Source organism: Arachis stenosperma, chromosome 3 (genome assembly GCF_014773155.1).
Source record: "Arachis stenosperma cultivar V10309 chromosome 3, arast.V10309.gnm1.PFL2, whole genome shotgun sequence".
In the NCBI taxonomy this organism is placed as follows: domain Eukaryota; kingdom Viridiplantae; phylum Streptophyta; class Magnoliopsida; order Fabales; family Fabaceae; genus Arachis; species Arachis stenosperma.
Window position 1 is genome coordinate 11,147,973 of NC_080379.1, and position 72,089 is coordinate 11,220,061.

The 72,089-nt window shown below is 39.9% G+C and overlaps 1 protein-coding gene and 2 non-coding genes across 3 annotated transcripts; 2 read left to right on the top strand and 1 right to left on the bottom strand.

The window, feature by feature from the left end:
• The first annotated feature begins 5,360 nt into the window (after positions 1-5,360).
• LOC130971962 (small nucleolar RNA R71) lies at positions 5,361-5,468 on the top strand. Its single transcript, XR_009083169.1, has one exon. It is a non-coding gene; the product is annotated as a small nucleolar RNA R71 (small nucleolar RNA).
• Positions 5,469-30,946: 25,478 nt separating this feature from the next.
• On the top strand, positions 30,947-31,054 carry LOC130971306 (small nucleolar RNA R71). The gene has a single exon (XR_009082531.1). It is a non-coding gene; the product is annotated as a small nucleolar RNA R71 (small nucleolar RNA).
• A 10,634-nt stretch (positions 31,055-41,688) lies between these two features.
• On the bottom strand, positions 41,689-46,836 carry LOC130965493 (uncharacterized). The gene has a single exon (XM_057890253.1). The coding sequence runs from the start codon at positions 46,834-46,836 to the stop codon at positions 41,689-41,691; it is 5,148 nt and encodes a 1,715-aa protein (XP_057746236.1).
• Positions 46,837-72,089: the final 25,253 nt, after the last annotated feature.

The following is a 72,089-nucleotide window of genomic DNA, read 5'->3' on the forward strand; positions in this document are numbered from 1 at the left end:
ATAGTAATTGCATTAATACTCGAGGTACAGCAGAGCTCCACACCTTAATCTATGGTGTGTAGAAACTCCACCGTTGAAAATACATAAGAACAAGGTCTAGGCATGGCCGAATGGCCAGCCTCCCAAAGAGGGTTCAATCATAAAAACATGATCAAAAGCTCTCCCTCTATATTTCTATACAATAGTAAAAGGTCCTACTTATAGAAAACTAGTACATAGATGAGTAAATGACATAAAAATCCACTTCCGGGCCCACTTGGTGTGTGCTTGGGCTGAGCAATGAAGAAATTTCGTGTAGAGACTCTCCTTGGAGTTAAACGCCAGCTTTAGTGCCAGTTTGGGCGTTTAACTCCCAATTAGGTGCCAGTTCCGGCGTTTAACGCTGGAATTTCTTGAGGTGACTTTGAACGCCGGTTTAGGCCATCCAATCTTGGGCAAAGTATGGACTATTATATATTGCTGGAAAGCCCAGGATGTCTACTTTCCAACGCCGGTGAGAGCGCGCCAATTGGGCTTCTGTAGCTCCAGAAAATCCACTTCGAGTGCAGGGAGGTCAGAATCCAACAGCATCTGCAGTCCTTTTCAGTCTCTGGATCAGATTTTTGCTCAGGTCCCTCAATTTCAGCCAGAAAATACCTGAAATCACAGAAAAACACACAAACTCATAGTAAAGTCCAGAAAAGTGAATTTTAATTAAAAACTAATAAAAATATAATAAAAACTAACTAAATCATAACAAAAACATACTAAAAACAATGCCAAAAAGTATACAAATTATCCGCTCATCACAACACCAAACTTAAATTGTTGCTTGTCCCCAAGCAACTGAAAATCAAATAAGATAAAAAGAAGAGAATATGCAATGAACTCCAAAAACATCTATGAAGATCAGTATTAATTAGATGAGCGGGGCTTTTATCTTTTTGCCTCTGAATAGTTTTGGCATCTCACTCTATCCCTTGTAATTCAGAATGATTGGCTTCTTTAGGAACTTAGAATCCAGATGGTGTTATTGATTCTCCTAGTTAAGTATGATGATTCTTGAACACAGCTACTTATTGAGTCTTGGCTGTGGCCCAAAGCACTCTGTCTTCCAGTATTACCACCGAATACATACATGCCACAGACACATAATTGGGTGAACCTTTTCAGATTATGACTCAGCTTTGCTAAAGTCCCCAATTAGAGGTGTCCAGGGTTCTTAAGCACACTCTTATTTGCCTTGGATCACAACTCTTATTCTTTCTCTTTTTTTTTCGGTTTTTTTTTTTTTTTCGTTTGCTTTCTTTCTCTTTTTTTGTATTCACTGCTTTTTCTTGCTTCAAGAATCATTTTTATGATTTTTCAGATCCTCAGTAACATGTCTCCTTTTTCATCATTCTTTCAAGAGCCAACATTCATGAACCACAAATTCAAAAGACATATGCACTGTTCAAGCATACATTCAAAGAACAAAAGTGTTGCCACCACATCAAAATAATTAAACTATTATAAAATTTAGAATTCATGCAATTCTTTCCTTTTCAATTAAGCACATTTTTATTCAAGAAAGGTGATGGATTCATAGGACATTCATAACTTTAAGGCATAGACACTAAGACACTAATGATCACAAGACACAAACATGGACAAACATAAAGCATAAAAATCGAAAAACAGAAGAATAAAGAACAAGGAAATCAAGGAACGGGTCCACCTTAGTGATGGCGGCTTTTTCTTGCTCTTGAAGATCCTATGGAGTGCTTGAGCTCCTCAATGTCTCTTCCTTGTCTTTGTTGCTCCTCCCTCATGATTCTTTGGTCCTCTCTAATTTCATGGAGGAGAATGGAGTGTTCTTGATGCTCCACCCTTAGTTGTCCCATGTTGGAACTCAATTCTCCTAGGGAGGTGTTTAATTGCTCCCAATAATTTTGTGGAGGAAAGTGCATCCCTTGAGGCATCTCAGGGATCTCATGGTGAGAGGGGTCTCTTGTGTACTCCATCCTTTTCTTGGTGATGGGCTTGTCCTCATCAATGGGGGTATCTCCTTCTATGTCAACTCCAACTGAATAACAGAGGTGACAAATGAGATGAGGAAAGGCTAATCTTGCTAAGGTGGAGGTCTTGTCCGCCACCTTGTAGAGTTCTTGAGCTATAACCTCATGAACTTCTACTTCTTCTCCAATCATGATGCTATGAATCATGATGGCCCGGTCTATGGTAACTTCGGACCGGTTGCTAGTGGGAATGATTGAGCGTTGTATGAACTCTAACCATCCTCTAGCCACGGGCTTGAGGTCATGCCTTCTCAATTGAACCGGCTTTCCTCTTGAATCTAGCCTCCATTGTGCGCCCTCTTCACATATAGTTGTGAGGACTTGGTCCAACCTTTGATCAAAGTTGACCCTTCTAGTGTAAGGATGCTCATCTCCTTGCATCATAGGCAAGTTGAACGCCACCCTCACACTCTCCGGACTAAAATCCAAGTATTTCCCCCGAACCATAGTGAGATAATTCTTTGGATTCGGGTTCACACTTTGGTCATGGTTCTTTGTGATCCATGCATTGGCATAGAACTCTTGAACCATCAAGATTCCGACTTGTTGAATGGGGTTGGTGAGTACTTCCCAACCTCTTCTTCGGATCTCATGGCGGATCTCCGGATATTCACCCTTTTTGAGTGAAAAGGGGACCTCGGGGATCACCTTCTTCAAGGCCACAACTTCATAGAAGTGGACTTGATGCACCCTTGAGAGGAATCTATCCATCTCCCATGACTCGGAGGTGGAAGCTTTTGCCTTCCCTTTCCTCTTTTTAGAGGTTTCTCCGGCCTTGGATGCCATAATGGTTATGAAAAAGCAACGCTTTTACCACACCAAACTTAAAATGTTTGCTCGTCCTCGAGCAAAAGAAGAAAGAAGAGAGTAGAAGAAGAAGAAATGAGGAAGAGGGGGAAGGTGATGTGTTTGGCCAAGAAGGGTAAGAAAGGGTGTTTAGGTTGTGTGAAAATGAAGGGTTGAAGAAGGGTATATATAGGAGAGAGGGATAGGGTAGTTCGGCCATTTGAGGGTGGGTTTGGGAGGGAAAGAGGTTTGAATTTGAAGGGTGAGGTTGGTGGGGATTTATGAAGGGTGGATGTGAGTGGTGAAGAGAAAGATGGGATTTGATAGGTGAAGGGTTTTTTGGGGAAGAGGTATTGAGGTGATTGGTGAGTGGGGGAAGAAGGGAGAGAGTGATGGTGGGGTCCTGTGGGGTCCACAGATCCTGTGGTGTCAAGGAAAAGTCATCCCTGCACCAAGTGGCATCAAAATCCACGTTTTGAGCCATTTCTGGCGTTAAACGCCGGGCTGGTGCCCATTCCTGGCGTTTAACGCCAGGTTGTTGCCCTTTACTGGCGTTTAACGCCAGTCTGGTGCCCCTTTCTGGCGTTAAACGCCCAGAATGGTGCCAGACTGGGCGTTAAACGCCCAACTGCTAGGCTTACTGGCGTTTAAACGCCAGCAGCTTCTTCCTCCAGGGTGTGCTGTTTTTCTTCCTGTTTTTCATTCTGTTTTTGCTTTTTTCATTGTTTTTGTGACTTCTTATGATCATCAACCAACAAAAAAGATAAAATGACAAAAGAAAATAGTTAACCATAAAACATTGGGTTGCCTCCCAACAAGCGCTTCTTTAATGTCATTAGCTTGACAGAGGACTCTCATGGAGCCTCAGAAATGCTCAGAACCGTGTTGGAACCTCCCAACACCAAACTTAGAGTTTGAATGTGGGGGTTCAACACCAAACTTAGAGTTTGGTTGTGGCCTCCCAACACCAAACTTAGAGTTTGACTGTGGGGGCTCTGCTTGGCTCTGATTTGAGAGAAGCTCTTCATGCTTCCTCTCCATGATGATAGAGGGATGTCCTTGGGCCTTAAACACCAAGGATTCTTCATTCACTTGAATGATCATTTCACCTCTATCAACATCAATCACAGCCCTTGCTGTGGCTAGGAAGGGTCTGCCAAGGATGATGGATTCATCCATGCACTTCCCAGTCTCTAGGACTATGAAGTCAGTAGGGATGTAATAGTCTTCAATCTTCACCAAAACATTCTCTACAAGTCCATGAGCTTGTTTTCTTGAATTGTCTGCCATCTCTAATGAGATTCTTGCAGCTTGCACCTCATAGATCCCTAATTTTTCCATTACAGAGAGGGGCATGAGGTTTACACTTGACCCTAAGTCACACAAGGCCTTCTTGAAGGTCATGGTGCCTATGGTACAAGGTATAGAAAACTTCCCAGGATCCTGCCTCTTTTGAGGCAGTTTCTGCCTAGACAAGTCATCCAGTTCTTTGGTGAGCAAGGGAGGTTCATCCTCCCAAGTCTCATTTCCAAATAACTTGTCATTCAGTTTCATGATTGCTCCAAGGTATTTAGCAACTTGCTCTTCAGTGACATACTCATCCTCTTCAGAGGAAGAATACTCATCAGAGCTCATGAATGGCAGAAGTAAGTCCAATGGAATCTCTATGGTCTCATTTTGAGCCTCAGATTCCCATTGGAACTCAGAGGAGAGTGGTACACGCCCACTGAGGTCTTCCTCAGTGGCGTCCTCCTCCTCTCTTTCCTCTCCATATTCGGCCATGTCTATGACTTTGCACTCTCCTTTTGGATTTTCTTCTGTATTACTTGGGAGAGTACTAGGAGGGAGTTCAGTAACTTTCTTGCTCAGCTGTCCCACTTGTCCTTCCAAATTTCTGATGGAGGACCTTGTTTCATTCATGAAACTTTGAGTGGTCTTTATTAGATCAGAGACCATTGTTGCTAAGTCAGAAGTATTCTGCTTAGAACTCTCTGTCTGTTGCTGAGAAGATGATGGAAAAGGCTTGCCATTGCTAAGCCGGTTTCTTCCACCATTATTATTGAAACCTTGTTGAGGTCTCTCTTGATTCTTCCATGAGAAATTGGGGTGATTTCTCCATGAAGAATTGTAGGTGTTTCCATAGGGTTCTCCTAGGTAATTCACCTCTTCCATTGAAGGGTTCTCAGGATCATAAGCTTCTTCCTTAGATGAAGCCTCCTTAGTACTGCTTGGTGCATTATGCATTCCAGACAGACTTTGAGAAATTAAATTGACTTGTTGAGTCAATATCTTGTTCTGAGCCAATATGGCATTCAGAGTGTCAATCTCAAGAACTTCTTTCTTCTGACTAGTCCCATTGTTCACAGGATTTCTTTCAGAAGTATACATGAATTGGTTATTTGCAACCATTTCAATTAATTCTTGAGCTTCTGCAGGCGTCTTCTTCAGATGAAGAGATCCTCCAGCAGAGCTATCCAGAGACATCTTGGATAGTTCAGAGAGACCATCATAGAAAATACCTATGATGCTCCATTCAGAAAGCATGTCTGAGGGACATCTTCTGATTAATTGTTTGTATCTTTCCCAAGCTTCATAGAGGGATTCTCCATCCTTCTGTCTGAAGGTTTGGACTTCCACTCTAAGCTTACTCCATCTTTGAGGTGGAAAGAACTTTGCCAAGAAGGCATTGACTAGCTTTTCCCAAGAGTCCAGGCTTTCTTTAGGTTGAGAGTCCAACCATATTCTAGCTCTGTCTCTTACAGCAAAAGGGAATAGCATCAGTCTGTAGACCTCAGGGTTAACCCCATTAGTCTTGACTGTGTCACAGATTTGCAAGAATTCAGCTAAGAACTGATGAGGATCTTCCATTGGAAGTCCATGGAACTTGCAATTCTGTTGCATTAGAGAAACTAATTGAGGCTTAGGCTCAAAGTTGTTTACTCCAATGGCAGGGATAGAGATGCTTCTCCCATAAAAATCAGGAGTAGGTGCAGTGAAGTCACCCAGCACCTTCCTTGCATTGTTGGCATTGTTGTTGTTTTCGGCTGCCATGTGTTCTTCTTCCTTGAAGAATTCGGTCGGGTCCTCTAAAGAGAGTTGTGCTTTGGCTTCTCTTAGCTTTCTCTTCAGGGTCCTCTCAGGTTCAGGGTCAGCTTCAACAAGAATGCCTTTGTCTCTGCTCCTGCTCATATGAAAGAGAAGAGAAAAAGAAAATGTGGAATCCTCTATGTCACAGTACAGAGATTCCTTGAAGTGTCAGAGGAAAAGAGAAATAGTAAGAAGAAGGAGAAGAAGAATTCAAACTTTATTAGTTAGAGTTCGAATTGTGCATTTAGAAGGAGTGGTACTCCATAAATAGAAGGATGTGGGAAGGAGGGAAGAGAATTTTCGAAAATTCAATCAAAAAGATGTTGATAATTTTCGAAAATTGAAGTTGGAAAAGGAATCCAGTGATTTTTTGAAAAAGATTTTTAAAATTAGAAGTCAAAAAGAATTGATTGAAACTAATTTGAAAAAGATGTGGTTAAAAAGATTTGATTGAAAAGTTATGGTTTTAAAAAGATGTGATTGAGAAGATATGATTTGAAAACAATTTTAAAAGATATGATTTGAAAACAATTTGAAAAGATATGATTTTAAAAATTAATGACTTGCCTAACAAGAAAAGATATGATTCAAACATAAAACCTTTCTTAATAGAAAAGGCAAAAAATGTTCAATCAAATCATTAATTGTTAGTAAGTATCTTTTAAAAAGGAAAGAAATTGATTTTGAAAACATTTGATTGAAAAGATATGATTTGAAAAAGATTTGGTTTTGAAAAACTTTGAAAACTTGAAAAAAAATTGATTTTGAAAACAAAATCTTCCCCCTAGCACCATCCTGGCGTTAAACGCCCAGAATGGTATACATTCTGGCGTTTAACGCCCAAAATGCTACCTTTTTGGGCGTTAAACGCCCAACCAGGTACCCTGGCTGGCGTTTAAACGCCAGTCTGCCTTCTTCACTGGGCATTTTTGAATGCTCAGCTTTTTCTGTATAATTCCTCTGCAGTATGTTCTGAATCTTCAATTCTTTGTATCATTGACTTGAAAAGACACAAATTAAGAATATTTTTGGATTTTTAATAATCAAAATGCAACAAGAATCAAATAACAATGCATGCAAGACACCAAACTTAGCAGTTTGTGTACTACTGACACTATATGAGACACATGAACACTCAAGTCAATAGAATTTAAAGATCAAAACAAGAAATATATGCATGGATTCGAAAAATATAACAAAAACATGCATTTGACACCAAACTTAAGATGAGACTCTAGACTTAAGCAAGAAACAGCAAATATTTTTTTGGTTTTTATGATTTTGTAATTTTTTTGTGTTTTTTCGAAAATTAAGTGGAAAAAGATATCAAAATTCTTAATGAGAATTCCAGGAATCAGTGCAATGCTAGTCTAAGACTCCGGTCCAGGAATTAGACATGGCTTCACAGCCAGCCAAGCTTTCAAAGAAAGCTTCGGTCCAAAACACTAGACATGACCAAAGGTCAGCCAAGCCTTAGCAGATCACTGCTCCAAGAGCAAAATTGATGAGAATCAACAAGCTCTTGTGGTGATAAGTTGAAACCTCGGTCCAATCAGATTAGACATGGCTTCTCAGCCAGCCAGATTTCAACAAATCATCATGAAACTCTAGAATTCATCTTCAAGAATTTCGAAAAAAATAAATACCTAATCTAAGCAACAAGATGAACCGTCAGTTGTCCAAACTAGAACAATCCCAGGCATTGTTACCAAAAGCTTGCTCAAAACTTGAACAATCCCCGGCAACGGCGCCAAAAACTTGGTGCGCGAAATTGTGAACAATACTTTTCACAACTCTCATAATCCCCGGTAATGGCTCCAGAAACTGGGTGGCTCAATACCATGGCATTACACAACTTCGCACAACTAACCAGCAAGTGCACTGGGTCGTCCAAGTAATACCTTACGTGAGTAAGGGTCGATCCCACGGAGATTGTTAGCATTGAAGCAAGCTATGGTCATCTTGTAAATCTTAGTCAGGCAAACTCAAATGTATATGATGATGAACGAAAATAATATAGAAGATAAAGATAGTGATACTTATGTATATCATTGGTGTAAGAGCTTCAGACAAGTGTATGAAGATGCCTTCCCTTCCGTCTCTCTGCTTTCCTACTGCCTTCATCCAATCCTTCTTACTCCTTTCCATGGCAAGCTTGTGTAGGGTTTCACTGTTGTCAGCAGCTACCTCCCATCCTCTCAGTGAAAGCGATGCATATGTCCTGTCACGGCATAGCGGAATTCAGCTGTCGGTTCTCGGTCAGGCCGGAATAATATCCATTGATACTTTTGCGTCTGTCACTAACGCCCTAGCCTGCTAGGAGTTTGAAGCACGTCACAGTCATTCAGTCATTGAATCCTACTCAGAATACCACAGACAAGGTTAGACCTTCCGGATTCTCTTGAATGCTGCCATCAGTTCTTGCCTATACCACGAAGACTCTGATCTCACGGAATGGTTGGCTCGTTTGTCAGGCGAGCACTCGGTTGTCAGGCGATCAACCATGCATCGTGCAATCAGGAATCCAAGAGATATTCACTAAGCCTCAGATGCTTGTAGAACAAGAATGGTTGTCAGTCACCTTGTTCATGGGTGAGAATAGTGATGGGCGTCAATCATCACCTTCATCATGTTGAAGAACAAGTGATATCTTGGTAAAAGAACAAGCGGAATTGAATGGAAGAACAATAGTAATTGCATTAATACTCGAGGTACAGCAGAGCTCCACACCTTAATCTATGGTGTGTAGAAACTCCACCGTTGAAAATACATAAGAACAAGGTCTAGGCATGGCCGAATGGCCAGCCTCCCAAAGAGGGTTCAATCATAAAAACATGATCAAAAGCTCTCCCTCTATATTTCTATACAATAGTAAAAGGTCCTACTTATAGAAAACTAGTACATAGATGAGTAAATGACATAAAAATCCACTTCCGGGCCCACTTGGTGTGTGCTTGGGCTGAGCAATGAAGAAATTTCGTGTAGAGACTCTCCTTGGAGTTAAACGCCAGCTTTAGTGCCAGTTTGGGCGTTTAACTCCCAATTAGGTGCCAGTTCCGGCGTTTAACGCTGGAATTTCTTGAGGTGACTTTGAACGCCGGTTTGGGCCATCCAATCTTGGGCAAAGTATGGACTATTATATATTGCTGGAAAGCCCAGGATGTCTACTTTCCAACGCCGTTGAGAGCACGCCAATTGGGCTTCTGTAGCTCCAGAAAATCCACTTCGAGTGCAGGGAGGTCAGAATCCAACAGCATCTGCAGTCCTTTTCAGTCTCTGGATCAGATTTTTGCTCAGGTCCCTCAATTTCAGCCAGAAAATACCTGAAATCACAGAAAAACACACAAACTCATAGTAATGTCCAGAAAAGTGAATTTTAATTAAAAACTAATAAAAATATAATAAAAACTAACTAAATCATAACAAAACATACTAAAAATAATGCCAAAAAGTATACAAATTATCCGCTCATCATCTACGTAGACCTCCATGATCTTTCCGATGTGATTCGAAAAAACTTTGTTCATTAATCTTTGGTAAGTGGCTCCCGCATTTTTGAGATCGAAGGGCATAACAATATAGCAGTAATTTGCCTTTGGGGTTAAGAAAGAGGTTTTTTCTTGATCGGGTGGGTACATTGGAATTTGGTTATATCCCGAGTATGCGTCCATAAAGGAGAGGTATTTGTATCCGGAGAAGGCATCTACCAGTGCATCGATGTTTGGGAGCGGATAAGGATCCTTTGGGCAAGCTTTGTTGAGATCGGTATAGTTGGTGCACATTCTCCACTTCCCATTTGACTTTTTTACCAAAACGACATTAGCAAGCCATAGCGGGTATTTGACTTCTCTTATGAAGCCTGCCTCCAGTAGAGCTCGTACCTGTTCTTCCACTGTTTGAGAGTGTTCTAGTCCTAGATTTCTGCGCCTCTGTTGTACCGGCCGAGATTCTGGGTAGACTGCTAGCTTGTGGCACATTAGTTTGGGATCTATGCCTGGCATGTCTGCGGCCTCCCATGCAAAGAGGTCGGTGTTGTCGTGTAGGAACTGTATGAGCGATTCTTTTATGTCCCCTTTTAGGAGTGTGCCGATGTTGGTTGTTTGGTCCGGGGTGTTCCCAATCTGGATTTTCTCTATTTCTCCTTCAGGTTGTGGGCGGAGCTCCTCCCGCCTCCGAACTCCACCGAGCTCGATTGTGTGGAATTCTTCTCCTATGCCAGCCGTGTTTTAAATGACGCACAGAAGAATTACACAACCACAGAAAAAGAGCTTCTTGTAGTGGTTTACGCCATTGACAAATTCAGATCCTATTTAGTAGGATCAAAAGTGATTGTGTATACTGATCATGCTGCTCTTAAATATCTACTCACAAAGCAGGATTCAAAGCCCAGACTTATAAGATGGGTGTTGCTTCTGCAAAAGTTTGATATAGAAATAAGAGACAGAAAAGGGACAGAGAATCAAGTAGCAGATCACCTGTCCCGAATAGAACCAGTAGAAGGGGCGTCCCTCCCTCTCACTGAGATCTCTGAAACCTTTCCGGATGAGCAACTCTTTGCCATCTAGGAAGTGCCATGGTTTGCAAACATTGCAAACTACAAGGCAGTGAGATTCATACCCAAAGAATATAGTATACAGCAAACAAAGAAGCTGATCACTGATGCAAAGTATTATCTTTGGGATGAGCCGTATCTCTTTAAGAGATGTGCAGACGGAGTAATTCGTAGATGTATGCCTAAGGAAGAAGCACAGAAGATCCTATGGCACTGCCACGGATCACAGTATGGAGGACATTTTGGAAGTGAGCGAACAGCCACAAGAGTCCTCCAATGTGGCTTTTACTGGCCTACTCTCTATAAAGACTCCCGAGTGTTTGTACTTAATTGTGATAGTTGCCAAAGATCTGGCAATCTACCTCACAGTTATGCCATGCCTCAACAAGGGATCTTGGAGATTGAGTTGTTTGATGTGTGGAGCATTGACTTCATGGGACCTTTCCCACCATCATACTCAAACACTTATATTCTGGTGGCAGTGGATTATGTATCCAAATGGGTGGAGGCTATTGCAACACCCACCAATGACACTAAAACAGTGTTAAAATTCCTCCAGAAACACATCTTCAGCAGATTTGGTATCCCTAGAGTATTAATCAGTGATGGGGGCACTCATTTCTGCAATAAACAACTTTACTCTGCTCTGGTTCGCTATGGAGTTAGCCACAGGGTAGCTACTCCATATCACCCACAAACTAATGGGCAAGCTGAAGTCTCAAATAGAGAACTCAAAAGAATCCTGGAACGGACTGTAATTAACCGTAGAAGGGATTGGGCAAGAAGCTTGGATGATGCTCTGTGGGCATACAGAACAGCATTCAAGACCCCTATAGGGACCTCTCCATACCAGCTTGTGTATGGAAAGGCATGTCACTTGCCAGTGGAACTGAAACACAAGGCCTACTGGGCAACCAGATTCCTAAACCTTGATGCCAAGTCAGCTGGAGAAAAACGATTGCTCCAGTTAAATGAGCTAGAGGAATTTAGACTCAATGCTTTCGAGAATGCAAAGATTTACAAAGAGAAAGCGAAAAGATGGCATGATAAGAAATTGTCATCCAGAGTCTTTGAGCCGGGGCAGAAAGTTCTGCTATTTAATTCTAGGCTCAAATTATTTCCCGGGAAATTAAAATCCCGATGGAGAGGTCCATATGTAATCACAAACGTATCACCATATGGATACATAGAGCTTCAGGATAATGACTCTACCAAAAAGTTCATTGTTAATGGACAAAGAGTTAAACATTATCTTGAAGGCAATTTCGATCAAGAATGCTCAAAACTGAGACTTAATTAAAACTCAGTAATAGTCCAGCTAATGACATTAAAGAAGCGCTTGCTGGGAGGCAACCCAGCCAATCACAAAATTTAATTTTATTTGTTTCTGTTGATTTTTACAGGTATAGGTCAAAATATCCTCAAGGTAAAAAAGCAATTGATTGGATTCACAGAGTTAAAGGGGAATTTGGAAGTTCACTGGCGAAAAAAGGCCAGTAAGAAACATTTTGGGCGTTGAACGCCCAAAAGAAGCACCCACTGGGCGTTCAACGCCAGTAAGGGTAGCCATCTGGGCGTTAAACGCCAGAAAGGAGCACCTTCTGGGCGTTAAACGCCAGAAAGAAGCACCTTCTGGGCGTTTAACGCCAGATTGACAGCATCCTGGGCGTTCAGAAAAACGCTCAGTAACAAAGGACTTCCTGGCATTCAACGCCAGAAAGATGCATCAGCTGGGCGTTGAACGCCCAGGAGAAGCAACATTTGGGCGTTAAACGCCCAAAACATGCAGCATTTGGGCGTTTAACGCCAGGATGGTGGGGAGGAGGTAAAATTCATTTTTTTTTGCAAATTTTCTAAATTTTTATGTTTCAATTCATAATTTCTTGCATCAACATGTTTCAAAATGTCATCCTTCAAATCAAATTAGTTTTCTAAGAACCCTAATTTCTAAAATTCCTTGTTCAAAAATTTCAAATATATCTTAATCCATAAGGACAAATTGTTTTTCAATCCAATCCAACTCTTTTAAGTTTGTTTTTTTTACTCAATTATCTTTTTAAAATCTTTTTCAAAATTAAAAATTCAGATTTATCTTTTTAATTATTGTTCATATCTTTCTCTTTTTTAACTATATCTTTTTCTTATCATATCTATCTTTTCTAAATCATATCTTCTATCTTATTCTTTTCTTATTTTCGAAATTTCCCACCCCTCCTCCCTATATATTGAGTTCGGCGCCCCACTCATCATCACCTTGCAACACTTGCTCTCCTCCTATCCCTCTCCTTTCTTCTCTTTTGCTTGAGGACAAGCAAAGCTCTAAGTTTGGTGTGGTTATCCGTGATCACAAAAACATACTCATTAAGATCATGGCTCCTAAAGGAAAATAACCCACCCCAAGAGGCAAGAAAGAGAGTACTCCAAAGCCACTTTGGAATCAAGGGAAGTTCTTAACTAAAGAACATTCAGACCATTACTACAAAATAATGAGTCACAGATCAGTGATCCCGGAAGTCAAATTTGATCTGAAAGAAGATGAATATCCGGAGATCCAAGAGCAAATTCGAAACAGGAATTGGGAAATTCTGGCCAATCCTGAAACGAAAGTGGGAAGGAACATGGTTCAGGAGTTCTATGCTAATCTATGGCAGACAGACAGGCAAAGAATAATTGGAGCTGCTCTCTATGACCATCGAACCTTAGTCAGAGGAAAGATTGTTCATACCCATCCTGACAAGATCAGGGAGATATTTAAGATTCCTCAACTGAAAGATGACCCAGACTCCTTTAATAGGAGAATGATGAGGGTAAATAAAGGTCTAGACAAGATTCTAGAGGATATATGCATCCCTGAAGTCAGGTGGACCACCAGCACCACTGGCACCCCAATTCAACTCAAAAGAGAAGATCTAAAACCAGTAGCCAAAGGCTGGCTAGACTTCATTGGGCGTTCCATATTGCCCACCAGCAACCGTTCTGAAGTTACCATTAAAAGAGCAGTAATGATTCACTGCATCATGTTGGGAAAAGAAGTAGAAGTCCATCAACTGATCTCATGTGAGCTATACAAAATAGCAAACAGGAATTCCAAGGACGCCAAATTGGCCTATCCAAGCTTAATTTCTATGCTCTGCAAAGATGCCGGAGTGAAGATGGGAATAACAGAGTATATCCCAGTTGAGAGCCCAATCACTGAAATATCAATGGTCAAACAACAGCAACAAGATGATTCAGCCAAGAGGAGAGCACAGGAAGCCCTCCCAGAACTGCCTCAATTCAAATATTGGGGACATCTTGAGGCTTCTATTTCCAAATTGCAAGAAGCTATGGACCAAATAAAGGAAGAACAGAACAATCAAAGTAGCATGCTTTGCAAACTGCTTAAGGAACAGGAAGAGCAAGGCGTGATCTAAGGGAGCTGAAGCGCCAAAAATTAATCCTTGAAAAGCACCCCACAGATTAGAGGAACATCTACTCCTCAAAACAACAGGTTGTTGAGTTCCAATTTTTCTGCTTTAACTTAGTGATAGTGTTATTATAGAAATTTACCTTAGGAGATATATAGTAGTAGTAATTAGTATATCTATTTTGATTTTATTTCCAATTAAGCTATAATTTATTTTTCTCATCATCATCAGGCATGAATAAAGTAGTAGATTTTTTTTAGAATAAAGAAGTAATCTATATTTTTCGAGTTCTTAATAATAAAAATTATAATTAACTATGTGTGGTGGCAATACTTTTTGTTCTTTGAATGAATGCTTGAACAGTGCATAACTTGTACTTTGAATTTGATGAATATTGGCTCCTGAAAGAATGAGGAACACGAAAAATATTATTGATAATCTGAAAAATCATGAGCATTGATTCTTGAAGCAAGAGAAAGCAGCCAAAAAAAAATTTGAATCAAAAGGAATAAAAGCCAAACAGCCCTTAAAACCAAAAGGCAAGGGTGAAAAGGATCCAAGGCTTTGAGCATCAGTGGATAGGAGGGTCTAAGGAAATAGTTCCAGGCCTAAGCGGCTAAACCAAGCTGTCCCTAACCATGTGCTTGTGGCATGCAGGTCCAAGTTACAAACTTGAGACTGAGTGGTTAAAGTCGTGATCCAAGGAAAATAGAGTGTGCTCAAGAGCTCTGGACACCTCTGACTGGGGACTCTAGCAAAGCTGAGTCACAATCTGAAAAAGGTTCACCTAGTCATGTGTCTGTGGCATTTATGTATCTGGTGGTAATACTGGAAAACAAAGTGCTTAGGGCCACGGCCAAGACTCATAAAATAACTGTGTTCAAGAATCAAAATACTACACTAGGAGAATCAATAATATTATCTGAATTCTGAGTTCCTATGGATGCCAATCATTCTGAAATTCAAAGGATAAAAGGAGATGCCAAAACTGTTCAGAAACAAAAAGCTACAAGCCCCGCTCATCTTAAAAAGAATCTGAGCTCCATTTAAAACTCTTAGATATTATTACTTCTTAAATTCTTTCATCCTATTTTATTTATCTAGTTGCTTGAGGACAAGCAACAGTTTAAGTTTGGTGTTGTGATGAGCGGATATTTTATACGCTTTTTGGGGGTAATTTCATGTAGATTTTAGCATGTTTTAATTAGTTTTTAGTTAAATGTTATTAGTTTTTAGGCAAAAATCATATTTCTGGACTTTACTATGAGTGTGTGTATTTTTCTGTGATTTCAGGTATTTTCTGGCTGAAATTGAGGAAGCTGAGCAAAAATCTGACTTAGGCTGAAAAAGGACTGCTGATGCTGTTGGATCCTGACCTCCCTGCACTCGAAATGGATTTTCTGGAGCTACAGGAGTCCAATTGGCTCGCTCTCAACGGCTTTGGAAAGTAGACATCCAGGGCCTTCCAGCAATATATAATAGTCCATACTTTGCGCGAAGATAGACGACGTAACTTGGCGTTGAACGCCAAGTACATGCTGCTGTCTGGAGTTAAACGCCAGAAAAACGTCATGATTCGGAGTTGAACGCCCAAAACACGTCATAACTTGGAGTTTAACTCCAAGAAAAGCCTCTACTCGTGGATAGCTTTAGTCTCAGCCCCAGCACACACCAAGTGGGCCCCAGAAGTGGATTTCTGCACCAATTATCTTAGTTTACTCATATTCTGTAAACCTAGGTTACTAAGTTTATTATTTAAATAACTTTTAGAGAATTATTTTGTACCTCATGACATTTTCAGATCTGAATTACATACTTTTTGATGGCATGAGTCTCTAAACTCCATTGTTGGGGGAGAGGAGCTCTGCAGCGTCTCGATGAATTAATACAATTCCTTTATTTTCCATTCAAACATGCTTGTTCTTATCTAAGATGTTCATTCGCGCTTAATTATGAAGAAGGTGATGATCCATGACACTCATCACCTTCCTCAATCCATGAATGTGTATCTGACAACCACCTCCGTTTTACATTAGATTGAATGAGTATCTCTTAGATTCCTTAATCAGAATCTTCGTGGTATAAGCCGGATTGATGGCGGCATTCATGAGAATCCGGAAAGTCTAAACCTTGTCTGTGGTATTCCGAGTAGGATTCTGGGATTGAATGACTGTGACGAGCTTCAAACTCCTGAAGGCTGGGCGTTAGTGACAGACGCAAAAGAATCAATGGATTCTATTCCAACCTGATTGAGAACCGACAGATGATTAGTCGTGCTATGACAGAGCATAGGAACGTTTTCACTGAGAGGATGGGAGGTAGCCATTGACAACGGTGACACCCTACATAGAGCTTGCCATGGAAGGAACCCTGCGTGTGGGAAGAGGACTTCAAGGAAAAGTAGAAATTCAAAGGATAAAGCATCTCCAAAACTCCAACATATTTCTCATTACTGCACACCAAGTAACGATTTGATTCTCTTTTATTTTTCTAATAATTTTAAACACTTTGACTTCTTACAATTAAATCCAAATAATCTTATTGGCCTCCTGACTAAGATTAATAAAATAAATATAGCTTGCTTCAAACCAATAATCTCCGTGGGATCGACCCTTACTCACGTAAGGTATTACTTGGACGACCCAGTGCACTTGCTGGTTAGTTGTGCGGATCACAAATTCGTGCACCAAGTTTTTGGCGCCGTTGCCGGGGATTATTTGAGTTTGAATAACTAAAAGTTTATTTTATTTCTTAGATTAGGAATAATTTATTATTTTTATTGTTATAGAGTCATTAAATTCTGATAGGATAGTTTCTTTTCAAAAATTTCTTTTCAAAAATATTATTTTTCTTTATTAATTGTTGATTTTTCGTGAGTCTAGTGTCTTGTTTTAAGTTTGGTGTCAATTGCATGCTTTTCCTTGTCTCTTAATTTTTTTCGAATTGCATATTCTTGTTTTTCCTTGATCTTCAAGTTGTTCTTGTTTATCTTTCTTGTTGATCTTGAGTTTTTCTCGCTTTGTGTCTTTTCTTGTTTCACTTGTGTTCTTTTTAAAGCATTAATTGGAATATTCAGAACAAGTGTTACATTTACTCCCAATTGGCTAGAGTATTGGTTTATATTCTTGATGATTGGGCACTAGTTCTTTTGAAAATCTTTTTCAAAAATAATTTTTCTTGATTTAATCTTGTGCCAAACTCTAAGTTTGGTGTTTTCTTGTTAATTTTAATATAATTTTCGAAAAATTGTCTTGGTTTTCTAAAAATTTTAAGTTTGGTGTTCTTTCTTTTGTTCTTGGTGTTCTTGTGAATCTTCAAGGTGTTCTTGAGTCTTTCCTGTGTTTTGATCTTAAAATTTTTAAGTTTGGTGTTCCTTGGTGTTTTCCCTCCAAAATTTTCGAAAATAAGGAACATTGGATCTAAAAATTTTAAATCTTGTGTCTTTTGCATATTTTTCTCTTTCATCATAAAATTCAAAATTCAAAAAAAAATATATTTTCTAACTAATTTTGGAACTACATTTTTCGAAAATATTATATAAAAATTCAATTTTCAAATTCAAAATATTTCCAATTTCTTTTATTTATTTCGTTTTTATTTTATTTTATAAAAATTAATTTTTATAAAATAAATAATTTCAACATATATATTATCTCTTTTATTCCATCATGGAAGCAAGTAGGAATGAACAGTCCAGGAGGACTCTGGGGTCATATGCTAACCCCACTACTGCTTCATATGGGAGTAGTATCTGTATACCCTCCATTGGAGTTAGTAGCTTTGAGTTGAATCCTCAACTCATTATCATGGTGCAGCAAAACTGTCAGTATTCTGGTCTTCCACATGAAGAACCTACAGAGTTTCTGGCACAATTTTTGCAAATTGCTGACACAGTACATGATAAGAAAGTGGATCAGGATGTCTACAGATTATTACTGTTTCCATTTGCTGTAAAAAATCAAGCTAAGAGGTGGTTAAATAACCAGCCTAAAAACAGCATAAAAACATGGAAGCAGCTGTCCGAAAAATTCCTGAATCACTATTTCCCTCCAAAACGGATGACACAGCTAAGGCTAAGCATCCAAGGCTTCAAACAAGGAGATAATGAATCTCTTTATGATGCCTGGGAGAGATACAGAGAGATGCTAAGAAAATGCCCCTCTGAAATGTTTTCAGAATGGGTGCAATTAGACATCTTCTACTATGGGCTTACAGAAAAAGCTCAGATTTCTCTAGACCACTCGGCTGGTGGATCTATAAATATGAGAAAAACAATTGAAGAAGCTCAAGAGCTTATTGATACAGTTACCAGGAATCAACATCTGTACCTAAGCAGTGAATCTTCCATGAAAGAAGAAGCTAAAACAGTAACTGCTGAGCTCAGTCTGGTGGATCAGGCTAATGAATTCAATCAGCAATTAGACTTTCTAACTCAGCAGCTAGCCGAATTCAAGGAAATATTACAGGAAACAAGAATGGCTAACAGGAATATGGAAGTACAATTAAAGCAGACAGAAAAGCAACTGTCAAAACAAATAGCAGAAGAATGTCAAGCAGTTCAATTAAGAAGTGGGAAAACATTAAATACCTCACTTCAAAGCAGCAGGAAACCAAGAAATGAACAAATGGCTAATCAGAATCCCTCTGAGGACAGTCAGAGCCCAGAGAGGAATAAAGCTGGCGCTGAACGCCCAGACCATGCTCATTCCTGGCGTTCAACGCTAGAAACAAGCATGAATCCGGCGTTGAACGCCCAAAGGGAGCATGGTTCTGGCGTTCAAACGCCAGTAACAAAGAAGGAGGTGGCGTCTAACGCCACTCCAGCTTCCACCCCTGGCATTCAAATGCCAGTGGGGGATCAGTCACATACAAGTGCTGATGACAACCCTTCTAAAAAGGCTTCCCAGCCCACTTCTGTAGGTAATAAACCTGCAGCAACTATGGTTGAGGAATACAAAGTCAAAATGCCTTATCCTCAAAAACTCCGCCAAGCGGAACAGGATAAGCAATTTGCCCGCTTTGCAGACTATCTCAAGACTCTTGAAATAAAGATTCCGTTTGCAGAAGCACTTGAGCAAATACCATCTTATGCTAAGTTCATGAAAGAGATCTTAAGTCATAAGAAGGATTGGAGGGAAACTGAAAAAGTTTACCTCACTGAAGAATGCAGTGCAGTCATTCTGAAAAGCTTACCTGAGAAGCTTAAAGATCCTGGGAGCTTTATGATACCATGCACATTAAAGGGCACTTGCACCAAGCAAGCTTTATGTGATCTTGGGGCAAGTATCAATCTAATACCTGCATCTACTATCAGAAAGCTTGGTTTAACTGAAGAAATCAAACCAACCAGGATATGTCTTCAACTTGCTGATGGCTCCATTAAATACCCATCAGGCATGATTGAGGACATGATTGTCAAGGTTGGGCCATTTGCCTTTCCTACTGACTTTGTGGTGTTAGAAATGGAGGAGCACAAGAGTGCAACTCTCATTCTAGGAAGACCTTTCCTAGCTACTGGCCGAACCCTCATTGACGTCCAAAAAGGGGAAGTAACCTTAAGAGTCAATGAGGAGGAGTTCAAGTTGAATATTGTCAAAGCCATGCAACATCCAGACACCCCAAATGACTGCATGAGTGTTGATATCATTGACTCTCTGGTAAGAGAGGTCAATATGGCTGAGAGTCTCGAATCAGAGCTAGAGGACATCTTTAAAGATGTTCAGCCTGACTTGGAGGAATCAGAGAGAATAGTAGAACCTCTGAAAGTCCCTCAGGAAGAGGAGAAACCCCCAAAACCCGAGCTCAAACCATTACCACCATACCTAAAATATGCATTTTTGGGAGAAGGTGATACCTTCCCTGTAATTATAAGCTCTACCTTAGAGCCACAGGAAGAGGAAGCACTAATTCAAGTGCTAAGGACACACAAGACAGCTCTTGGGTGGTCCATCAGTGATCTCAAGGGCATTAGCCCAGCCAGATACATGCACAAGATCCTATTGGAGGGTGACGCCAAGCCTGTGGCCCAACCACAAAGGCGGCTGAACCCAGCCATGAAGGAAGTAGTGCAGAAAGAGGTCACTAAGCTACTAGAGGCTGGGATTATTTATCCTATTTCTGATAGCCCCTGGGTGAGCCCTGTCCAAGTTGTCCCTAAGAAAGGCGGGGCATGACAGTGGTTCATAATGAAAAAAATGAACTGGTTCCTACAAGAACAGTTACTGGGTGGTGTATGTGTATTGATTACAGAAGGCTCAATACAGCTACCAGAAAGGATCATTTTCCTTTACCATTCATAGACCAGATGCTGGAAAGACTGGCAGGTCATGAATACTACTGCTTCCTGAATGGATATTCAGGTTATAATCAAATTGCAGTAGATCCAAAAGATCAAGAGAAAACAGCATTCACATGTCCATCTGGAGTATTTGCATACAGAAGGATGCCATTTGGCCTGTGTAATGCACCTGCAACCTTTCAGAGGTGCATGCTTTCAATTTTCTCTGATATGGTGGAAAATTTTCTGGAAGTCTTCATGGATGACTTTTCAGTGTTTGGAGACTCATTCAGCTCCTGCCTTAACCATTTAGCACTTGTTCTAAAGAGATGCCAAGAGACTAACCTGGTTTTAAACTGGGAGAAGTGTCACTTTATGGTGACTGAAGGAATTGTCCTTTGGCACAAAATCTCGAACAAGGGAATAGAGGTGGATCAAGCTAAAGTTGAAGTAATTGAAAAATTACCACCACCCGCCAATGTTAAGGCAATCAGAAGCTTTTTGGGGCATGCAGGATTCTATAGGAGGTTTATAAAGGATTTTTCAAAAATCGCCAAACCTCTGAGCAACCTGCTAGCTGCTGACAAGCCATTTATCTTTGATAAAGAGTGTCTGCAGGCATTTGAGACTCTGAAAGCTAAATTGGTTACAACACCAATCATCTCAGCACCAGACTGGACATTGCCATTTGAATTGATGTGTGATGCCAGTGACCATGCCATTGGTGCAGTGTTGGGACAGAGGCATGACAAGCTTCTGCACGTTATTTACTATGCCAGCCGTGTTTTAAATGACGCACAGAAGAATTACACAACCACAGAAAAAGAGCTTCTTGCAGTGGTTTACGCCATTGACAAATTCAGATCCTATTTAGTAGGATCAAAAGTGATTGTGTATACTGATCATGCTGCTCTTAAATATCTACTCACAAAGCAAGATTCAAAGCCCAGACTTATAAGATGGGTGTTGCTTCTGTAAGAGTTTGATATAGAAATAAGAGACAGAAAAGGGACAGAGAATCAAGTAGCAGATCACCTATCCCGAATAGAACCAGTAGAAGGGGCGTCCCTCCCTCTCACTGAGATCTCTGAAACCTTTCCGGATGAGCAACTATTTGCCATCCAGGAAGTGCCATGGTTTACAGACATTGCAAACTACAAGGCAGTGAGATTCATACCCAAAGAATATAGTAGACAGCAAACAAAGAAGCTGATCACTGATGCAAAGTATTATCTTTGGGATGAGCCGTATCTCTTTAAGAGATGTGCAGACGGAGTAATTCGTAGATGTGTGCCTAAGGAAGAAGCACAGAAGATCCTATGGCACTGCCACGGATCACAGTATGGAGGACATTTTGGAAGTGAGCGAACAGCCACAAGAGTCCTCCAATGTGGCTTTTACTGGCCTACTCTCTATAAAGACTCCCGAGTGTTTGTACTTAATTGTGATAGTTGCCAAAGATCTGGCAATCTACCTCACAGCTATGCCATGCCTCAACAAGGGATCTTGGAGATTGAGTTGTTTGATGTGTGGGGCATTGACTTCATGGGACCTTTCCCACCATCATACTCAAACACTTATATTCTGGTGGCAGTGGATTATGTATCCAAATGGGTGGAGGCTATTGCAACACCCACCAATGACACTAAAACAGTGTTAAAATTCCTCCAGAAACACATCTTCAGCAGATTTGGTATCCCTAGAGTATTAATCAGTGATGGGGGTACTCATTTCTGCAATAAACAACTTTACTCTGCTCTGGTTCGCTATGGAGTTAGCCACAGGGTAGCTACTCCATATCACCCACAAACTAATGGGCAAGCTGAAGTCTCAAATAGAGAACTCAAAAGAATCCTGGAACGGACTGTAATTAACCGTAGAAGGGATTGGGCAAGAAGCTTGGATGATGCTCTGTGGGCATACAGAACAGCATTCAAGACCCCTATAGGGACCTCTCCATACCAGCTTGTGTATGGAAAAGCATGTCACTTGCCAGTGGAACTGGAACACAAGGCCTACTGGGCAACCAGATTCCTAAACCTTGATGCCAAGTCAGCTGGAGAAAAACGATTGCTCCAGTTAAATGAGCTAGAGGAATTTAGACTCAATGCTTTCGAGAATGCAAAGATTTACAAAGAGAAAGCGAAAAGATGGCATGATAAGAAATTCTCATCCAGAGTCTTTGAGCCGGGGCAGAAAGTTCTGCGCTATTTAATTCTAGGCTCAAATTATTTCCCGGGAAATTAAAATCCCGGTGGAGAGGTCCATATGTAATCACAAACGTATCACCATATGGATACATAGAGCTTCAGGATAATGACTCTAACAAAAAGTTCATTGTTAATGGACAAAGAGTTAAACATTATCTTGAAGGCAATTTCGAGCAAGAATGCTCAAAACTGAGACTTAATTAAAACTCAGTAATAGTCCAGCTAATGACATTAAAGGAGCGCTTGCTGGGAGGCAACCCAGCCAATCACAAAATTTAATTTTATTTGTTTCTGTTGATTTTTACAGGTATAGGTCAAAATATCCTCAAGGTAAAAAAGCAATTGATTGGATTCACAGAGTTAAAGGGGAATTTGGAAGTTTACTGGCGAAAAAAGGCCAGTAAGAAACATTTTGGGCGTTGAACGCCCAAAAGAAGCACCCACTGGGCGTTCAACGCCAGTAAGGGTAGCCATCTGGGCGTTAAACGCCAGAAAGGAGCACCTTCTGGGCGTTAAACGCCAGAAAGAAGCACTTTCTGGGCGTTTAACGCCAGATTGACAGCATCCTGGGCGTTCAGAAAAACGCCCAGTAACAAAGGACTTCCTGGCGTTCAACGCCAGAAAGATGCATCAGCTGGGCGTTGAACGCCCAGGAGAAGCAACATTTGGGCGTTAAACGCCCAAAACATGCAGCATTTGGGCGTTTAACGCCAGGATGGTGGGGAGGAGGTAAAATTCATTTTTTTTGCAAATTTTCTAAATTTTTATGTTTCAATTCATAATTTCTTGCATCAACATATTTCAAAATGTCATCCTTCAAATCAAATTAGTTTTCTAAGAACCCTAATTTCTAAAATTCCTTGTTCAAAATTTTCAAATATATCTTAATCCATAAGGACAAATTGTTTTCCAATCCAATCCAACTCTTTTAAGTTTGTTTTTTTTTACTCAATTATCTTTTTAAAATCTTTTTCAAAATTAAAAATTCAGATTTATCTTTTTAATTATTGTTCATATCTTTCTCTTTTTTAACTATATCTTTTTCTTATCATATCTATCTTTTCTAAATCATATCTTCTATCTTATTCTTTTCTTATTTTCGAAATTTCCCACCCCCCACCCTATATATTGAGTTCGGCGCCCCACTCATCATCACCTTGCAACACTTGCTCTCCTCCTATCCCTCTCCTTTCTTCTCTTTTGCTTGAGGACAAGCAAAGCTCTAAGTTTGGTGTGGTTATCCGTGATCACAAAAACATACTCATTAAGATCATGGCTCCTAAAGGAAAACAACCCACCCCAAGAGGCAAGAAAGAGAGTACTCCAAAGCCACTTTGGAATCAAGGGAAGTTCTTAACTAAAGAACATTCAGACCATTACTACAAAATAATGAGTCACAGATCAGTGATCCCGGAAGTCAAATTTGATCTGAAAGAAGATGAATATCCGGAGATCCAAGAGCAAATTCGAAACAGGAATTGGGAAATTCTGGCCAATCCTGAAACGAAAGTGGGAAGGAACATGGTTCAGGAGTTCTATGCTAATCTATGGCAGACAGACAGGCAAAGAATAATTGGAGCTGCTCTCTATGACCATCGAACCTTAGTCAGAGGAAAGATTGTTCATACCCATCCTGACAAGATCAGGGAGATATTTAAGATTCCTCAACTGAAAGATGACCCAGACTCCTTTAATAGGAGAATGATGAGGGTAAATAAAGGTCTAGACAAGATTCTAGAGGATATATGCATCCCTGAAGTCAGGTGGACCACCAGCACCACTGGCACCCCAATTCAACTCAAAAGAGAAGATCTAAAACCAGTAGCCAGAGGCTGGCTAGATTTCATTGGGCGTTCCATATTGTCCACCAGCAACCGTTCTGAAGTTACCATTAAAAGAGCAGTAATGATTCACTGCATCATGTTGGGAAAAGAAGTAGAAGTCCATCAACTGATCTCATGTGAGCTATACAAAATAGCAAACAGGAATTCCAAGGACGCCAAATTGGCCTATCCAAGCTTAATTTCTATGCTCTGCAAAGATGCCGGAGTGAAGATGGGAATAACAGAGTATATCCCAGTTGAGAGGCCAATCACTAGAATATCAATGGTCAGACAACAGCAACAAGATGATTCAGCCAAGAGGAGAGCACAGGAAGCCCTCCCAGAACTGCCTCAATTCAAATATTGGGGACATCTTGAGGCTTCTATTTCCAAATTGCAAGAAGCTATGGACCAAATAAAGGAAGAATAGAACAATCAAAGTAGCATGCTTTGCAAACTGCTTAAGGAACAGGAAGAGCAAGGGCGTGATCTAAGGGAGCTGAAGCGCCAAAAATTAATCCTTGAAAAGCACCCCACAGATTAGAGGAACATCTACTCCTCAAAACAACAGGTTGTTGAGTTCCAATTTTTCTGCTTTAACTTAGTGATAGTGTTATTATAGAAATTTACCTTAGGAGATATATAGTAGTAGTAATTAGTATATCTATTTTGATTTTATTTTTAATTAAGCTATAATTTATTTTTCTCATCATCATCAGGCATGAATAAAGTAGTAGATTTTTTTTAGAATAAAGAAGTAATCTATATTTTTCGAGTTCTTAATAATAAAAATTATAATTAACTATGTGTGGTGGCAATACTTTTTGTTCTCTGAATGAATGCTTGAACAGTGCATAACTTGTACTTTGAATTTGATGAATATTGGCTCCTGAAAGAATGAGGAACACGAAAAATATTATTGATAATCTGAAAAATCATGAGCATTGATTCTTGAAGCAAGAGAAAGCAGCCAAAAAAAAAATTTGAATCAAAAGGAATAAAAGCCAAACAGCCCTTAAAACCAAAAGCCAAGGGTGAAAAGGATCCAAGGCTTTGAGCATCAGTGGATAGGAGGGTCTAAGGAAATAGTTCCAGGCCTAAGCGGCTAAACCAAGCTGTCCCTAACCATGTGCTTGTGGCATGCAGGTCCAAGTTACAAACTTGAGACTGAGTGGTTAAAGTCGTGATCCAAGGCAAATAGAGTGTGCTCAAGAGCTCTGGACACCTCTGACTGGGGACTCTAGCAAAGCTGAGTCACAATCTGAAAAAGGTTCACCTAGTCATGTGTCTGTGGCATTTATGTATCTGGTGGTAATACTGGAAAACAAAGTGCTTAGGGCCACGGCCAAGACTCATAAAATAACTGTGTTCAAGAATCAACATACTACACTAGGAGAATCAATAATATTATCTGAATTCTGAGTTCCTATGGATGCCAATCATTCTGAAATTCAAAGGATAAAGGGAGATGCTGGTGCACGAAATTGTGATCACTACAACTTCGCACAACTAACCAGCAAGTGCACTGGGTCGTCCAAGTAATACCTTACGTGAGTAAGGGTCGATCCCACGGAGATTGGTGGTATGAAGCAAGCTATGGTCATCTTGTAAATCTCAGTCAGGCAGACTCAAATGTATAATGGTGATGATAAACGAATAAAGCATAAAGATAAAGATAGAGATACTTATGCATATCATTGGTGTAAGAGCTTCAGACAAGTGTATGAAGATGCCTTCCCTTCCGTCTCTCTGCTTTCCTACTGCCTTCATCCAATCCTTCTTACTCCTTTCCATGGCAAGCTCGTGTAGGGTTTCACCATTGTCAGTGGCTACCTCCCATCCTCTCAGTGAAAGCGATTGCATATGTCCTGTCACGGCATAGCGGAATTCAGCTGTCGGTTCTCGGTCAGGCCGGAATAATATCCATTGATACTTTTGCGTCTGTCACTAACGCCCCGCCTGCTAGGAGTTTGAAGCACGTCACAGTCATTCAATCATTGAATCCTACTCAGAATACCACAGACAAGGTTAGACCTTCCGGATTCTCTTGAATGCCGCCATCAGTTCTTGCCTATACCACGAAGACTCTGATCTCACGGAATGGTTGGCTCGTTTGTCAGGCGAGCACTCGGTTGTCAGGCGATCAACCATGCATCATGCAATCAGGAATCCAAGAGATATTCACTAAGCCTCAGATGCTTGTAGAACAAGAGTGGTTGTCAGTCACTTTGTTCATGGGTGAGAATGGTGATGGGCGTCAATCATCACCTTCATCAAGTTGAAGAACAAGTGATATCTTGGACAAAGAACAAGCGGAATTGAATAGAAGAACAATAGTAATTGCATTAATACTCGAGGTACAGCAGAGCTCCACACCTTAATCTATGGTGTGTAGAAACTCCACCGTTGAAAATACATAAGAACAAAAGTGATCATTGGTTTCGGCCCCTAGAGAGGGAACCAGAAGAACCAAGATGAAAATACAATAGTAAAAGGTCCTATTTATAAGAAACTAGTAGCCTAGGTGTACAGAGATGAGTAAATGACATAAAATCCACTTCCGGGCCCACTTGGTGTGTGCTTGGGCTGAGCAATGAAGCATTTTTCGTGTAGAGACTCTTCTTGGCGTTTAACTCCCGTTTTGGTGCCAGTTTGGGCGTTTAACTCCCATTCTTGTGCCAGTTTGGGCGTTTAACGCTGGGAATTCTGAGGGTGACTTTGAACGCCGGTTTGGGCCATCAAATCTTGGGCAAAGTATGGACTATCATATATTGCTGGAAAGCCCAGGATGTCTACTTTCCAACGCCGTTGAGAGCGCGCCATTGGGCTTCTGTAGCTCCAAAAATCCACTTCGAGTGCAGGGAGGTCAGAATCCAACAGCATCTGCAGTCCTTTTTAGTCTCTGAATCAGATTTTTGCTCAGGTCCCTCAATTTCAGCCAGAAAATACCTGAAATCACAGAAAAACACACAAACTCATATTAAAGTCCAGAAAAGTGAATTTTAACTAAAAACTAATAAAATATACTAAAAACTAACTAGATCCTATCAAAAACATACTAAAACATGCCAAAAGCGTACAAATTATCCGCTCATCACAACACCAACTTAAATTGTTGCTTGTCCTCAAGCAACTGAAAATCAAATAAGATAAAAAGAAGAGAATATACTATAGACTCCAAATTATCAATGAAACTAAGCTCCAAATTAGATGAGCGGGACTAGTAGCTTTTTGCCTCCGAACAGTTTTGGCATCTCACTTTATCCTTTGAAATTCAGAATGATTGGCTTCTTTAGGAACTTAGAATCCAGATAGTGTTATTGATTCTCCTAGTTAAGTATGATGATTCTTGAACACAGCTACTTATTGAGTCTTGGCTGTGGCCCAAAGCACTCTGTCTTCCAGTATTACCACCGGATACATACATGCCACAGACACATAATTGGGTGAACCTTTTCAGATTGTGACTCAGCTTTGCTAAAGTCCCCAATTAGAGGTGTCCAGGGTTCTTAAGCACACTCTTATTTGCCTTGGATCACAACTTTATTTCTTTCTTTTTCTTTCTTTTTTCGGTTTTTTTTTTTCGTTTGCTTCCTTCTTTCTCTCTTTTTTTTTTTGTATTCACTGCTTTTTCTTGCTTCAAGAATCATTTTTATGATTTTTCAGATCCTCAGTAACATGTCTCCTTTTTCATCATTCTTTCAAGAGCCAACAATTTTAACATTCATGAACCACAAATTCAAAAGACATATGCACTGTTCAAGCATACATTCAGAAAACAAAAAGTATTGTCACCACATCAAACTAATTAAGCTAGTTTTAAAGATGAATTTGAAATCCTGTACTTCTTGTTCTTTTGTGATAAAAACAGTTTTCATTTAAGAAAGGTGATGGATTCATATTCATAGCTTTATGGCATAGACACTAAGACACTAATGATCACAAGACACAAACATGGACAAACATAAAGCATAAAAATCGAAAAACAGAAGAATAAAGAACAAGGAAATCAAGGAACGGGTCCACCTTAGTGATGGCGGCTCTTTCTTGCTCTTGAAGATCCTATGGAGTGCTTGAGCTCCTCAATGTCTCTTCCTTGTCTTTGTTGCTCCTCCCTCATGATTCTTTGGTCTTCTCTAATTTCATGGAGGAGGATGGCACGTTCTTGGTGCTCCACCCTTAGTTGTCCCATGTTGGAACTCAATTCTCCTAGGGAGGTGTTCAGTTGCTCCCAATAGTCTTGTGGAGGAAAGTGAATCCCTTGAGGTATCTCAGGGATCTCATGATGAGAGGGGTCTCTTGTTTGCTCCATCTTCTTCTTAGTGATGGGCTTGAGGTCATGCCTTCTCAGTTGAACCGGCTTTGGATGCCCTAAATGGTTATGGAAAAACAAAAAGCAATGCTTTTACCACACCAAACTTAAAAGGTTTGCTCGTCCTCGAGCAAAAGAAGAAAGAAGAGAGTAGAAGAAGAAGAAATGGAGGAAAGGGAGATGGCTTTGTGTTTGGCCAAAGAGGGGGAGAAGTGGTGGTTTATGAAGGATGGATGTGAGTGGTGAAGAGAAAGAGATGTTGAGGTGATTGGTGAATGGGTGAAGAAGAAGAGAGGGTGGTGGGATTGGTGGGGATCTTGTGGGGTCCACAGATCCTTAGGTGTCAAGGAAAAGTCATCCCTGCACCAAATGGCATCAAAATCCACGTTTTGGGCCATTTCTGGCGTTAAACGCCGGGCTGGTGCCCATTTCTGGCGTTTAACGCCAGGTTCTTGCCCTTTCCTGGCGTTTAACGCCAGTCTGGTGCCCCTTTCTGGCGTTAAACGCCCAGAATGGTGCCAGACTGGGCGTTAAACGCCCAACAGCTAGCATTACTGGCGTTTGAACGCCAGCTTCTTCTCCTCCAGGGTGTGCTGTTTTTCCTTCCTGTTTTTCATTTTGTTTTTGCTTTTTTCATTGTTTTTGTGACTTCTTATGATCATCAACCTACAAAAAAAAGATAAAATAACAAAAGAAAATAGTTAACTATAAAACATTGGGTTGCCTCCCAACAAGCGCTTCTTTAATGTCATTAGCTTGACAGAGGACTCTCATGGAGCCTCAGAAATGCTCAGAACCGTGTTGGAACCTCCCAACACCAAACTTAGAGTTTGAATGTGGGGGTTCAACACCAAACTTAGAGTTTGGTTGTGGCCTCCCAACACCAAACTTAGAGTTTGACTGTGGGGGCTCTGCTTGGCTCTGTTTTGAGAGAAGCTCTTCATGCTTCCTCTCCATGATGATAGAGGGATGTCCTTGGGCCTTAAACACCAAGGATTCTTCATTCACTTGAATGATCAACTCTCCTCTATCAACATCAATCACAGCCTTTGCTGTGGCTAGGAAGGGTCTGCCAAGGATGATGGATTCATCCATGCACTTCCCAGTCTCTAGGACTATGAAATCAGTAGGGATGTAATGGTCTTCAATCTTCACCAAAACATTCTCTACGAGTCCATGAGCTTGTTTTCTTGAATTGTCTGCCATCTCTAATGAGATTCTTGCAGCTTGCACCTCAAAGATCCCTAATTTCTCCATTACAGAGGGGGGCATGAGGTTTACACTTGACCCTAAGTCACACAAGGCCTTCTTGAAGGTCATGGTGCCTATGGTACAAGGTATAGAAAACTTCCCAGGATCCTGCCTCTTTTGAGGCAGTTTCTGCTTAGACAAGTCATCCAGTTCTTTGGTGAGCAAGGGAGGTTCATCCTCCCAAGTCTCATTTCCAAATAACTTGTCATTTAGCTTCATGATTGCTCCAAGGTATTTAGCAACTTGCTCTTCAGTGACATACTCATCCTCTTCAGAGGAAGAATACTCATCAGAGCTCATGAATGGCAGAAGTAAGTCCAATGGAATCTCTATGGTCTCATTTTGAGCCTCAGATTCCCATTGGAACTCAGAGGAGATTGGTACACGCCCACTGAGGTCTTCCTCAGTGGCGTCCTCCTCCTCTCTTTCCTCTCCACATTCGGCCATGGTTATGGCTTTGCACTCTCCTTTTGGATTTCTTCTGTATTACTTGGGAGAGTACTAGGAGGGAGTTCAGTAACTTTCTTGCTCAGCTGACCCACTTGTCCTTCCAAATTTCTGATGGAGGACCTTGTTTCATTCATGAAACTTTGAGTGGTCTTTATTAGATCAGAGACCGTTGTTGCTAAGTCAGAAGTATTCTGCTTAGAACTCTCTGTCTGTTGCTGAGAAGATGATGGAAAAGGCTTGCCATTGCTAAACCTGTTTCTTCCACCATTATTGTTATTGAAACCTTGTTGAGGTCTCTCTTGATTCTTCCATGAGAAATTGGGGTGATTTCTCCATGAAGAATTGTAGGTGTTTCCATAGGGTTCTCCTAGGTAATTCACCTCTTCCATTGAAGGGTTCTCAGGATCATAGGCTTCTTCCTCAGATGAAGCATCCTTAGTACTGTTTGGTGCATTTTGCATTCCAGACAGACTTTGAGAAATCAAATTGACTTGTTGAGTCAATATCTTGTTCTGAGCCAATATGGCATTCAGAGTGTCAATCTCAAGAACTCCTTTCTTCTGATTAGTCCCATTATTCACAGGATTCCTTTCAGAAGTGTACATGAATTGATTATTTGCAACCATTTCAATCAATTCTTGAGCCTCTGTAGGCATCTTCTTCAGATGAAGAGATCCTCCAGCAGAGCTATCCAGAGACATCTTGGATAGTTCAGAGAGACCATCATAGAAAATCCCTATGATGCTCCATTCAGAAAGCATGTCTGAGGGACATTTTCTGATTAATTGTTTGTATCTTTCCCAAGCTTCATAGAGGGATTCTCCATCCTTCTGTCTGAAGGTTTGGACTTCCACTCTAAGCTTACTCCATCTTTGTGGTGGAAAGAACTTTGCCAAGAAGGCATTGACTAGCTTTTCCCAAGAGTCCAGGCTTTCTTTAGGTTGAGAGTCCAACCATATTCTAGCTCTGTCTCTTACAGCAAAAGGGAATAGCATCAGTCTATAGACCTCAGGGTCTACCCCATTAGTCTTGACTGTGTCACAGATTTGCAAGAATTCAGCTAAGAACTGATGGGGATCTTCCATTGGAAGTCCATGGAACTTGCAATTCTGTTGCATTAGAGAAACTAATTGAGGCTTAAGCTCAAAGTTGTTTGCTCTAATGGCAGGGATAGAGATGCTTCTCCCATAGAAGTCGGGAGTAGGTGCAGTAAAGTCACCCAGCACCTTCCTTGCATTGTTGGTATTATTGTTGTTTTCGGCTGCCATGTCTTCTTCTTCTTTGAAGAATTCGGTCAGGTCCTCTCAGGTTCAGGGTCAGCTTCAACAAGAATGCCTTTGTCTTTGTTCCTGCTCATATGAAAGAGTAGAGAACAAGAAAGTATGGAATCCTCTATGTCACAGTATAGAGATTCCTTTTGGTGTCAGAGGAAGAAAAATGGAAGACAGAGGTGGAAAATTCGAACTTATCAAAGAAGATGGAGTTCGAATTTTGCATTAAGGGATAGTGTTAGTCCAAAAATAGAAGGATGTGAGAAGAAGGGAAGTAATTTTCGAAAATTAAGTAAAAGATTTTGAAAACATTTTGGAAAACACTAATTGATTCTCAAAAATTAAGAATAGAAAAAGAATCAAGTGATTTTTGAAAAAGATTTGAAATTAGAAATCAAAAAGATTTGATTGAAAACTTATTTTGAAAAAGATGTGATTGAAAAATTATGGTTTTAAAAAGATATGATTGAAAAGATATGATTTGAAAACAATTTTAAAAGATATGATTTGAAAACAATTTTAAAAAAGATTTGATTTTAAAAATTAATGACTTGCCTAACAAGAAAAGATATGATTCAAACATAAAACCTTCCTCAACAGAAAAGGCAAAAAATGTTCAATCAAATCATTAATTGTTAGTAAGTATCTTTGAAAAAGGAAAGAAATTGATTTTGAAAACATTTGATTGAAAAGATATGATTTGAAAAAGATTTGATTTTGAAAAACTTTGAAAACTTGAAAAAAATTGATTTTGAAAACAAAATCTTCCCCCTTTGCCATCCTGGCGTTAAACGCCCAGAATGGTGCACATTCTGGCGTTTAACGCCCAAAACTATACCCTTTTGGGCGTTAAACGCCCAGCCAGGCACCCTGGCTGGCGTTTAAACGCCAGTCTGTCTTCTTCACTGGGCATTTTTGAATGCCCAGCTTTTTCTGTGTGATTCCTCTGCAGTATGTTCTGAATCTTCAATTCTCTGTATTATTGACTTGAAAAGACACAAATTAAAAATATTTTTGGATTTTTAATAATGCAACTAAAATCAAATAACAATGCATGCAAGACACCAAACTTAGCAGTTTGTATATATGAGAAACAACAAAACACTCAAGTCAATAGAATTCAAAGATCAAAACAAGAAAATCATCAAGAACAACTTGAAGATTAATGAAGACTCATGCATGAATTCGAAAAAAATGCAAGAAGAGTAGAAACATGCAATTGACACCAAACTTAAAATGAGACTCTAGACTCAAACAAGAAATATTTTTGGATTTCATGATTTTGTAATTTTTTTTTGTGCTTTTTCGAAAATTAAGTGAAAAGGAAAATAAAGGTATCAAAATTCTTAATGAGAATTCCAGGAATCATGCAATGTTAGTCTAAAGCTTTAGTCTAAAGGAATTAGACATAGCTAGCTAAGCTTCAGCAAGACATTGCATTCAAGAGCTAAATTGATGATGATCAATCAGCTTTGGTGATGATAAGAACATCACCTTGAAACACTAGAATTCATTCTTAAGAACTCTGAAGAAAAATAATACCTAATCTAAGCAACAAGATGAACCGTCAGTTGTCCATACACAAGAACAATCCCCGGCAACGGCGCCAAAAACTTGGTGCACGAAATTGTGATCACTACAACTTCGCACAACTAACCAGCAAGTGCACTGGGTCGTCCAAGTAATACCTTACGTGAGTAAGGGTCGATCCCACGGAGATTGGTGGTATGAAGCAAGCTATGGTCATCTTGTAAATCTCAGTCAGGCAGACTCAAATGTATAATGGTGATGATAAACGAATAAAGCATAAAGATAAAGATAGAGATACTTATGCATATCATTGGTGTAAGAGCTTCAGACAAGTGTATGAAGATGCCTTCCCTTCCGTCTCTCTGCTTTCCTACTGCCTTCATCCAATCCTTCTTACTCCTTTCCATGGCAAGCTCGTGTAGGGTTTCACCATTGTCAGTGGCTACCTCCCATCCTCTCAGTGAAAGCGATTGCATATGTCCTGTCACGGCATAGCGGAATTCAGCTGTCGGTTCTCGGTCAGGCCGGAATAATATCCATTGATACTTTTGCGTCTGTCACTAACGCCCCGCCTGCTAGGAGTTTGAAGCACGTCACAGTCATTCAATCATTGAATCCTACTCAGAATACCACAGACAAGGTTAGACCTTCCGGATTCTTTTGAATGCCGCCATCAGTTCTTGCCTATACCACGAAGACTCTGATCTCACGGAATGGTTGGCTCATTTGTCAGGCGAGCACTCGGTTGTCAGGCGATCAACCATGCATCATGCAATCATGAATCCAAGAGATATTCACTAAGCCTCAGATGCTTGTAGAACAAGAGTGGTTGTCAGTCACTTTGTTCATGGGTGAGAATGGTGATGGGCGTCAATCATCACCTTCATCAAGTTGAAGAACAAGTGATATCTTGGACAAAGAACAAGCGGAATTGAATAGAAGAACAATAGTAATTGCATTAATACTCGAGGTACAGCAGAGCTCCACATCTTAATCTATGGTGTGTAGAAACTCCACCGTTGAAAATACATAAGAACAAAAGTGATCATTGGTTTCGGCCCCTAGAGAGGGAACCAGAAGAACCAAGATGAAAATACAATAGTAAAAGGTCCTATTTATAAGAAACTAGTAGCCTAGGGTGTACAGAGATGAGTAAATGACATAAAAATCCACTTCCGGGCCCACTTGGTGTGTGCTTGGGCTGAGCAATGAAGCATTTTTCGTGTAGAGACTCTTCTTGGCGTTTAACTCCCGTTTTGGTGCCAGTTTGGGCGTTTAACTCCCATTCTTGTGCCAGTTTGGGCGTTTAACGCTGGGAATTCTGAGGGTGACTTTGAACGCCGGTTTGGGCCATCAAATCTTGGGCAAAGTATGGACTATCATATATTGCTGGAAAGCCCAGGATGTCTACTTTCCAACGCCGTTGAGAGCGCGCCAATTGGGCTTCTGTAGCTCCAGAAAATCCACTTCGAGTGCAGGGAGGTCAGAATCCAACAGCATCTGCAGTCCTTTTTAGTCTCTGAATCAGATTTTTGCTCAGGTCCCTCAATTTCAGCCAGAAAATACCTGAAATCACAGAAAAACACACAAACTCATAGTAAAGTCCAGAAAAGTGAATTTTAACTAAAAACTAATAAAAATATACTAAAAACTAACTAGATCCTATCAAAAACATACTAAAAACAATGCCAAAAAGCGTACAAATTATCCGCTCATCAGATGCCAAAACTGTTCAGAAACAAAAAGCTACAAGCCCCGCTCATCTAAAAAAGAATCTGAGCTCCATTTAAAACTCTTAGATATTATTACTTCTTAAATTCTTTCATCCTATTTTATTTATCTAGTTGCTTGAGGACAAGCAACATTTTAAGTTTGGTGTTGTGATGAGCGGATATTTTATACGCTTTTTGGGGGTAATTTCATGTAGATTTTAGCATGTTTTAATTAGTTTTTAGTTAAATGTTATTAGTTTTTAGGCAAAAATCATATTTCTGGACTTTACTATGAGTGTGTGTATTTTTCTGTGATTTCAGGTATTTTCTGGCTGAAATTGAGGAAGCTGAGCAAAAATCTGACTTAGGCTGAAAAAGGACTGCTGATGCTGTTGGATCCTGACCTCCCTACACTCGAAATGGATTTTCTGGAGCTACAGGAGTCCAATTGGCGCGCTCTCAACGGCGTTGGAAAGTAGACATCCAGGGCTTTCCAGCAATATATAATAGTCCATACTTTGCGCGAAGATAGACGACGTAACTTGGCGTTGAACGCCAAGTACATGCTGCTGTCTGGAGTTAAACGCCAGAAAAACGTCATGATTCGGAGTTGAACGCCCAAAACACGTCATAACTTGGAGTTTAACTCCAAGAAAAGCCTCTACTCGTGGATAGCTTTAGTCTCAGCCCCAGCACACACCAAGTGGGCCCCAGAAGTGGATTTCTGCACCAATTATCTTAGTTTACTCATATTCTGTAAACCTATGTTACTAAGTTTATTATTTAAACAACTTTTAGAGAATTATTTTGTACCTCATGACATTTTCAGATCTGAATTACATACTTTTTGACGGCATGAGTCTCTAAACTCCATTGTTGGGGGAGAGGAGCTCTGCAGCGTCTCGATGAATTAATACAATTCCTTTATTTTCCATTCAAACACGCTTGTTCTTATCTAAGATGTTCATTCACGCTTAATTATGAAGAAGGTGATGATCCGTGACACTCATCACCTTCCTCAATCCATGAACGTGTATCTGACAACCACCTCCGTTTTACATTAGATTGAATGAGTATCTCTTAGATTCCTTAATCAGAATCTTCGTGGTATAAGCCGGATTGATGGCGGCATTCATGAGAATCCGGAAAGTCTAAACCTTGTCTGTGGTATTCCGAGTAGGATTCTGGGATTGAATGACTGTGACGAGCTTCAAACTCTTGAAGGCTGGGCGTTAGTGACAGACGCAAAAGAATCAATGGATTCTATTCCAACCTGATTGAGAACCGACAGATGATTAGCCGTGCTGTGACAGAGCATAGGAACGTTTTCACTGAGAGGATGGGAGGTAGCCATTGACAACGGTGACACCCTACATAGAGCTTGCCATGGAAGGAACCCTGCGTGTGGGAAGAGGACTTCAAGGAAAAGTAGAAATTCAAAGGATAAAGCATCTCCAAAACTCCAACATATTTCTCATTACTGCACACCAAGTAACGATTTGATTCTCTTTTATTTTTCTAATAATTTTAAACACTTTGACTTCTTACAATTAAATCCAAATAATCTTATTGGCCTCCTGACTAAGATTAATAAAATAAATATAGCTTGCTTCAAACCAATAATCTCTGTGGGATCGACCCTTACTCACGTAAGGTATTACTTGGACGACCCAGTGCACTTGCTGGTTAGTTGTGCGGATCACAAATTCGTGCACCAGACGTGGTATACGTATTTGAGATGTCTTTTGCGGGATGATTTGGAGATTCCTCCCCCGGCGAATCCGCCGTGTATCATGTGGACATGTCTTTCTAGCGTCTGAGATGATCGCGCAGTTGGTCCGACATCTTCTGCTCTTCTTCTTTTCCTTTGTTCATCATCATGGGTGGCCAGGTATCGATCTAGCTTTCCTTCTCGTACGAGCTTTTCTATGACATTTTTTAAGTCAAAACACTCATTGGTGGAGTGTCCGTGGATCCGATGGTATTCATAATATTCAGCCCGATTTCCTCCTCCTTTTTTGCCTTTGAGTGGTCGAGTTGGTGGTATTTTTTCTGTGTTGCAAACCTCTTTGTAGACAACCACAAGAGACACCCGAAAAGGGGTGTAATTGTGGTATTTTTTATTTTCTCTCCATGGCGATCTTCCTTCTTTCTGGAATCTTTGTCTTTTATCCCGAGAGGTGAACCCGGCCTTTGATGTCTCTTCTAATCGAGAGTTTTCTTCCATGTTGATGTACTTTTCTGCTCGTTCTTGCACCTCGATCAGAGACGTGGGGTACTTCTTTGATATAGATTGACTAAAAGGCCCTTCTCGCAGGCCATTAATGGGGCGCATGATAGCGGCTTCTGTTGGTAGGTTTTGTATATCCAGGCATGTCTTGTTGAATCTCTCCATGTAGTTGCACAGGGTTTCCCTTTCTCCTTGTCTGATTCCCAGTAAGCTCGGCGCATGTTTAGATTTGTCCTTTTGGATGGAGAATCTGGCCAGGAATTTCTTGGCCATGTCGCTGAAACTCGAGATGGATCTAGGAAGGAGGTTGTCGAACCATCTAATTGCTATTTTTGTTAAAGTAGTTGGAAAGGCTTTGCAACGAACTGCATCTGAGGCGTCGGTGAGATACATTCTGCTCCTGAAGTTGCTGAGATGATGGCTGGGATCCGTAGTGCCGTCGTACAAGGTCATGTCTGGGAGTTTAAAGTCTTTTGGGATTCTTGTCTTCATGATCTCTTTGGTGAATAGATCTTGCTCCTTGCGGGTGCTATCTTCGGGAGTGGATCGGCTGGCTTTAGCCTTGACATCGGCTTCAAGTTTTAGGAGTTTGTTCTCCAATTCCCGGCGTCGTCTTATTTCTCTTTGTAGGTCCTTCTCAGCCTCTCGTTGACGTAGAGCTTCTTTCTCAAGTTGTTTTAACCGATCTTGAAACTCATCCAAGGCTTCCTCGTTTGGGGAGTTCTTTTTGTTGATTTGGGGAGTATCTTTTGGTGTAGTGTTCGCGTTTTTGTGCGGCGTTTTATCCTCTAGATCTGAGTCGTAGTTGTTGTCATGGTCGTCCGTCATGGTGCTGGGATGACTTCCAGGTTCCCTGGCAACGGCGCCAATGTTCCGAGGGTTACCTGAAACTGTGGGTCGATCTCGGACGAGATCTTCTGTGCTGGTCGGGGCTGTTGTGTCCGACTTGGTGATGGTGATGATCCTTCGTCTCCGGAGGGTGGGGGGTACTTGCAAGGGATTCCGATGCTTAAGTTAGCAAGGGTATTAAGCAGGTATTGAATAGAATCAGAGTATGAGTTATACCTGGGTGCTCCAATGTATTTATAATGGCATAGAATCACCTTCTTAGATAAGATAAGTTAGTTATCTTATCTTATCTTTATCTTATCTTCAAGTGAGGTCATCTTATCTTCAAGGGAACCGCCCTTCTCTCTATAGGCTTGGGCTCCCTTAGGATTTGGGGCATGTTCCTCTATTTGGGCCCTTCTTTGGGCTTGGCTGGTGACTTGGCCGAGCTCTTAAGAAAGAGGTCGGGTTGTCCTGACCTGAAGAGGTCGGTCGCTTTGTCTGTAGAACATTCCGTGTTGGCCAGCTCGACTCAGGGTATGAACAAGATTCAATACCAACACTGGAACATATAACATAGAAATTACTTGCAAATCTTATAACCACAGAACCTTAAGTGGTTTACCCATAAATGGTATCATTAATTATGCCTTTCAAGTGGATATTGGAAACGTGTAAATATGAAAAAACTAAATCACACCGCAACAGGAAATCTAGCTCTGAAATTTTGTAAATGCCAATGATTGTACTGGTTAATTAAGATCAGTTTATCTCAATTTCTCAGCAATTTAAGTAAATCAGTTAAAGCTAGTGAAAATAGTGAACTGAATGCCTAATAGAGAGCAGGAATTAGGATATTAAAAATGACATCGGTAAATAAAAAAAGAAGTGTTCTTGCCTGATTATAGCCGAACTATAGGTTGTCCCCGAGCAATGGTAGGCCGAGCTTGTTTTTGGGGCTGTTGTGTTCCACCACCGGCCAGCAGAGCCAAAAAGGAGAGGGGGGGAAGTACCTGCAAAAGTACTCCGACGCTCAAGTCAGTTTGGAAGAGTTTATTCTTAGAAAGTGAAAGGTCAAGAAAGGTCTACCTTTACCGATTCTTTCTGATTGCTTTTTATAACCGAGATACCGTAACAGTCATATTCCTTAACGTACCTTTTAAGGCGTAACTGATCATAGGGTTATTTAACGCCATAAACTCGGCGTAAAGGATTTGTCGGTTATCAAGACGTCGCCGAGTTATAGCTCGTAACCGACGTATAACGGTCGTATCACAGCCCCCAAGCTTAGCCTGGACGTAGATAGGGCAGGTTGAGCTTTGAGATTTGATTTGACCGAGTTATAGCTCGGCGTAAGGAGCCCCCAGTTCAACTTGGCGTATCGAGTGGGGTGTATTTATTATAACATAGTAAAGGTTACCTGAACAGTTAATGATGATGCCTGTCTTTTCAATGCAGGTGCAAGTTCCAAAGTCACATAGTTGCCATTGAAAGTGGGTTTTAACGGACGGTTAAGATTTGAACTTGGGAAATGAAAACGTTTTCTTAAATCAATGGCTATGAAGTGATGTTGAGTTACTTACGTGTGAGAGCTTTAGTCTCTTTGTCTTCTGAAGGCGGTTTTTAAACTATGAGCAAAAGAGGTTAGGATTTCTGTTCTCTCTCTTCTCTTCATTTCTTCTTTTTCTCCGTCTGATAAGTGAAATGGGTGATTTGAAAGTGAAGCTATTGCCTAAGGTAGAAGATGATGGGTCCTACGGTTGGGTTGGTGATGATGTGAAAATTAGGGCTTCCTTGTTCTTTGATGAAGAAAGTGTTAGAGCAATATCTTTAGAAAAAGTAACGAGGCCCGGTTTTCACATTGAACTGATTCCTTGTGACCGTATGGATAGGGTTTATCACAGAGCAAAGGATTTTGAAAGCTTTTATTTGTATAGTTGTATCCTTGAGGAATTGTTTGTGAAATTACCGTTTTCAAAGTTTGAATGTAGTATATTGAAACAGATGAACTGTGCTCCATCCCAGGTTCATCCTAACGGATGGGCTTTTATAAAGTGTTTTGAGGTATTAATGGAGTTCCTGGGTATTGAACCTGAGGTAGAGCTTTTTTTCTCCCTTTTTCAAGCAAAAGCTGTTTGGAAAGGTGTCTGGGTAAATTTGAACAGTACACCCGGATTTGCTGTTTTTAAATTATACAAATCCTCTTTCAAGGACTTTAAAGAGATGTTCTTTAAGGTGAGGTCTGTGGAGAAGGAGTTCCCGTTCTATTTGGACGAGAATCTCGGCGAACAGTTTCCTCTTTTCTGGTGTTGCCATCCTAATCACATTTTGGGCCCTGAGTTAATTTCGCCGAGGAATGAGTGTATAATTAATTTTTTAATGGAAATGGTTGATTTGGGAGGGTTGATATCTGTCTCTAACTTGTTGCCTTGGGAAGAAAATAGGGCTTCGGTGGTGGAATATTTGGGTAAGGGTTTTGTTGATCATATTTTCTGTGGTACATTCTGATTGCTAAGGGTTTCGTTTTGTTGTTTTCAGGTGGCAGATATCCGGGGGTTTCGGCGTCGAGTATGAGGGCTCGTTTTAAGTTAAAAAATTTTGAAGGTTCTTCCTCTAATCCGGAGAAAGTGGAGGGGGAGGTTGAAGTGAACCAACCGATTCCGAGAAAGAAAGGTATCGTGTTTAAGAAGAGAAAGTCTGAAAACCTGGAGGAGGGGAAGAAGGTGGTTGATCTTGACGAATTGGCGAATTTCATCGTGAAGCAAGAGAAGCTCCACTCGTTTGAGGAAGAGGGTGATGGCTCATCACTGTGGGACAAGAATTTCCCTTTTAATGTGGTGGCGGACGAAGTTGTGCAGTCTGCTTCTGATGTTACTCGGATTGATGAAGTAGGAGATCTTGGAATAGACCAATTCATGCAGGTCTGTTGTGTTTTAAATATATATATATATATATATATATATTTTTTTTTTTTTTGAAGCAACTAATTGGTTCTGCAATAATGCAGGTTCTGGGCTTTCGGCTTGCTAGCATTGGTCGGAGCCAAGAAAAGAGGCATAGAAAGATGTTGCAGTGTGCATCTGAGAGCACCGAGTTAAAAGGTCAGCTTGAGACGAAAGAGAGTATGCTTGCCGAGCTTGAGAAGGAGTTAGCTGCTGTGAAGGAGAATTTGAAAGTTGAGAAGGAGAAACATGAAAGTGTTTCCGAGGCTTTAGAAAAGAAGAAAAGTGAATTGAGTTCTATGAGTGAAAAGATCGTTGAGGTTACGATGAAAATGAAGCAAATGGAATCTAGTCGGCAGTCTGATATCTTAGATGCTTTTGCAGAGGGTTTTGAACGTGCGGTAATTCAGGCTAAGTTTTTGTTTCCTGGCAGTGACTTTACTGCCATGGATCCGAGTAAAGTAGTTCGGAATGATGAGTTAGTTGATGATGAAGATGAAGCTGAAGAGGGTGACGATAATTTGGCTGACTGAGATATTAGGCTGTATTTTGGGTTTTTTGCCTTAAAGTGGAATTATGTTATTCCTCTAAGAACTTGTTTGCTTTTTGTTTGATGACTGACGTACAGTTGCTTTGGCCATTATGGCTTTGACGTTGCTTAATTTGTTATCTGATATATCTGTTGGATTAGGATGCGGTTAATCCTGATTTTATTTTTCCCGTCTGAGGGTCTGAGTAATTTGCGCATGAGTTATCAATGCGACTTAACGTTTGGCCGATGATATAGATGTGTGTGTTTGTCGGTTTGTAATGAGAGACAATGTATAAGAGATATATAGAATAGATATGCTAAAACAAATTTTATTTAGTGCAGTACCTTTACAATTGAGATAGGTAAGCTAGCCTCGTTAAAACCTTCTTGAGCAAAACCATATATGGAAAAATCCCAAGTTAGGAAAAAGAGTACTAGCGTGCTGCATCTTGTTAGCTGTAGTATTTCTTTAATGAAGTGACATTCCATGTGTTAGGAAGTGTTGTTCCGTCTAATTCCTCTAGTTGATAGGCGCCTCTACCGATCACTTGACGTACTCTATAAGGTCCGTCCCATGTTGCGGCAAGCTTACCGTGGGTAGGTGGCTTGCGGGCTGTTTCAGTTTTTCGTAACACCAAATCGTCTTGGCGAAAGGACCTCGGTTTGATCGTCTTGTTGTGACGTTGAGCTATTCGTTGCTGTAATGCTTTCTGCTGAATTGTTGCCATTGCTCGGATTTCTTCGACTAAGTCTAGCTCGGCTCGGCGGGCTTCATCATGGGCTTCATGTTGTGTTCTTAAGGAGTTTTGTGATATCTCAACCGGAATCATTGCATCAGAACCATACACCAAACGAAATGGTGTTTCCTTTGTTGTTGAATGCACCGAAGTGTTGTATCCCCATAAGATTTCTGGAACAAGTTCGGCCCAAAGGCCTTTAGCATTGTCGAGTTTCTTCCTTAGAGATTGGAGAAGGACCTTGTTGGCAGCTTCTGCTAAACCATTTGATTGAGGATGTTCTACTGAGGAAAAATGCTGTTTTACTTTTAAATTCTGCAAAAAGGTTTGAAAATTATGGTCTATGAACTGCCGACCATTGTCAGTCACAATGTGTTGTGGTATACCAAATCTGCAGATTATATGTTGCCACACAAATGATATCATTTGTACCGATGTAATTCTGGCTAGAGATTGAGCTTCAATCCATTTGGAAAAGTAATCGATTGCGACGACTAAAAATTTTACCTGTCTGGGTGCCGTGGGGAAAGGTCCGAGGATATCAATTCCCCATTTATGAAATGGCCAGCTTACCGTTGACTGATGTAATTCTTCGGCTGGAATGTTAAGTACTGGGGCGTGCTTCTGGCAATGTTCACAAGTTCGAACTTTTTTCTGGCTGTCTTCCCATATGGTCGGCCAGTAAAAACCTGCACGGAGAATTTTGCGTGCTAAACTTCTGGCGCCTGAGTGTATTCCACAGATGCCCTCATGAACTTCGGCTAGGGCTATTTCGGCCTCGGCCCTGTCTAAGCATTTTAATAATGGTCGAGAATAGCCTCGCCGGTATAATTCGTCATTCAGCAATATAAAAAATGATGCTTGTCGTTTAAACTTTTTAATGTCTTTTATTTCTAGTGGGAGTGTTGCATTTTTCAGATATTGAATGTATGGCCTCTGCCAAGAGTCCTCGGGTTGCAGGTTGCCGATCATATTTATGCTCGGCTCCTGTAAAGTTGACTGCAAAAGTGAAGCGTTATGTGACTGACTAGTAGCTAATTTAGATAGTATATCTGCCCTGCGATTTTGATCTCTTTCTATGTGGGTAATTTCAACTTTCGAAAAACGAGTAATCAGTTTATTAACAATTTCAAGATATTTTAGTAGAATAGGGTCCTTTGTTTGAAAATGCTGATTTACTTGTTGAACCACTAACAAAGAATCACAATAAACATGTAAGTTATTGACTTGCAATTCGATTGCTAACCTGAGCCCTGCAATGAGGGCTTCGTATTCGGCCTGATTGTTACTGGCTTTGAAGGAAAATCGGAGAGAATGTTCAAATATTACTCCCTCGGGGTTTTCCAAGAGTATTCCTGCACCAGCTCCTTGTGGGTTTGATGCTCCATCAACGAATAACACCCATTTTTCGCCATCCTCGTTCTGGGTGGGTCCTGTAAATTCGGCAATAAAATCAGCTAAATATTGTGACTTTATAGATGTCCTAGGTTGGTAACAGATGTCGAACTCCGAGAGTTCGATGGACCATTTGATCAATCGTCCGGCAAGCTCGGGTCTGGCGAGTATTTGGCGTAATGGTTGAGACGTCCTAACATTGATCGTGTGACTCTGAAAATAAGGACGAAGCCTTCTTGTTGAAAAAACAAGGGCGTAAGCTAGTTTCTCCAACTTCGGGTATCGAAGCTCGGCGTTCTGGAGTGATTTTCTCACAAAATAGACTGGCTGTTGAGTCTTATTGTTTTCTGCAACAAGGACAGCACTAACGGATATATCAGTGATAGACAAATATAAATATAAGGGTTCACCGACTTTGGGCTTTTGTAAAACAGGTGGTTTAGAAAGGAATTTTTTGAAATTTTGAAATGCCAGTTCACAGTTTTCATCCCAGTGAAAAGCTGTGTTTTTTCGTAAGCAGTGGAAAAAACTCGCCGATTTAGATGCTAAACATGGTAAGAATCTAGACAATGCTACTAGTCGTCCTGTTAATCTCTGCACTTCCTTTATGTTTGTGGGACTGCTCATATCTAGAATGGCCAGACATTTCTCTGGGTTGGCCTCGATTCCTCGGTTGGTCAGAATAAACCCGAGGAATTTCCCACCTTTGACACCAAAGGCACATTTTTCTGGATTAAATCTCATTCTGTAAACTCGGATCTGACCGAATATCTCTGTAAGATCGTCGACATGACTCTCCCCGATCTTTGTCTTGGCCACCATGTCATCAACGTAGACCTCTAGGTTTCTGCCGATCTGTTGGTCGAAGACTTTGTTCATTAGCCGTTGGTATGTGGCTCCTGCATTCTTTAGGCCAAAAGGCATGACATTATAGCAATAGTTACCATATTCAGTTATAAAAGCAGTTTTCTCTTGATCTGATGGATGCATAAAGATCTGGTTGTATCCGGAGTATGCATCCATAAAACTTAATGTACCATAACCGCAAGAGTTATCTACTAAAGTATCAATTGAAGGTAGAGGATATGCGTCTTTTGGACATGCTTTATTTAAGTCTGTGAAATCAACGCACATACGCCATTTACCGTTATGTTTCTTTACCATTACGATGTTGGCTAGCCAGGTTGTGAATCTGATTTCTCGTATGAAATTTGCATCGATTAGCTTTTTAGCCTCGGCCATGGATGCCAATCTTTTTTCTGTGCCGAGGTTTCTTTTTTTCTGGGCTACTGGTCGGGCTGCCGGGCTGATGGCGAGCTTATGCGTAATGACTGAAGGGCTAATTCCTGGCATGTCCCCTGACGTCCAGGCAAATAGGTCGGCGTTCTGTCGTAGGAAGTTGATGAACTTGTCTTTCGCTTCGCCTTTTATGGATGCGCCAATAAAGGTAAATTTGGTTGGATCATCTGTCAGGGTGAGCTTGATCAGTTCTTCATTTGGTAGAGGGCGATCTTGAAGGTCGGCTCGGAGATCTAGTTCGGTAAGCATCGGTTGCTCTGCGCCGATGGAGTTTACACGTCTGTCATTATTTCTTTTGATGGGCTTTAGGCTAGTGTTGTAACAGTGCCGAGCATCTTGTAGGTCGCCATGGACTATGGCCACAGTATTATCCTGCAAAGGGAACTTGATACAAAGATGAACAGTAGATACAATTGCGGCAAACCTGTTTAAAAAGGGTCGCCCTAAAATAAGGTTGTAAGGGCTGAAACTGTCAACCACTAAATATTGAATGTCTTGTGTTCTAGATGCAGGTTGTTCTCCCAATGTGGTTTGTAACCAGACTGAACCCATGACCGGGACTCGCTCTCCTGAGAAACCGACCAAGTCCCCTACAGATGGTTGCAAAATGTTAGCACTTAATTTCATTTTTTCAAATGTAGTGAAGAATAAAACGTCGGCACTGCTGCCTGGATCCAGCAGTACTTTCCAAACTATTAAATCGCCCAGCTGAATAGAGATTACAACAGGGTCATCGAGATTCGTGTCTTGAGTATGATAATCGGTCTGGGAGAAGGTTATCTCAGGTGCTTTTTGTGTCGGCTGAGTATTGTTGGTCGTGTCCGTCAGGGCGAGCATTGCTCTGTATGTGCGTTTGCGTGCAGAGCTTGTACATCCTCCCCCAGCATAGCCTCCAGAAATGCAATTGATTATACCCCTGGGTTGGGCAGGAACTTTCTCTTTGTCCTTTGATGGAGTTGCTACCGAGGATGGATCCGCAGCAGAAGTGGGTCTCTTTTGCATGTGACCTGCAATGAATTTGTCAAGGTGCCCCTGTCTCGCCAAACGTTCAAGGAGATCTTTAGCAATCACACATTCATCGGTTGTATGACCGAACTTCTGATGGAATGTACAATACTTGGATTTATCAACATTTTTTGGTTCTGGGTAATTCCCGGCTTTCCGTGGAGGTTTGATCAGCTTAGAATTTAATATCTCCTTGATAATGTCGTCTCGTTTGGTGTTGAACTGTGTATATGACTCGTATCGGGGTACTGGTTTGAAGCTTTTTCTAGTTTCGCGGGGCTTCTCGTCGTCTTTGATGATTGCCGACTTTTCTGTTTTCCGAGCTTGACGGAGTTCTTCGATGTCTATTTGTCCTTTAGCCTTCTCGCGGAACTCGGCCAGGGTTTTTGGTTTAGCTACCGCGATAGCTTCCTGGAATTTCCCTGGGCGGAGGCCACTTTTGATAGCATGTAGGTGGACTTCAGGGTGGAGGTCAGGGATCCTCATCGCTATTTTCGTGAAACGGGTGATGTAATCCTTTAGGCTTTCTTGAGGGCCTTGTTTAACAGTTGTTAAATAGTCCGAGTCATGTAGGTAAATAGCGGACGCTGCAAAATGGTCCTCAAACTGCTTCGCCAGTTCCTGAAATCGGGAAATAGAATCTGCAGGCAAAGAGCAAAACCAGTCAAGTGCAGGACCATCTAAGAAAGAAGGAAAACAACGGCAGAGAATATGATCAGATGCACCGTTAACAATCATAATTGATCGGAACTTCTTGATGTGTTGCTTTGGGTCTCCCAATCCATCATAAGGAGTCAATGTTGTTGGTAGAGTAAACTGCCTAGGTAGCTGGAAATTCATAATGTCCGCCGTGAACGGTCCTGTAGAATTGTCAAGCTCGTCCTTATCGGTTTCGGCTCTTTTTTCGCTGTCGTGTGGACCGCCGCCTTCCTCATCCTGAGGTGTCTCCGACACGTGTGTACGATGTTCCTCGTCGTTATTTCGCTCATCATGATTGTTACCATGCTCAATGCGGGCGTTGATTAATTGCTCGATTTGTTGTTGCATCCGTTGATTCTCATTTCTCATATGCTCATTAGCCTCGACCATGCGCTGATTCGCCTGTTGAAGTTCGGTTACCATACGAAGGAGCTCCGATGGGGTGGGAGGAGGTGCGTCAGCCATCGTCGAGGTATTCGGGGCCTGAAAGAGAGGGACTTCAAACTTCGTGCCCCACGGTGGGCGCCAAATGTTCTTGCCTGATTATAGCCGAACTATAGGTTGTCCCCGAGCAATGGTAGGCCGAGCTTGTTTTTGGGGCTGTTGTGTTCCACCACCGGCCAGCAGAGCCAAAAAGGAGAGGGGGGAAGTACCTGCAAAAGTACTCCGACGCTCAAGTCAGTTTGGAAGAGTTTATTCTTAGAAAGTGAAAGGTCAAGAAAGGTCTACCTTTACCGATTCTTTCTGATTGCTTTTTATAACCGAGATACCGTAACAATCATATTCCTTAACGTACCTTTTAAGGCGTAACTGATCATAGGGTTATTTAACGCCATAAACTCGACGTAAAGGATTTGTCGGTTATCAAGACGTCGCCGAGTTATAGCTCGTAACCGACGTATAACGGTCGTATCAAGAAGCTAGTTAAATTTTATGACCAAAACTTCAAGAAGCATTTCATTATTAATGCAATTATATTATTTTTAGTTTACCCCCCAAGTGAAGATCAAGACTGTTGTTGATCCTGGAAACTTTTTCAGGAATGAACAAAGCATTTCCACCAATCCAAGTAAGCACCTTAGGCAAACTATTTGTGTATCCACTGTCACATTAATACTCTTTTTTTTTTTTAAAAAAACTTTGATAATTTGATGTTTGATCATCTATTAGCCCCAAGTATATATAGGTTGTAGGACTCATGTTTGAACGTATTGTCTTGCAGGTAGTGGTACACCATTTAACCGCAGCCTAGGTAAAAAACTCATGGTAAAGGGGATCGGGTTACTCATCCTAGAACTCTTTATTATAAGATTATTGTACTTTGTTTAATAAGCATACATGGCCAATTTGCCCTTTGAATAATTGATCTAGCTTTAGTGTAAATAGATAATGTAGATTGAAAATTCTATTTAATAAATTTATTATTTTTATTGTTTAATTTCAATTTTCTTTTATAAATTTCTAAAACTAAATAAGACCGAAAGAATCAAAAATAAAATACAAACCAAATTTACCCTTAATTTTCTCAAAATGACTGTTTATTTGCTAAAAATCTATGATTAAATTTTTTATATATTAATAAAGTTGTGTACAAATTAAGTTTATAATTAAAAGAGTACATATGTTCACTATAAAAGAATTGGAGCATATTATATGAAAATCAACACACAAAACAGGATAAATTAAAACAACAACCCTCCAACACTTAGCTATTAGCTGACACCAAAAGCCACTATCAATATTAGCAGACGAATAATGACCATAATAACAACAAATGATATATATATATATATATATATATATATATATATATATATATATATATATATATATATATATATATATATGAAGAAGAGATCAAAGGAAGCAACATGATTGAAAAAGCTTCACCTGGGCCAAAACCACCGCCAAGCAAACTTGGCGAAGGAGAGTTAACTTTCCACCCATGTTAGGACCAGTTAGAAGAATAAAGTTGGCATCGTGTTGACCACCAATTGATATGTTATTAGGTACAAAGGCCCCCTTTCCTAAGGAATCACTCCTAAGGATTGGGTGTCCCAAACTTTTAGCATAGAGGTAAGGACTGTCTTTGGTAGATAGCATGCCTAAAAACTTGGTCTGCATGTTGGCCCTTCATAGTAATCACGAGCAATAGCTAAACTGATCAAAACATCCAGCTCTGTAATATGTTGGTAGCATCCAGTTTAAGCCATAAACAAAGAATTGCTTTTGATTTTCTATTTAAATGCATGAAAAATTTATCTTGGAAAAAATATCCTAAAGGAAAGGAGTGTACTGAATCAAGATAAGAAAAGCTAAAACAAAAGAATAATTTCAGCAGAAGAAATAGAGTGAGCAAACAATAGGAACAATACAAAATTTGACAGCCGAACATGTATGGCACATGCATCTTTCACATTTTTATTTAATCTAGTTATAATCTTGTATTGATCAAATGGTACCAGGTTAATATTGTACATTCCCCCTCCATGGGCAATAGCAAAGTCATTATTTTAAAAATACTAATTTTATAGCATTTCTAGTCATAATACAATAAAATGACAGCCTTATCACTAATGAGGCTTAAGCAGGAGTGCTATTAATTGGGTTCAGAAGAGCAATAAGTACTAGCTGTAGTAGACACCAATTGCCTCCACTGAGTGTGATTTTCACAAAAGCGTCCAATTAATCTCTGCAATGTACTTTTCAATAAGGACTCCTTTTCAGATTCGGCTTGGGAGAGTTCTCCCAGGAACTTTTTAATAGCAGGAGTCCAGTACCTAAAGAAGCCCGGCATGCTTATTAAAATATCAATTTAAAATATCAAGTATTCGATGTTTAAGAGAGAAAGAAAAAAGAGGTTGAGTGAATTGGTTGTTGAAGTAAGGTATAGAGTGAGGGGTTACCATGTATTCAAAGCAGAGGTAACCGGTGGGGAGAATGAGCTTGTCGTAGAGAGTGGGCTGTGGTTCAGATTTGCCACCATCGTCAAAGCAGTCAACGGAATCTCCGAAAAGTGCGGCGACGGTTATGGAAATGGCTGCCAGTGCCGCCAACAACCTCCGAATAGGCAATGCTATGCCTGAAGCATCAGGAAACACTCCTAACCCTATAGACTTCTTGACTGCATTAGGCAATATGGCAGCAGCAATGCAAGCGACAGCTGAAGCCTTGGGAAACCAAATTAATAATGGGAACAATGGTAATAATGGAGATAATGGTCCAATGTCGCTCTCTTCCTTCTTGAAGGTTCACCCTTCAACTTTCAGAGGGACCTCGAATCCGTCCGATGCTGATAACTGGATATGGGCCATTGAGCGAGCATTACAAGCTCAGCAGGTTCCTGATGAACAGTGGATTGAGTTTAGAACCTAACAGTTGCATGGTGAAGCTCAGCACTGGTGGTAGGGCATGAGGCATATTCTGCAGCCTAATGGGGTTGTGATCTCTTGGGAGTTGTTCCGAGAGGAATTCTATAAGAAATATTTCCCAACCTCAGTTAAAAATGCTAAAGAGCTCAAATTGCTAAATGTGAGATGGCGGGTAAAACTTTGAATGCTTTGTTTGATTCTGGAGCTTCACACACTTTTATTGCATTTGAGAAGGCTGATGAGTTAGGATTGAAAATAGTAGTACTGGGGTATGATTTAAAGGTATATAATGCCACCCACGAGGCTATGGTGACTAGGTTAGGGTGCCCCCAAGTTCCTTTTCGAATACAACAGCGTGATTTCGTGTGTAACTTGATTTGTTTGCCGATGACTGGTCTTGATCTCATTCTGGGATTGGACTGGTTATCTAAGAACTGTGTTCTACTAGATTGCTCTGCGAAAATAGTGTATTTCATGCTTGAAAGCACAGAAGGGCCGGTTGTAGTGAGTAACTACTACCTGAATTCCATGACGGTGAATTGTTCTGGGGCCTAATGTCAGAGAATATTGTTGTTAGCTGTGGGTGTTTTGGGTGATGATCAGAACTTGGAACAAATTCCGGTTGTGTGTGAGTTTCCGGAGGCGTTCCCTGATGATATTGATGAATTTTCACCAAAATGGGAAGTTGAATTTGCTATTGATTTAGTACCTGGGGCCGGACCAATCTCGAGTGCTCCTTATAGGATGTCACCTCTAGAAATGGCCGAATTGAAGTCTCAACTAGAGGATCTGTTGGGTAAGAATTTTATCCGACCAAGTGTATCTCCGTGGGGTGCACCAGTATTACTGGTGAAGAAGAAAGATGGAAGTATGCGCTTATGTGTTGATTATAGGCAGCTGAATAAGGTTACAGCGAAAAATAAATACACGTTGCCAAGGATTGATAACCTGATGCACCAATTACAGGGAGCCAGCATGTTCTCTAAAATTGATCTATGATCCAGACACCACCAGATAAGGGTCAGAGATGAGAATATTCCTAAAACTACCTTCAGAACGCATTATGGCCACTATGAATATATCGTGATATCCTTCAGACTAACTAATGTTCCGGCAATATTCATGGATTACATGAACAGAATTTTCCAATTCATATCTGGATAAGTTTGTTGTTGTGTTTATTGACAACATTCTTATCTATTCTAAGACCGATGATGAGCATGCAGAACACTTGCGAACAGTGCTACAAATTTTGAAGGATAGGAAGTTGTATGCCAAGCTATCCAAGTGTGAATTCTAGAAGTCTGAGGTGAAATTTCTTGGTCATGTGGTGAGTAAACAAGGAATAGCAGTGGATCCTGCTAAGGTTGAGGCGGTGATGAATTGGGAACGGCCAACTTCAGTGACAGAAATTAGGAGCTTCTTAGACTTGGCGGGTTATTATCGAAGGTTCATTAAAGGGTTTTCATAGCTTGCTTTGCCTTTGACTAAGCTGACCAGGAAGGATGTTCCTTTTGTATGGACTCCTGAGTGCGAGGAGAGTTTTCTTCCCTTAAAGCAGAGATTGACTACCGCTTCTATGTTAGTGTTGCCTGAGCCGAGAGAACCATTTGAGGTATACTGTGATGCGTCTTTGAAAGATTTAAGATGCGTGTTGATGCAGCATCATAAGGTTGTAGTTTATGCCTCACGTCAGTTAAGGTCACATGAAAGAAACTATCTAACTTATGATTTGGAACTTGCAGCTATTGTCTTTGCCTTGAAGATTTGGAGGCACTATCTCTATGGAGTGAAATTTCAATTTTTCTTGGACCATAAGAGCTTGAAGTACCTATTTGAGCAAAAAGAATTGAATATGCGTTAGAGGAGGTGGATGGAACTCCTAAAGGATTATGACTTCGAGCTGAACTATCATCCGGGAAAGGCGAATGTAGTAGCAGATGCTTTGAGTAGGAAATCCCTATGTGCCGCTTGGATGATGCTAAGAGAGGAAGAATTGTTGAGAGCCTTTCAAGGATTAAAACTAGGAATCAGAGAAAAATTTGGGACTTTATGCCTAAGCCAATTACAGATCTCAAGCGACTTCAAGGCTGAACTAGTAAAGGCTCATCAGAATGACCAAGAATTGTATAAGATTTTTCCGACAATTGAAAAAGGCAAGCAATGGAGAGTGTCAAAAGATAGAGATGGGCTGTGGAGGTTCAAGGGCCGGATAATTGTGCCAGATGTCGGGGATTTGCGACAAAGCATATTGGAGGAAGCTCACAAGAGCGGGTTCTTCATTCATCCTGGAAGCACCAAGATGTACCAAGACTTAAAGACGATGTTCTGGTGGCCAGGAATGAAAAATAATGTAGTGTTACATGTTTCAAAATGCCTAAGTTGTCAGAAAGTCAAGATTGAACACCAAAGACTAGCAGGAACCCTTCAACCTTTGGAGATTTCACAGTGGAAATGGGAGAGCATCGCTATGGATTTTGTATTGGGCTTACAAAGGACTCGAATAGGTTGTGATACTATTTGGGTGGTTATAGACCGACTGACCAAGTCAGCTCATTTACTGCCTATTCGGAGAAGTTGTACTATGGAGGAGTTGGCTCGCTTATACATAAAGGAGATTGTGAGGCTACATGGCGTACCTTCCACCATTGTATCAGATAGAGATCCTCGCTTTACATCACGGTTCTGGGGTGCTTTTCAGCGAGCTTTTAGCACTAAATTAAGCCTAAGTACTGCCTATCATCCTCAGACGGATGGCCAATCCAAAAGAACAATCCAAACCTTGGAAGACATGTTAAGAGCTTGTGTTTTGGATCAACCGGCGAGCTGGGATCGATATATGCCTCTGGTAGAATTTGCTTATAATAATAGCTATCATGCGAGTATTGGAATGGTTGCATATGAGGCTTTTTGTGGAAGAAAATGCCAGTCTTCGTTATGTTGGTATGAAGCAGGAGAAAAGAGCTTGATAGGACCTGAAATGGTAAGTGAAACCACTGAGCAAATGAAGAAAATCCGGAGTCGAATGCTTGAAGCTCAAAGCCGTCAGAAGAGCTATACTGACCGAAGATGAAAGCCCTTAGAATTTGAGAAAGGAGAAAACGTCTTCTTGAAGGTTACTCTGACCACTGGAATTGGGAGGTCCATCAAAATCAAGAAGTTAAATCCCCGTTACATTGGGCCGTTCGAAATCCCGAAGAGAATTAGACCAGTGGCGTATAGGATCGCGTTACCACCACATCTTTCGAACTTGCATGACGTGTTCCACGTATCGCAACTTTATAAATACACTTTTAACCCTAGTCATGTCCTAGAGCTGGAATCAGTCCAAGTGAGAGAAGATCTGACGCTTCCAGAAACTCCGGTTAGGATTGATGATACCAGCATCAAGCGTCTACTTGGAAAGGAGGTTTCTTTGGTGAAAGTAGCTTGGAGTCGGGCTGGTATTGAAGAACATACCTGGGAGCTTGAGTCAGAGATGCAAAAGGACTACCCACACCTCTTTTCAGGTAACTCACTCTGAATTTTGGGGATAAAATTTCTAATTAGATGGGTAGGATGTAAACCCCGCTAAAATTGGTAAATAATTAGTTAATAAATTGAATTTTAATTAGGAAAGCTAAAAAATGAAAAACTAATATCAAAATAGGATAGAGTTCGTCGAAACGAGAATTTTGATACTGATTTTGAAAATTTGGCCCAAAATCGGACCGAAAGGGCCGAACCGATTGAACCAGGGCCCAAACCGGGCCCATGGGTCCAACCAGACCCATAATTAAAAAGAAGCAGCAGCTTCTTCTCCTTCATTCATACCCAACGAAGCCAACAGAATTGGGGGGAAGGGGAGAGGAGCTCTCAAACTCTCACCACTTTTGATCCACCATAACTCCTCCATCCGGGCTCCGATCGCCGCACCGTTCACGGCCACACGCTCAGCGTGTTGAGCTCTACCTTTCGATCAGATCAATTTCACTAGTAAGCCTCATTTTTAATTCAGAATCTATATTCCTCTTTCTTTGGTGAGATTGAAATCTTATAGTGAAATCTTGTCCAATTTTGTATTTTAGGCTCAAGTTAGCTTCCGGGACTCAATGGGCTCAAGCTATTGAGCATATGGGTATGGTAAGGACACCCTAACCCTAGCTCAATCTTGCATTTATAGTGGAAAAACTGAATTTGGAACATGTATATGAATTAGGTGTAGATTAAGTGGGTATATATGCATTGGAATTTAGTTGGGAGTATTTGGAGGCTTATTGGTGATCAAGGCTTGGTTTGTGGTTGTTTTAATTGAGCTTGGAGGGGCTGTGTTTTGTGTTGTGAGGCTGCCTTGGGTGAAACAAAGTGATTGGCCAAGGTATTGTTTAAGTTTCACACGTTTAATATTTACGGTATTGTGAAAAACTTAGGTTAGAGGAACCATAGGATAAGTTGAATTGGTTATTGCATTTAATGATTAGTCTTGTAATATTGTTGGAATAAATTATTGGTGAATATGTGTTAGAATTATGAGGTGTTGAAGTTATTAATTGTATGCTCTTGGATCTATTTATGATGGGTTGTGTTGATGTTGGTATATTGATGGATTATGGTTGGTGTTTGTTAATAAAGAGTTTTTATATGAGTTGATGGATTAATGTATAAAGGGTTGATAAATGTGTTGATGGAATAATGTGTGTGAAGGGTTGATAATTGCATTAATAGAATGGTATATGTGAAGGGTTGATCATATATGTATATATGATATATGCTAATGCAATGTTGAGGTTATGGCTCATTGGATTGGTTAAAGGTAGCTTGAAGTGATTGTTGATAAGTTGGGATTGGATATGTTAGCAATATGCATGTTTTAGAGATAAGAATTTATGAATGATGTGAAAATGAGGGTTAGAAATGTTTTGATAAAAGTGATTTTGATGAACTTTGGACGTCCATAATTTACTCAACAAATTTCGGATTGAGTTGTGATTTGTTGCAAATGAATGATGGTTCTATGAGCTTCTGATTGATATCAATTTTGTGAAAAACAAAATTTCGTAGAGAAAGATATGGACGTTGAAAGTTTGGTGTATAAATTCGTGTTACAGGATGGCAAAACTAGTTGCAGCAAGCTTTCTGGACATTCTGCCCATTTTTGAAAAAACGCCCATCCACGTGTACGCGCGGCATGGAATTTTGGCGACGCATGCACAAGAAGCATGCATACGCGTGTGTGTATATTCACGCGTACGTGATGAGCGGATAATTTATACGCTTTTTGGCATTGTTTTTAGGTAGTTTTTAGTAAGTTCAAGCTACTTTTAGGGATGTTTTCATTAGTTTTTATGTTAAATTCACATTTCTGGACTTTACTATGAGTTTTTGTGTTTTTCTGTGATTTCAAGTAATTTCTGGCTGAAATTGAGAGACTTGAGCAAAACTCTGAAAAAGGCTGACAAAAAGGACTGCTGATGCTGTTGGAATCTGACCTCCCTGCACTCAAAATGGATTTTCTGGAGCTACAGAACTCCAAATGGCACGCTCTCAACGGCGTTAAAAAGTAGACATCCAGACCTTTCCAGCAATATATAATAGTCCATATTTTATTCGGAAATTGACGACGTAACTTGGCGTTGAACGCCAAGTACATGCTGCTGTCTGGAGTTAAACGCCAGAAAAACGTCATGATCCGGAGTTGAACGCCCAAACACGTCATAACTTGGAGTTCAACTCCAATAAAAGCCTCAGCTCGTGGATAGATCAAGCTCAGCCCAAACATACACCAAGTGGGCCCCGGAAGTGGATTTATGCATCAATTACTTACTCATGTAAACCCTAGGAGCTAGTTTATTATAAATAGAACTTTTTACTATCATAATCGCATCCTGGATTATTTTGAATCTTGTGATCACATTTTGGGGGCTGGCTATTTGGTGGACGAAATTGTGATCACATCAATATAGCATTAATGTATTTATTGTAGAATTGTGGAACTTAGGATTTTTTGGTACGAGTGGGCACAATTCCGTTCAACTAACCAGCAAGTGTACTGGGTCGTCCAAGTAATACCTTACGTGAGTAAGGGTCGAATCCACAGAGATTATTGGTTTGAAGCAATCAATGTTATTTTATTAATCTTAGTTAGGATGTCAACAAGGATTATTTGGATTAAAAGTGAAATTACTAGATTTCATTATAAAAATAAAAGAGGGAACAATGTTACTTTGAATTGCAGTACTGGGGAATATGTTGGAGTTTTGGAGATGCTTTGTCCTTTGAATTTCTACTTTTCCTTGAGATCCTCTTCTCACACGCAAGGTCTATCCATGGCAAGCTCTATGTAGGGTGTCACCGTTGTCAATGGCTACTTCCCATCCTCGCAGTGAAAGCTATGCACGCACTCTGTCACAGTACGGCCAATCACCGGTTGGTTCCCGCTCCTACTGGAATAGAATCCCTCTTTTGCGTCTGTCACTAACGCCCAGCAGGTTAAAGTCTGAAGCACGTCACAGTCATTCAATCCCGGAATCCTACTCGGAATACCACAGACAAGGTTTAGACTTTCCGGATTCTCATGAATGCCGCCATCAATCCGGCTTATACCACGAAGATTCTGATTAGGGAAGCTAAGAGACATTCATTCAATCTAATGTAGAACGGAGGTGGTTGTCAGGCACACGTTCATGGATTGAGGAAGGTGATGAGTGTCACGGATCATCACCTTCTCCACAGTTAGGCGCGAATAAACATCTTAGATAAGAACAAGCGTGTTTGAATGGAAAACAAAGGAATTGTATTAAATCATCGAGACGCTGCAGAGCTCCTCACCCCCAACAATGGAGTTTAGAGACTCATGCCGTCACAAAGTATGTAATTCAGATCTGAAAATAGCATGAGGTACAAGATAAGTCTGTAAAAGTTGTTTAAATAGTAAACTAGTGACCTAGGTTTACAGAAAAATGAGTAAACAAACTAAGATAATTGGTGCAGAAATCCACTTCTGGGGCCCACTTGGTGTGTGCTGGGCTGAGACTAAAGCTTTCCACGTGTAAAGGCCTTTCTTGGCGTCAAACTCCAGGTTTTGACGTGTTTTGGGCGTTCAACTCCGGATCATGACGTTTTTCTGGCGTTTAACTCCAGACAGCAGCATGTACTTGGCGTTCAACGCCAAGTTACGTCGTCTATCCTTGCGCAAAGTATGGACTATTATATATTGCTGGAAAGCCCTGGATGTCTACTTTCCAACGCCGTTGAGAGAGCGCCAATTGGACTCCTGTAGCTCCAGAAAATCCATTTCGAGTGCAGGGAGGTCAGGATCCAACAGCATCAGCAGTCCTTTTTCAGCCTAAGTCAGATTTTTGCTCAACTCCCTCAATTTCAGCCAGAAAATACCTGAAATCACAGAAAAATACACACACTCATAGTAAAGTCCAGAAATATGATTTTGCCTAAAAACTAATATTATTTTACTAAAAACTAACTGAAACATGCTAAAATCTACATGAAATTACCCCCAAAAAGCGTACAAAATATCCGCTCATCACAACACCAAACTTAAACTGTTGCTTGTCCTCAAGCAACTAGATGAATAAATAGGTTCTAACAGAAATTAAGAAGTAATATAATTTTAGAGTTTTAAATGAAGCTCAGATCTTATTAGATGAGCGGGGCTTGTAGCTTTTTGTCTCTGAACAGTTTTGGCATCTCCCTGTATCTTTAGAATTTCAGAATAATTGGCATCCTTAGGAACTCAGAATTCAGATAGTATTATTGACTCTCCTAGTATAGTATGTTGATTCTTGAACACAGCTACTTATGAGTCTTGGCCGTGGCCCTAAGCACTTTGTCTTCCAGTATTACCACCGGATACATAAATGCCACAGACACATAACTGGGTGAACCTTTTCAGATTGTGACTCAGCTTTGCTAGAGTCCCCAGTCAGTGGTGTCCAGAGCTCTTAAGCACACTCTTTTGCTTTGGATCACGACTTTAACCACTCAGTCTCAAGCTTTTCACTTGGACCTTCATGACACAAGCACATGGTTAGGGACAGCTTGATTTAGCCGCTTAGGCCTGGATTTTAATTTCCTTAGGCCCTCCTATCCATTGATGCTCAAAGCCTTGGATCCTTTTTACCCTTGCCTTTTGGTTTTAAGGGCTATTGGCTTTTTCTACTGCTCCTTCTCTTTTTTTTTTTTTTTCGCAAGCTTTCTTTTTCACTGCTTTTTCTTGCTTCAAGAATCAATTTCATGATTTTTCAGATCATCCATAATATTTTTTCGTGTTCCTCATCCTTTCAGGAGCCAATATTCATCAAATTCAAAGTACAATTTATGCACTGTTCAAGCATTCATTCAGAGAACAACAAGTATTGCCACCACATATAATTAATTATAGTCTTTATTACTAAGAACTCATAAATATAGATTACTCTTTATTCTTAAAAAATTCTACTACTTTATTTATGCCTGATGATGATGAGAAAAATAAATTACAGCTTAATTGGAAATAAAATCAAAATAGACATACTAATTACTACTACTACTATATAACTTCTAAGGTAAAATCCTATAATAATACTATCACAGAGTTAAAGCTGGAATTAGAACTTAACAACCTGTTGTTTTGGGAAGTGGATGTTCCTTTAGTCTGTGGGATGCCTTCAAGAATTAATTTCTGATGCTTCAGCTCCCTTAAGTTCACATCCTTGCTCTTCCTGTTCTCTTAGGTGCCATGATCTTAATGAGTTTTAGCTCAGTGATCATGGCAAATCACACCAAACTTAGAGGTTTGCTTGTCCTCAAGCAAAAGAAAGGAAAGGAGAGGAGAAGAAGGAAAGGCATTTTCACATAAAGATAAGATGAGTTAAAAGATATGAGAAGAAATTAAAAATATTTGAAAAAGAATTGGATTAGAAAAGATATAATTTTAAAAAAGAAAAGATATGAATCAAAATTTAAAAGATAGAATTGAATTTTAATTTTGAAAAGGATTTTTAAAAGGAGTTAAAGATGTGTTGGAAACAAATTTGAAAAGATGATGGATTGAATTGGAAAGCCATTTATTCTTTTGGGTTAAGATAAATCTAAAAAAATTTGCAATCATTGGATTTTAGAAATTAGGATAAACTTTTTGGAATTGAAAGTGATAATTTAAAATATGTTTATGCAAGAAATCATGAATTGAAACATAAAAATTTTGAAAAATTGCAAAGAAAAACGAAATTGTACTCCTCCACCATCCTGGCGTTAAACGCCCACATGGTGCATGGTTTGGGCGTTTAACGCCCACATGTTGCTTCTCCTGGGCGTTCAACGCCCATGTGATGCTTCTTCCTGGCGTTGAACGCCAGGAGGTCCTTCTTTACTGGGCGTTTTTCTAAACGCCCAGAATGCTAGCAGATTGGCGTTAAACGCCCAGAAGGTGCATCTTTCTGGCGTTTAACGCCCAGAAGATGCTTCTTCTTGGCGTTTAACGCCCAGAAGGCTACCCTACTGGCGTTGAACGCCCAGTGGGTGCTTCTTTTGGGTGTTTAACGCCCAAAGTATTCTTACTGGCTTTTTCATGCCAGTGAGCTTCCAAATTTCCCTGTAACTCTGTGACTTCAACCAATTGCTATTTCACCTTTTGAAGATACTTGGACTCAAACCTGTAAAGAAAATCAATACGAATAAAATTAAATTTGTGATTGGCTGGGTTGCCTCCCAGCAAGCGCTTCTTTAATGTCTTTTAGCTGGACTGAGTTTTAATCAAGTCTCAGTTTTGAGCATTCTTGCTCAAAATTGCCTTCAAGATAATGTTTGACTCTTTGTCCATTAACAATGAACTTTTTGTTAGAGTCCTTATCCTGAAGCTCTATGTATCCATATGGTGACACGTTTGTAATGACATATGGACCTCTCCACCGGGATTTTAATTCCCCAGGGAATAATTTGAGCCTAGAATTGAATAGCGGAACTTTTGCCCCGGATCAAAGACTCTGGATGACAATTTCTTATCATGCCATCTTTTCGCTTTCTCTTTGTAAATCTTTGCATTTCGAAAGCATTGAGTCTAATTTCCTCTAGCTCTGATTCGAGACTCTCAGCCATATTGACCTCTCTTACCAGAGAGTCAATTATATCAACATTCATGCAGTCATTTGGGGTGTCTGGATGTTGCATGGCTTTAACAACATTCAGCTTGAACTCTTCCTCATTGACTCTCAAGGTTACTTCCCCTTTTTGGATATCAATGAGGGTTCGGCCAGTTGCTAGGAAAGGTCTTCCTAGAATGAGAGTTGCATTCTTGTGCTCCTCCATTTCCAGCACCACAAAGTCAGTAGGAAAGGCAAATGGCCCAACCTTGACTATCATGTCCTCAATCACGCCTGATGGGTATTTAATGGAGCCATCAGCAAGTTGAAGACATATCCTGGTTGGTTTGATTTCTTCAGTTAAACCAAGCTTTCTAATAGTAGATGCAGGCATTAGGTTGATACTTGCTCCAAGATCACATAAAGCTTGCTTGGTGCAAGTGCCCTCTAATGTGCATGGTATCATAAAGCTCCCAGGATCTTTAAGCTTCTCAGGTAAGCTTTTCAGAATGACTGCACTGCATTCTTCAGTGAGGTAGACCTTTTCAGTTTCCCTCCAATCCTTCTTATGACTTAAGATTTCTTTCATGAACTTAGCATAAGAGGGTATTTGCTCAAGTGCTTCTGCAAACGGAATCTTTATTTCAAGAGTCCTGAGATAGTCTGCAAAGCGGGCAAATTGCTTATCCTGTTCCGCTTGGCGGAGTTTTTGAGGATAAGGCATTTTGGCTTTGTATTCCTCAACCTTAGTTGCTGCAGGTTTATTACCTACAGAAGTGGGTTGGGAAGCCTTTTTAGAAGGATTGTTATCAGCACTTGTATGTGACTGATCACCCACTGGCGTTTGAATACCAGAGGTGGAAGCTGGGGTGGCGTTAAACGCCACCTCCTTGTTATTGGCGTTTGAACGCCAGCTTTGTCCCTTTCTGGGCTCGGACTGTCTTCAGGAGGATTTTGGGTATCCACTTGTTCATTTCTTGGTTTCCTGCTTCTTTGAAGTGAGGTATTTAATATTTTCCCACTTCTTATTGAACTGCTTGACATTCTTCTGTTATTTGTCTTGACAGTTGTTTTTCTGTCTGCTTTAATTGTACTTCCATGTTCCTGTTAGCCATTCTGTTTCCTGTAATATTTTCTTGAATTCGGCTAGCTATTGAGTTAGAAAGTCCAATTGCTGATTGAATTCATTAGCCTGATCCACTGGACTGAGTTCTGCAGTTACTGTTTTAGCTTCTTCTTTCATGACAGATTCATTGCTTAAGTACAGATGTTGATTTCTGGCAACTGTATCAATAAGCTCTTGAGCCTCTTCAATTGTTTTTCTCATATGTATAGATCCACCAGCTGAGTGGTCTAGAGAAATCTGAGCTTTTTCTGTAAGCCCATAGTAGAAGATGTCTAATTGCACCCATTCCGAAAACATTTCAGAGGGGCATTTTCTTAGCAACTCTCTATCTCTCCCATGCATCATAAAGAGATTCATTATCTCCTTGTTTGAAGCCTTGGATGCTTAGCCTTAGCTGTGTCATCCTTTTTGGAGGGAAATAGTGATTCAGGAACTTTTCTGACAGCTGTTTCCATGTTTTTATGCTGTTCTTAGGCTGGTTATTTAACCACCTCTTAGCTTGATCTTTTACAGCAAATGGAAACAGTAATAGTCTGTAGACATCCTGATCTATTTCCTTATCATGTACTGTATCAGCAATTTGCAGAAATTGTGCCAGAAACTCTGTAGGTTCTTCATGTGGAAGACCAGAATACTGGCAGTTTTGCTGCACCATGATAATGAGCTGAGGATTCAGCTCAAAGCTACTAACTCCAATGGAGGGTATACAAATACTGCTCCCATATGAAGCAGTAGTGGGGTTAGCATATGACCCCAGGGTCCTCTTGTCTTGTCCATTCATACTTACTTTAGAATTGGAATACAAGAGCTAATTTATATGTTGATTTAGAAAAATGGAATAAGTAAAACAAAATATATAAAAGAAAATATGATAATAAAATTTTTTTTTTTTTTTTTTGAAAACTTTTCGAAAAAAATTGAAATTAAAATCTGAAACTTATATAAAAATTTCGAAAAAGTGGTTCAAAATTAGTTAGAAAATATAAAATTTTTGAATTTTGAATTTTATGATGAAAGAGAAAAACACACAAAAGACACAAGACTTAAAATTTTTAGATCTAGTACTCCTTATTTTCGAAAATTTTTGGAGGGAAAACACCAAGGAACACCAAACTTAAAAATTTTAAGATCAAGACACAAGAAAAACTCAAGAACACTTTGAAGATTCACAAGAACACCAAGAACAAAAGAAAGAACACCAAACTTAAAATTTTTAGAAAATCAAGACAAGTTTTCGAAATTATATTAAAATTAACAAGAAAACACCAAACTTAAAGTTTGGCACAGATTAAACCAAGAAAAATTATTTTTGAAAAAGATTTTCAAAAGAACTGGTGCCCAATTGCCAAGAACATAAGCCAACACTATAACCAACTGAATTAAAAATGTAATGTATTTTAAAGATGTATTATTTTTATGGATAAACTAAATTTTTGAAAACTAATGTTTTGAAAAAGCACAAGAAAAACAAGAAAAGACACAGAACAAGAAAAACTCAAGATCAAACAAGAAAAATAAGCAAGAACAACTTGAAGATCAATGAAGAACAAGAACACAAGTCGAAAATTTTAAAAGAAATATGAGATATGCAATTGACACCAAACTTAGAACAAGACACTAAACTCACGAAAATTTAACAATTAATTAAGAAAAATATATTTTTGAAAAGAAATTTTTTTGAAAATAAACTATCCTATCAAGATTTAATGACTCTATAACAATAAAAAATAAAAATAAAAATAAATTATTCCTAATCTAAGAAATAAAATAAGCCTTCAATTGTCCAAACTCAATAATCCCCGGCAACGGCGCCAAAAACTTGGTGGACGAAATTGTGATCACATCAATATAGCATTAATGTATTTATTGTAGAATTGTGGAACTTAGGATTTTTTGGTACGAGTGGGCACAATTCCGTTCAACTAACCAGCAAGTGTACTGGGTCGTCCAAGTAATACCTTACGTGAGTAAGGGTCGAATCCACAGAGATTATTGGTTTGAAGCAATCAATGTTATTTTATTAATCTTAGTTAGGATGTTAACAAGGATTATTTGGATTAAAGTGAAATTACTAGATTTCATTATAAAATAAAAGAGGGAACAATGTTACTTTGAATTGCAGTACTGGGGAATATGTTGGAGTTTTGGAGATGCTTTGTCCTTTGAATTTCTACTTTTCCTTGAGATCCTCTTCTCACACGCAAGGTCTATCCATGGCAAGCTCTATGTAGGGTGTCACCGTTGTCAATGGCTACTTCCCATCCTCGCAGTGAAAGCTATGCACGCACTCTGTCACAGTACGGCCAATCACCGGTTGGTTCCCGCTCCTACTGGAATAGAATCCCTCTTTTGCGTCTGTCACTAACGCCCAGCAGGTTAAAGTCTGAAGCACGTCACAGTCATTCAATCCCGGAATCCTACTCGGAATACCACAGACAAGGTTTAGACTTTCCGGATTCTCATGAATGCCGCCATCAATCCGGCTTATACCACGAAGATTCTGATTAGGGAAGCTAAGAGACATTCATTCAATCTAATGTAGAACGGAGGTGGTTGTCAGGCACACGTTCATGGATTGAGGAAGGTGATGAGTGTCACGGATCATCACCTTCTCCACAGTTAGGCGCGAATAAACATCTTAGATAAGAACAAGCGTGTTTGAATGGAAACAAAGGAATTGTATTAAATCATCGAGACGCTGCAGAGCTCCTCACCCCCAACAATGGAGTTTAGAGACTCATGCCGTCACAAAGTATGTAATTCAGATCTGAAAATAGCATGAGGTACAAGATAAGTCTGTAAAAGTTGTTTAAATAGTAAACTAGTGACCTAGGTTTACAGAAAAATGAGTAAACTAAGATAATTGGTGCAGAAATCCACTTCTGGGGCCCACTTGGTGTGTGCTGGGGCTGAGACTAAAGCTTTCCACGTGTAAAGGCCTTTCTTGGCGTCAAACTCCAGGTTTTGACGTGTTTTGGGCGTTCAACTCCGAATCATGACGTTTTTCTGGCGTTTAACTCCAGACAGCAGCATGTACTTGGCGTTCAACGCCAAGTTACGTCGTCTATCCTTGCGCAAAGTATGGACTATTATATATTGCTGGAAAGCCCTGGATGTCTACTTTCCAACGCCGTTGAGAGCGCGCCAATTGGACTCCTGTAGCTCCAGAAAATCCATTTCGAGTGCAGGGAGGTCAGGATCCAACAGCATCAGCAGTCCTTTTTCAGCCTAAGTCAGATTTTTGCTCAACTCCCTCAATTTCAGCCAGAAAATACCTGAAATCACAGAAAAATACACACACTCATAGTAAAGTCCAGAAATATGATTTTTGCCTAAAAACTAATATTATTTTACTAAAAACTAACTGAAACATGCTAAAATCTACATGAAATTACCCCCAAAAAGCGTACAAAATATCCGCTCATCAAGATGCCTCAAGGGATGCACTTTCCTCCCAACAACTATTGGGAACACTTAACACTTCCTTAGAAGATTTGAGCCACAATATTGAACAATTAAGGGTGGAACATCATGAGCACTCCATCATTCTCCAAGAAATAAGAGAAGATCAAAGAGCAATGAGGGAGGAGCAACAAAGGCAAGGAAGGGACATAGAAGAGCTTAAGAACATTGTTGGTCCTTCAAGAAGAAGACACCACTAAAGGTGGATTCATTCCTTGTTCTTATTTCTTTCTGTTTTTCAGTTTTTAATGTTGTGTTTATCTATGTTTTGTGTCTCTACTTCATGATCATTAGTATGTAGTAACCATGTCTTAAAGCTATGATAAAATCCATTAATCCTTCACCTCTCTTAAATGAAATATGTTTTAATTCAAAGGAACAAGAAGTACATGAATTTCGAATTTATCCTTGAATTTAATTTAATTATATTGATGTGGTGACAATACTTTTTGTTTTCTGAATGAATGCTTGAACAGTGCATATTTTTGATCTTGTTGTTTATGAATGTTAAAATTGTTGGCTCTCGAAAGAATGATGAACAAAGATAAATGTTATTGATGATCTGAAAAATCATGAAATTGATTCTTGAAGCAAGAAAAAGCAGTGAAAAAAGAAAGCTTGCGAAAAAAAAATTGGCAAAAAAAATAGAAAAGTGAAAGAAAAAGCAAGCTGAAAAAGCTAATAGCCCTTAAAACCAAAAGGCAAGGGTAAAAAGGATCCAAGGCTTTGAGCATCAACGGATAGGAGGGCCCAAGGAAATAAAATCCAGGCCTAAGCGGCTAAATCAAGCTGTCCCTAATCATGTGCTTGTGTCATGAAGGTCCAAGTGAAAAGCTTGAGACTGAGTGGTTAAAGTCGTGATCCAAAGCAAAAAGAGTGTGCTTAAGAGCTCTGGACACCTCTAACTGGGACTCTAGCAAAGCTGAGTCACAATCTGAAAAGGTTCACCTAGTCATGTGTCTGTGGCATTTATGTATCCGGTGGTATACTGGAAAACAAAGTGCTTAGGGCCACAGCCAAGACTCATAAGTAGCTGTGTTCAAGAATCAACATGCTTAACTAGGAAAGTCAATAACACTATCCAAAATTCTAAGTTCCTAGAGAAGCCAATCATTCTGAACTTCAAAGGAAAAAGTGAGATGCAAAAACTGTTCAGAAGCAAAAAGCTACAAGTCCCGCTCATCTAATTAGAATTAATATTCATTGATATTTTGGAATTTATAGTATATTCTCTTCTTTTTATCCTAATTGATTTTCAGTTGCTTGGGACAAGCAACAATTTAAGTTTGGTGTTGTGATGAGCGGATAATTTATACGCTTTTTGGCATTATTTTTAGGTAGTTTTTAGTAAGTTTAAGCTACTTTTAGGGATGTTTTCATTAGTTTTTATGTTAAATTCACATTTCTGGACTTTACTATGAGTTTGTGTGTTTTTTTGTAATTTCAGGTAATTTCTGGCTGAAATTGAGGGACTTGAGCAAAACTCTGAAATAGACTGACAAAAGGACTGCTGATGCTGTTGGAATCTGACCTCCCTGCACTCGAAATGGATTTTCTGGAGCTACAGAACTCCAAATGGCGCGCTCTCAACGGTGTTGGAAAGTCGGAAATTGACGACGTAACTTGGCGTTGAACGCCAAGTACATGCTGCTGTCTGGAGTTAAACGCCAGAAAAATGTCATGATCCGGAGTTGAACGCCCAAAACACGTTATAACTTGGAGTTCAACTCCAAGAGAAGCCTCAGCTCGTGGATAGATCAAGCTCAGCCCAAGCATACACCAAGGGCCCCGGAAGTGAATTTATGCATCAATTACTTACTCATGTAAACCCTAGTAGCTAGTCTAGTATATATAGGACATTTAACTATTGTATTAGACATCTTTTGACAGTTTAATCTTTTGACTGTTTAGCCTTTGATTATTCTGTCTCTTGATCATTCAGGGGGGCTGGCCATTCGGCCATGCCTGAACCTTTCACTTATGTATTTTCAACGGTGGAGTTTCTACACACCATAGATTAAGGGTGTGGAGCTTTGCTGTACCTCAAGTTTCAATACAATTACTATTACTTTCTATTCAATTCTCTTTTATTCTTATTCCAAGATATACGTTGCACAACACTTTGATGAATGTGATGATCCGTGACACTCATCATCATTCTCACCTATGAACGCGCGTGATTGACAACCACTTCCGTTCTACCTTAGGCCGGGCGCATATCTCTTAGATTCCCCAACAGAATTTTCGTGGTATAAGCTAGATAGATGGCGGCATTCATGGGGATCCGGAAAGTCTAACCTTGTCTGTGGTCCGAGTAGGATTCCGGTATTGAATGACTGTGACGAGCTTCAAACTCCTGAAGGCTGGGCGTGATGACAAACGCAAAAGAATCAATGGATTCTATTCCAACCTTATTGAGAACTGACAGATGATTAGCCGTGCTGTGACAGAGCATTTGGAACGTTTTCACTGAGAGGATGGGATGTAGCCATCAGCAAGGGTGATGCCTCCAGACGATTAGCCGTGCAGTGACAGCACATAGGACCATTTTCCCGAGAGGATTGAAAGTAGCCATTGATGATGGTGATGCCCCATACAGCTTGCCATGGAAAGGAGTAAGAAGGATTGGATGAAAGCAATGAGAAAGTAGAGATTCAAGAGGAGCACGGCATCTCCATGCGCCTATCTGAAATTCCCACTATTAATTTACATAAGTATTTCTATCCCTTTTTATTTTCTATTTATTATTAATTTTCGAAACCCATAAACCAATTTAATCTGCCTAACTGAGATTTACAAGGTGACCATAGCTTGCTTCATACCAACAATCTCTGTGGGATCGACCCTTACTCACGTAAGGTTTATTACTTGGACGACCCAGTACACTTGCTGGTTAGTTGAACGAAACTGTGGAAAGAAAGTGCTGAGTTAATGTTTTTGTGCACATGCCAAAGAGTCAATATTGTTGATCACAATTTCGTCCACCAGCTTTTCCCATAGAAGTCGGGAGTAGGTGCAGTAAAGTCACCCAGCACCTTCCCTGCATTGTTGGCATTGTTGTTGTTTTCGGCTGCCATGTCTTCTTCTTGTTTGAAGATTTCTGTTAGGTCCTCTATAGAGAGTTGTGCCTTAGCTTCTCTTAGCTTTCGCTTCAAGGTCCTTTCAGTTTTAGGGTCAGCCTCAACAAGAATGCTTTTGTCTTTGCTCCTGCTCATATGAAAGAGAAAAGAACAAGAAAATATGGAATCCTCTATGTCACAGTATAGAGATTCCTTGAGGTGTCAGAGGAAAAGAAAAATCGAAGGAAGAGGTATAAGAATTCGAACTTATCAAGAAAGATGGAGTTCGAATTGTGCATTAAGGAGGAGTGTTAGTCCATAAATGGAAGGATGTGAGAAGAGGGGATGAAATTTTTGAAAATAAATTAAAAAGATTTTAAAAACATTTTGAAAAAAATACTAATTGATTTTCGAAAACTAAGAGTGGAAAAGAAATCAAGTGATTTTTGAAAAAGATTTTGAAATTAGAAATTAAAAAGATATGATTGAAAACTATTTTGAAAAAGATGTGATTAAAGAGATATGATTGAAAAGTTATGGTTTTTAAAAAAGATGTGATTGAGAAGATATGATTTGAAAAATAATTTAAAAAGATTTGATTTTGAAAATTAATGACTTGGCTAACAAGAAAAGATATGATTCAGACATTAAACCTTTCTCAACAGAAAAGGCAACATACTTGAAACGTTGAATCAAATCATTAATTGTTAGCAAGTATTTTTGAAAATGGAAAGAAATTGATTTTGAAAATATATGATTGAAAAGATATGATTTGAAAAAGATTTGATTTTGAAAATTTTTTGAAAACTTGAAAAAAATTTGCATTAAAAACAAAATCTTCCCTCTTGTGCCATCCTGGCGTTAAACGCCCAGAATGGTGTCCATTTTGGCGTTTAACGCCCAAAGCTCTACCCTTTTGGGTGTTAAACGCCCAGCCAGGCAACCTGGCTGGCGTTTAAACGCCAATTTTCCTTCTTCACTGGGCGTTTTGAACGCCCAGCTTTTTCTGTGTAATTCCTCTGCTGTATGTTCTGAATCTTCAATTCTCTGTATTATTGACTTGAAAAGACACAAATTAAAAATTTTTTGGATTTTTTGATAATGAGGAATGATCAAAATGCAACTAAGATCAAATAAACAATGCATGCAAGACACCAAACTTAGAAGTTTTTATACTATTGACACTAAAAATGAGAATGCATATGAGAAAACAAAACACACATGACAAGAGAATTTAAAGATCAGAGCAAAAATTATCAAGAACAACTTGAAGATCAATTAAGACACATGAATGAATTCGAAAAATGCAAGAAGAAAGGAAACATGCAATTGACACCAAACTTAAAATGAGACACTAGACTCAACAAGCAACACAAAATATTTTTAGTTTTTATGATTTGTAATTTTTTTGGTTTTTTTCGAAAATTAAGTGGAACAGAAAATAAAGATATCAAAATTCTTAATGAGAATTCCAGGAATCATGCAATGTTAGTCTAAAGCTTCAGTCTAAAGAAATTAGACATGGCTAGCCAAGCTTCAGCAGGACATTGCATTCAAGTGCTAAATTGATGAAAATCAATCAGCTTTGGTGATGATAAGAACATCACCTTGAAACACTAGAATTCATTCTTAAGAACTCTGAAAAATACCTTGCAACAAGATGAACCGTCAGTTGTCCAAACTCAACAATCCCCGGTAACGGCGCCAAAAACTTGGTGCACGAAATTGTGATCTCTACTTTTCACAACTCAAACAGTCCCCGGTAATGGCTCCAAAAACTTGGTGCTCAATACCATGGTCTAAAAATAATTTCACAACTTCGCACAACTAACCAGCAAGTGCACTGGGTCGTCCAAGTAAAACCTTACGCGAGTAAGGGTCGATCCCACGGAGATTGTTGGTATGAAGCAAGCTATGGTCACCTTGTAAATCTCAGTCAGGCAGATTCAAATGGTTATGGATGATTTATGAATAAAGCATAAAATAAGGATAGAGATACTTATGTAATTCATGGTGAGAATTTCAGATAAGCGTATGGAGATGCTTTGTCCCTTCCGTCTCTCTGCTTTCCTACTGTCTTCATCCAATCCTTCTTACTCCTTTCCATGGCAAGCTGTATGTTGGGCATCACCGTTGTCAGTGGCTACAATCCCGTCCTCTCAGTGAAAATGTTCAACGCGCTCTGTTACAGCACGGCTAATCATCTGTCGGTTCTCAATCAGGTTGGAATAGAATCCATTGATTCTTTTGCGTCTGTCACTAACGCCCAGCCTTCAGGAGTTTGAAGCTCGTCACAGTCATTCAATCATTGAATCCTACTCAGAATACCACAGACAAGGTTTAGACCTTCCGCATTCTCTTGAATGCCGCCATCAATTCTAGCTTATACCACGAAGATTCTGATTAAGGAATCCAAGAGATAAACATTCAAGCCTTGTTTGCTTGTAGAACGGGAGTGGTTGTCAGGCACGCGTTCATAAGTGAGAATGATGATGAGCGTCACATAATCATCACATTCATCATGTTCTTGGGTGCGAATGGATATCTTAGAACAAGAATAAACTGAATTGAATAGAAGAACAATAGTAATTGCATTAATACTCGAGGTACAGCAGAGCTCCACACCTTAATCTATGGTGTGTAGAAACTCCACCGTTGAAAATACATAAGAACAAGGTCTAGGCATGGCCGAATGGCCAGCCTCTCAATGATCTAAGAACTAGACGTCCAAAGATGATCCTAAGATCTGAAATGATCAAAAGATGAAAATACAATAGCCTAGGGTTTACAGAAATGAGTAAATGACATAAAAATCCACTTCCGGGCCCACTTGGTGTGTGCTTGGGCTGAGCATTAAAGCTTTCATGTGTAGAGACTTTTCTTGGAGTTAAACGCCAGCTTTTATGCCAGTTTGGGCGTTTAACTCCCATTCTTGTGCCAGTTCCGGCGTTTAACGCCGGGCAGTTTTGAGCTGATTCGGAACGCCGATTTGGGCCATCAAATCTTGAGGAAAGTATAGATTATTATACATTTCTAGAAAGCCCAGGATGTCTACTTTCCAACGCAGTTGAGAGCGCACCAATTGGAGTTCTGTAGCTCCAGAAAATTCACTTCGAGTGTAGGGAGGTCAGAATCCAACAGCATCTGCAATCCTTTTCAGCCTCTAAATCAGATTTTTGCTCAGGTCCCTCAATTTCAGTCAGAAAATACCTGAAATCACAGAAAAACACACAAACTCATAGTAAAGTCCAGAAAAGTGAATTTTAACTAAAAACTAATAAAAATAATAAAAACTAACTAAAACAAACTAAAAACATACTAAAAATAATGCCAAAAAGCGTATAGATTATCCGCTTATCACTCACATACCTCTACCACCTCATTCTTCATTGAAATTTAGCTTGATACAGGGCCTCTTCTCTTGTTCTTCTAATTCTCCCTTTCACACCCTCAGATTGGTCTTCATCTTCCTTGCTTAGCACTCTTAACTGTTTTCTTATTTGCTCTAAATGCCCATCCATCTCATTGAAGAGGATTTCTTGTTCTTTCCAGGATTATTCTTGATTTTCCAAGAATTGTTCTTGTCTTTCCAAGAGGTCTCTAGCTCTTTTCGGGGATTCTATGGCACTTTGAAGACATTGTTCTGCTTGTAGCAATAGAGGCGAAGGTTGGGGCGGATTTTGTGGATTTGTGGATGTTGTGGTGAAGTTGTGTTGAGGGATATGGAATGAACGTTGTGAGTAATCAGATGTGTTTTGTGGTTGGTAAAATGAATTGTATGGATTTTAGAGGGAACTTTGTGTTGAAGCATAGTCATGTGATGAAGAATCTTCAGATGAAAAACTGGGAAGTAGGGTTGGAAAATTTTGCATAAATGCATTGAAGGTACTCTCAAGTGTGATGGCTCTTGATAAATGGAGTATGGACTATCGAATGCTCTTTGAGTTTGATCCTCCCAAACATAACTTGAAGAATTGTTGAATTCATCACAATATGGATCATTTTGTGACACTGGGGAGAAATTTTGCATGAATGTATTAACAGTACAATCAAATGATGATGTCTCTTGATGAGCTAAATATGGATCATTAAAATCTCCTTGGTTTTGACCTTCCCAGCCACAACATGAATAGTTGTTAGATTCATCAAAGTATGAGTCATGTTGTGTCTTTGGGAGGCATTCATACTCCATCATTCCTTGTTGATACTCCCATCCACCATTAAAATAATGACATGAATCATTTTGTGGTGTTGGGTAATATCCATTGAAATTGTCTTGATGATTTTGTGGCCCTGGAGCATATCCCCACTGGGTGGATTGCTCAAAATCTGTCATTTCTTGGTGATATTCCCAGCCACCATTAGAATTGTCATTTTGTGATGGTAAAAAATATCCCAAGAAATTTGTTTGATCAAAAGATGAGGTGAACTCCATTTGAATTTTGTAGAACACAATCACCAAAGGAGATTGAAATTTCTCATGTCACAGAGAAGAATTTCTTAGTGAGGCAATAACAAACACCATAGTGTTAAGAGAAACAGAAAATTAAAAGAACTTTAAATGGCAAAACAAAGAAAATGCTTAATCTGGACTTATCACCAACTTAATCATTGTTGATCTAAATCAATCCCCGGCAACGGCGCC

Coding starts and splice junctions, on each gene's coding strand:
- LOC130965493 (XM_057890253.1), bottom strand. CDS start 46,836: ATGGCTGACGCACCTCCTCCCACCCCATCGGAGCTCCTTCGTATGGTA.